The following is a 72,089-nucleotide window of genomic DNA, read 5'->3' on the forward strand; positions in this document are numbered from 1 at the left end:
GAGCTCTATCCAAAGCTAAATCTTTGGATTTATTATTAATTGGAAGATCTCACTCAATGACTTCATTAAGTGAGCAGAGTTCCCCAACAAAAAAAAAATAACTCTCACTATATATAGTGAATAAAATATTTAAGGAAACAGTTTCTTGTTCAACTCTATTAAAAAAATAAATCAGCCCAAATTACTTCTAACTTGCATTGAAGTTGAGAAATTTAATGTTTAATGTTAGGTGGTGATAATTATGTGACCCAAAAATAGCACCTAAGTGGCATATATTAGTAAAACTGTAGATCAACAAAACTGCTCCTGAAAGAAATTGTATATTCATCATCTTGATAGCAAAATAAAATAGGAGGGAAGTATAATCCAATACCGCAAAGGAGAAAAAGAAAAGGCTAAATGGCCACATCAATGAAAGGATTGTACATGTGACATTTTAGCAGGGAAGGCACACCTAAATTGAGCTACGAGAAATTGCATCCCACTTATTATATTGATTTCTGGAATCTTCTGACCAATTACCATAAGCCATCCTATTTTCAAAGAAAACATTCTTTTAATGTTTAGTATTGCACTCATGCGCATATAGGGTAGGGGGCTTCTATAAAATACAATCATTTAAGGAATTCATACCCAACTACAAAAGCTGAATAGCCGTCCAAGTGAAAACTCTGCATTGTGGTGTCATTGTTTTCTAGCACAATTTCAATAAACCCCTTACAAGTAGCATTAATAATAGATTTGTCCATCAGCGGAGGCCTATTCAAAGGCTTCTTGGGAAAATCAAGCATATAAACTCCTGTCAAGTTATGCTGGTTAGCTAGCCGGAATGGCACTTCTGGCTTAACAAATGAAATTCCATTAATGGCAGCTCGAACTTTTTCATTGATTGTCACTGGTGGCAAAACCTTTAACACATAAGTGTTAGTTATATTGATGGAGCCATAATGATAGGATCCTTGAGGATTGGAACGAGCTCCACTGGCAGATGTATTTTGCCTGATCAACAAGATAATTTATTGAAAATACTCAAGCGAAGAATGAAATAATAAAGAAAGAATAATAGAGTAAAGAACCAATTGGGTTTCTTGTTATATATTTGCAGCTACGCAACAAAACTAAACCAAGCTATTAAATTTGTTCGTATGACCCTACAGAAGCACATGATAAATGGATATGTATAGTCTAGGGTAACTTGATACTGTTGTTCAGAATATTAGGACAAGACACCATAATATTCTAAAAAAAAAAAGGAAAATCATACTACAAAGTTACAATCATTGTGAGCACAAATTTTATCAAATTCTACCTCACTACGTGGTTGATTTATTGATTCCTCTTTGTAGGATACATCATTTGGTGGGTCTGGCAGAGGACCAGTAGCAGGTCCCTTGGAAATAGAATAATGCAAGATCGCTACCCCAGTGACTCTCTGCCATAAGGATCCATTCACAAACCTAGCACTTGCTACAATATAGTAGTCTGAACTTGCGTTTTGGTCCATAAGAACCAGAAAAAAGTAAGACTGCCCAACACGAATATCAAATTGGGTATAATTTGCTTGAATTGTATAATGACCCTTTGTTTCTACCAGTAGTAGATTATGATTCTGTATCCTGAAATTCAAACTAGTTGATATCCCCACATTGTGTACGTGAATTCTGTAAGTCTTGCCCGCCAAATTTGTTTGTACTTTTGATCAGGTTTTAGATTGTCCAACCCAAAATCTTATTAACATAATTGGGTGCTAGAAATAAACATATTTACAAGTTAATACCCACTAATTCCTTACAAAAAGGAACGAGGGTTATATTCATTATGCTATTTTTAGTACTGAATACAACATTACACTTCAAATCACAGTTAAAGATTAAACATTTTGTCATGTCTCACATTATTTAATATCCCATGTCATATCGGTTCTGGCTGTTATAGAGAAAAAGATTTTAGGGAAATAATAAGCATAAACAATTTAAATTCTCAATTAGAAAATGAAACAGCGGGAATACATTGGAGTCCATTGCCATTAAAGATGAACAACCTACAGTAGACATGAAAAGGCTACACAAAAAGCAATGGACAGTGGCAATTGGAGATGTCTCATTAATTGAAGAAAATTGCACAGATTGATACATTGCCTAAATACTGTTACATTCACCAGATGTCACAAGATGTGTTAAATATGAAAACTTTTAAAATTGTAATATTATTACAAAAGGTGTTTATATATATACATATATATTAGAAAATTAACACATAACAATAAGCATCTTACAAGAAAAATTGAGTTCTGAACAAACATTTTAATTCAAACAAAATGTGAATCTTCATCTTTCACGATATGATTAAGATTCTCTATAAAATTTTGAGTTCAGAACATTTTTGATGAGGTAAAAAATGCCAAAAAAAATCTATGTATAAGAACATGTTAAAAGTGTCATGAAGAACCGCATGCATACCAGTATAGATACAACACAAGTACATCTAGTCTTGCAAGTATTCGTAACCCCAAACATAATTCTGGATCAAAAAATATTATAAAGTTTTAATAGAAAATTTTTAAAAAGTGTGCCCTACAAGGGACAGACTAAAACCATTGACCAGCAACATGAATAGTATACACAACATAGACATAAACACTAAAACACAATAAAATGTCAAGAGTCTAAGGTCTAATTGAACAAGTTGTAAAATGTTTTATAGACAAACCATCTTCTCAAGTACCATGGAGAGAGAGAACAAAACCTGGATCAACATTTATAGTTTCACATTGGATGCCATCAGGTACCAAAGTGCTGTTGTATCGGTAAGTTCCTTTCCCATTGATAAGAACTCCATCTAGTATACCAATGTCTTGTCCATTTTCAGGTGTTCTTCTTAGGGCCTAAATTTAAGAGCATGTATCCTAGTAAATAATCAGTCAAGCTTTTGAGGAGAACATACACTCTCACACATTTTAAAGCAATAAAAATCATTGAACTAGTTACTAACCATGTGGTTTTGTGTATACCAGTCACCAATGATAATAACAATATCCCCATCAGACTATGCAAAAGGAATTGGGATCACTTCCTCATTGTTGATCACAAAGGGACCAAAACCAACAGAGACTCTTTGGAAGTTAAGAGAAGGGAAGTAAAAGAAGCTCCCAATCCGATCCTTAACTTGAAATTGGTATGTCCAATTTGATTTGGAAGGAATAGGACAATTTGTACCAAGAACACTGTCTTGCCATGCATTTCGTCGCATTTGAACCCCAGGCCTAGCACAAACATTTGCCATAATGTCTAATGTTAAATAGATTAACCAAGGACTATGAAGTACCAATCAGAATATATTAAACATCCATATATTATAGATAACAGGTTCTTCCAATTGTAATTAAATATTATATATATTTTTGTTATGGGTATAATATCATCACGTGTATCAGAATGAGTATAAGAGCTTTTTAAACCAGAGAGAGCAGAAATACAAGAATTTTTTTTTCCCAAATACAAACCAAGTAATAAGCAGATCTTCATCCAATTCATTCCATACATTCACAACTACGTTGTTACTAGTAGTAACATTTATAAGAGGGCCTGGAAACTTGTCATTGATAGCTATAACCTGCAATAAGATTGTATTCAACCGTGGAGTCAGACAAATTTCAGAGGGCATTGTACAGTTTGGGAAATCATGGGGAAGAAAAAGGAATCTTTGGATCGCAGAACTAGTACGATCAAAGAAAACATACAAAAAGATATAGAAACACGTAGTGGAATAATAAAATATAAAACCTCAATTACAAATCCAGCAATGCACGCACTGAAGTAAAGTTTTCAAAACAATTTAAAATTTTAAAAAAGACTAAGCGTACCCATTAAGTATTTAACTTCACATATTGTCTTTCTTTTTCTTACAAATAAATTGCTTTAAACCCCTTTATCAGTTCCAGTCTTGAAAAGATCACGTAAAAGGAGTAATAGTTAGTAACTTTGTTAGTCTACTCTGTTTCAACGATGCTCAAAAGGCACCATCTTGATACACAAAAGGCACTATCTTGTTGAGCCAAGACGATATTATGAAATAAGTTAACTAGAAAATAAGAAGTCAAGCAAAGAAAATAAGAACTCTAAAATGACTATAGCGAAAAGATTCTACAGTGAGACTAAGAGCTGTGACCCGTTTTCTACTGCAAGAACGGCGGAATTTGAATTATTCATCATACCATTCAACTTATTTAACATGTAAGAAACGAAAAAATTGAAAAGAAAGTTAAATGCTACACAGAGGTGTTGTAGCCGTTAATCAATTTCCCACACAGAGCGCACGCAATTTCAGAACAATCATGGGCGAAATGCAAATTACCCAACGTAATCGTCACTAGCATCATCAACGACAGTGAAGATAAGAAACAAGTCCAAAGAAACCCAAAAAAAAAAAAGGAACCTGTTGAGGAACACCGAGAGGAGAGGCTGTGATGTAAGAGACTCGGAGCTCATTGAAAACAGTTGGGTCGCCAGCGAAACAGAGTAATGAGAGCAAAGCGCAATGTAGTAGCAACGAGAGTGAGAAGGGAGAGAGAGCCATTTGCATGAACACGCATTAAGCGCAGATGAAGAGAGAAGAGAAAGAAGGCAATGGAAATTGCTTCGGTCGCAAGAGAGAAAGGAAAAACGAATAGCTCACCGGTCTTGCACGTTCAGCGTGACTATGGGAGGAAACATGAGGGGGGAAATTAATTTTTGGCTAAACTACGTTTCGTTTCTTATGTTTGTATTAAGTTTTATTTTAATTCTTTCAAGTTTATAAAGTTAAATTGTAGTCCTTCAATTTTAACATTTTTAATTTGGAAAAGTCTCTAAAAGAAAACAGTCAAATAATGTCAAACCCTTAATCAGATTATATGGCCTGGGGGAAGATTTTAAAATTTCAAAAAATGACTCTTATATGTCTTTTATTAAAAACTAAAAGAGAATTCTAAATTAACATACTCCATTCTACAATTAACATACTTTTAATAAGTTTTTAAATAAAACTTGATCACAATATAACTTTAAAAGCTAATATGTTCTAATTTATAGTTAACACATTTTAATTCTAAATTAATAACTTTTTGTCCTTATAACATACTTGCAGTAAAACTTTATTACAATACAACCCTAAAAATTTAATTACATGGTTAACAAATTGTAGTTTTAAATTACCAACTTTATATCTGTATAATACACTTGCAAGGAATCTTTGAATAAAAATTCATCACAATACTGCCTTAAAAATTAATATGTTTTATTTCATAATTAATACATTTCAATTCTCGGTTAACAATGTTTTATCTTCATAACACATATACAATAAGAAAAGAAGATTTAAATAAAAACCAACTCATCATTGCTTACTTGATTGATTTTTCAATTTTGTGAAAGTAGATACCAAGTTTCTCTTATTCAAAGTTATCACACAACACGGTAATGATAAAAATTCTCATCTATCTAGGTTTTTAATGAATGGGGTATTAGAGTTATTTTATAAAATTTTAAAATCCTTTTTTAAGTCATGTGACTCCATTATAAATTTGACAAATTTAATAAACCAAATAAGTATTTGAGTTATTAAAGCCTCTCTCTAAGAAATTTTTCCTTTTCGTTTTATCTAATACAAATTTAGGTGGTAGCTGTGCCATTGAACACTCACAAAGCATGCTTGTAATTTAATCTTTTTAATACTATAATATATTATATTTTAAGGTGTAAATTATAAAAAATAAAATCAACTAATCTGGCAAATGTTTTGTTGGCATTTAATTACACATTTATTGCTTAAGTTTGATGAGTCAGCACTCTTGGTTACATGAAACTAACAATATTAACACTGAACGATTAAAAACGCGCTTTATAAACTTAAAGAATTAAAATGAAACTTAATGCAAATAAATGTAATCAAATGTATAATTTTTCTTTAATTTCTTAGCCATATAATTTCATCTTACTTTCAATTAATAAGTTATTATAGTTTTTTAAGTGGGTATACTTTTACCTATTTTTAATTAGATTTTTGTGATTTTTTTTATCATATTCACATAGTTTTGCCTATTTTCAATTAATTATGGAGCATTTGGATTAGGAAAAAAAATACTTTTTTAAAGTACTTTTTCGTAAATTTAAATAAATTTCTTTACATATTTACTTCGTATATCATAAAAATACTTTTAAAATTATAATTTTAATTCTACCCAAATACTCCCTGATTCTCCTTTCTTTGAGGGGGAAAGAGGATCCATCTGGTCAATAAAGTAAGCTCTTCTTACCTTTTAATGAAGGGGTTTAGGCATTCGGCCATCTCACTTGTCAATAAAACACTGGTAGCAAAACAAGATTGGAGGTTCCTCATATCTTCTTATCTGTCTTTTCTTGCTTCGACTCTTAAAGGTGAATTATGACTCACTAATATTAAAAAAAATAAAAGATAATAAAATAAAAATCCCATTTAATTCTTTCTTAGAGGACAAGTTTGAAAAGTGTACTTTGTGATGATTAAAAGAGAAAAAACAAGTAAAGTATTTTTTCCTGACAATAAAATAAAAAATGGGGATTAAAAGTTTACTGACCTCTAAATTAATAAATGTGGGGTGGACTCATTAAAAAAGAGATAAGAAAAATGAAAAATGAAAAATGAAAAATAAAAATCCCTTATTTAAGTCGATTAGCTCCCCAAGTGAAAACATCTTTTGAAATCATAATTGTAAAAAATTAAAAAGAATAAAAATAAAAATCACAAATTAATAATAATTTGGTGCTTAAATGAAAAATAATATTATGAGTCATTAGTTATTAAGAAAAATAAAAGACGAAAATTAAAAAATAAAATAAAAATTTTAGTTGGAGCTTATAACCAATGCACCACCTTTGAATATCCATAACTATGTTATTCTTATTCTTTGGGGGTAAACTTCCCTGGTCGGTGGTCTCATTTATTATTACTATTTTGTCTTGTTTTGCTTTAATTGATTTTGGCATTACCTTCTCTCCTTCCTCATATTCAAAGAGTTTGGCGTCTATGTTATTGCAGATAACCCTCCCTTTTGTTGGGTCATATTTTTTCTTTATTTGGTTAGTTTCTTTTTGTGTTTTATTTCATTTCTTTTTTGCTTTGCTTCACCACAACCGTATTTCTCCTCTATTTTCAATTCATTTGTTCATTTAATTGCCCGAATATTTCTTTGCATCTCATGTAACTCCTTTGCTTTCTTATGCTCCTCCCTCTCTTGCTCTGAAGTGGACTATCACAATATGAGCGTGAAAGATTTGATTTTGATGTGTGTATTCTTCATATTTTATTATTATTTTGCCTTCTTGCTTCGTGGCTTATGTAGTTTATTGAGAAAGTATCTCAAGAGATGCATGCTTGCTTCTCATCATCTCTTAGAATTATTCTATATGTTATGTTGCAGTGAATTTTGTTAAATGATTGATGAGCATGCAATTTTTTTGTTTTTTTTTTTTTGGTGGTTATGTTTCCCTTCTTACTTCTTCCTCATATCTCTTGGTTCACCCCTTGCAAGCAAGTAAATTTCAAAATAAATGAAAAATTGTTTTTCAAAATAATTTTGTGCTGTTTGAGGTTTTTAGAATCCACCCAGGTAAAATCAATTATTCTTTCATATAAGACTATTAGAATCCTCTAAAAAAGCTTAATATAAAATGTTTTCAAAAAATAAATACATAATTTTTTGAATCGATCTTATGCCATTTGAGTTCCCCAAGAAAAATTGACTATTCTGCTATGCGGGATTATTGGAATCTTTTCAAGAAGTTTGATCTAAAATTGTAAAATAAAAAATACAAAGCAACAAGAAATGTTTTATTATAATAAATTAAATAAATAATTTTTAAAAAAAAATCAACAAAGTGACACGTATTTATACCTTTAATATATGTGGATTTTGATTCCTCCAAAGAATATGTAGGCCTTAATTTTTATCCTAAGTCGAGTCTAACTTTGTAAATAATTTAATTTTTTCCTTTTATGTTTTTTTTGGTTTGTAAATAAAATTTTTTTCCCTTATTTATTTTTAGTTTAATTAAAATATTTTTTAAATGTCACATTAATTTTGAATACTTGACTCAAGTAACCGTTTTCCCAAATAGATGCCATAGGATACCTAATACTTTCTCACACACAACTGATTTCCGAGCCCCATATGATTTTTGTAGACCATATTTTTGTAATAAGTTTCCAAAATTACCCTCTTTCAATTTTGGTAGCGACTCTTTCTTCTTTCTCTTTACACAAAGGCTGAGATTTGGGCGTGACATATATTAATCATGCTTCAATTATCAAAAAGCCCTATAGTGCTTCATGGATTTGGTCAAGAATAGCAAATCATGCTGATGTCCTTGTCAATCAACTTCAATGGAAAGTGGGAACTAGTACTTCCATTCCTATTAATTACCTCTTGTCGTGGCAGATACAACTGAGATCGACCCTGTTAAAAGTCCTTAAGTAGTGGCTCTCTAATATTCTTGATCAAATTTTTTGGGGTGAAAATAAGCTTCGTATTTAAACTGTCAAGGGTAGATATTCTCTGTGTTTGCGTCAATGCCATCCTGGGGCTTTTGATTCTTTTTTTAAAATATTTGTGGCTATTTCTCACCCCACCCCACAATACATTATATTCGTTTGGAAACAATTGCATAAGACACTGCTTTCTGCCAATTTTTCAAAGCTATCTGATTTGAATGCTTTCTAATTAAATTTGACGATTTCAACTTCCAACGTTTCCATCAATGGTTGAAGGAAACACTTGTTGCCCTGTATCAAGATAATCAATTGTCTCTTTTGAAGGGTGTTATAGTGCCTATTTGGCAGGGTGTTTGTGGAGCTTAAAAAGAGTTTATTGGTGCCATAAGCTTGATCTGCAATTTTGTCATTGTTTGGATAAGGTTTTAGTTTATTTAGCTTGTAAGTCAAAAGCCTGTGAAAAACATAAGCTGGGAAGAGATAATTATAACTTATGGAATTGTGCGTTTGCTTTGGTAAAAAGTCCTGGAAACATTTATTGCAAATTTAATACCAAATCTGCCTTCTGGCTCTCCTTCCTCATACGGTCATTTTGTGCATTTTCAAATTTTTTAATATAACACAATTTTCTAAAAAGTTATCATATGATAAATAACTTTTTTTTTATTAACGGTTTTTTTAATATTTTACCATATGTAAATGTAACACACACACACACACGCATACATGAACATATGTATTACTCCCTCCCTTCATATTATAAATTAATTCAAATTCATTGTATTATGTAAAGTCATTTTTTTAATCATGTTTTATTATTTATTAAAACTTATATCTATTTTGGTTATTTTACAACCAAACTTACTTTTACTCAATAATAATCCAAACGACTTTTTATCAATCTCACTTTTACAAATTAACTTTTCTGAACTTCAATCCAAACACAATTCAACTTATCTAATTTAACTTTTATCCAACTTTACTTTTTCATAAACCAAACTCACAATAAACTACTTTTTCAATTACTATTCCAGACAGACCCATAATCCTCATCAATATTATTTGGAGGAAGAAGAACATGGACTTGCGTGAAAAAAATAAATCAAATCCTCTTACTGTTGCACAAGAGATCAAGAATATATTGTCCTTCTTTGATCTAGCCTTCACGGTCTCCTAGCAATGTTGTGCTCCAGTCGAATTCAATTATTAATACTAATGGTCGGAGCATCATATTACATAGAAATAAAAGTAGGAGATGTGTTCCTCTTTGTCACTCTTTGATATGTTATCAAGTTTGGACTCTTTAATACTTTCAATTAATTTGAAGATAGAGGGGAAATCATCTATTCAATTACAAGTGTCTTCATTTCACTCTTTTCTGAATTAATAACTTCTCTTTTTTGTCTCTGGGGACAATACGGCTACAACTCTCGGTATCAATTAAACAATTTTATCAAGTGTAATCCTTCTTCTTATGAATCTACTAATTTATTTTCTTTGTTTCCTTTATGATTAATATAAGATGACTGATTAAAAAAAATTTAAAGACATAATTACAAATTGAGTGAAACCACAAAAAACTTGTAAACACAAAAAACAAAGACCGATAACTAATTAAAAATCATGTAAAATTACACAGAATCATAAGTTAATTTTCTCAAATATTATATTCTATTTTTGGCTTTTGCTCAAAAAAATTTTATAAAGGATTTTTTTAACAACTGTGTAATACATTTAATACTTGAAATATTAGAAATTTTTTTAAGCAAAAGAAAAATGGAAAAAAGGAAAATTATAATATTAGCTTTAGCTTCTCTATAGGCGCATGCGTACTCGTACTGGGATTTTTGAATTTATGTCAAGTTTTAATTTAGTTTTTTCTGTTTAAAATGTATTCCCTCCGTTCTTTTTAATAAAAAATAACTATTATCTTTACTTTGTTCCTATTTATAAGAAACATATGTAGGATGTCTTAAATTTTTTTCACTAGTTTCTTATTTTGTCTTCATTAATTATTTATTTTAATATTTAATATATTTATTATCTTATTTTTCAAAATATTATTAATTGATCTCTCTCCATCACATATTTTTTTGGTCCACAAGTCTCTTTATTTCAACAATTTATATTTTCTCTTTTATACTCTCTCTCATAAATAAAGGTATTTTTAGGGGAAAAACTTTCAATTCTTACTTATTTATTGTTTTAAATCAATTTTAACTAATTTTTTGATCAATGAGATTTGGTCAAATATTTCTTATAAAAAGAGTACGGGGTGCGCAATCTTGTATCCGTCCCAATGGGCCTGTTCCCATCTCAGGATGACCTTCAGGACGTCCCGTCCTTGCACGGTTCCAACCCTTTTTTTTATATAATACTTTTTTATTATTTCCTTTGTTTTTTTTTTTACAAGAGTATTATTTCTTTTGTTTACACCCTTCAATTTTGATTATTTTGATACTAATATATATATTAGAATATATATATATATATATTAGAACTTGAACTAGAATTTAGTTTATGGGTTGCGTTTTTCTTTGCTTTTAGAAAAAAAAATTTTTCCATTTCAAAAAGCTTAAGTGAGAGTTTTCATAGACTGTGTTTTTATATTTTGAGGAAATTTTAAATCAGTCTTCACTTAATATTAGTATCACTGCATATTAAGTTTTCATAGATGTTCTAGTCTTTTCTTTAATAAACTTACTTCGGGTTTATGGATTAATTCAGATTGTTATATGCAGTGATTTCTGTCATGGTTTTTGAAAGATTAATGCATTTGAATAAATTTGCAAGCTCATCCATTTAAATTTAAAGGATATTTACTGTATGCTAAATTTATTTATATATTAGAAGTTCATTTTATGTTGTTTATTTATATTTACTTCAAGTTTATTGGTCATTTTTTTCCAGCAACTTACTGTTCATTTAAATGATTTAAATTTGTCTCAAGTTTATTTTATATTGCTCATTTATATTTACTTATAATTGTTTCACACAAATTTGCTTCAAGTTTCAAGTTCATTTTTTTTAAGTGTAAGTTGTGATTGAGCCTTTTTTGAATTAAATTATAACTAAGCCTTAAAAAAAAAAAGTGGTTGATCGAGACGTCCTGAATTTGTCCCAGTCCCCATCTCGACCAGGGAAAAACAGGGCGTGGGATGCAAATAGCATCGGGCCCTATTTTTCAGGATAGGACACAGAATGGGGGTTTCCTGGTCCCATCCCGTCCCGTCCTATCCCTTGAGTACCTTTAAAAAAAAGAAGGAAAGAGTATATTTTGGAGGGTGTTTGCTCTCCCCATCTAATGCCTTCCTCATTGCCTCTTAATTTTTTCTTACTTTCCAAATGTCTTTTTTTTTTATCATTAGATTCTACATAAAATGAGTAATATTTTGATATCTTCTAAATAAAAATATGATACTATTTTGAATTTTTAACAATTTTTTAAAGATTCGACATAAAAATATGACAGTTTCTGTTTAGAAAAAATTAATTTTTTTAGTCATTTAAGATTTATTCTATAAATTATACCTATTTGATTTATTCTATATATTTTCTTACCAAATCCAATTATCAGGATAAAAAGCAATCTTCTTACAAAGTCTACTGATCTCTTTTCTATTTGTAGGAAATATAAAATAAAGGGAGAAAATAAAAGAGGATGTAGACTCACATGAGATCTTGAGCCGTGGGGTCCTCATTTTGTCCCATAAGTCAAAGAAAGCCACAGATTAATGGATATAAGCATTTTAAGTGTAATTCTCGACGCGCGCGCGCGCGCGCACACTTAAAAAAAAGACAAAATGATGTTATACAATATGTCAATAAAGATGCAACTTTAAAAAACATGTGAGAGCAAAAATTTTATTGTAACTAAATATTTCGTTATTTTTATTTCTATAGGAAAGACTGAAGCAAAATAGCTATTAAACAACTATTTTAGTTTACTAGAGATATCCACTTTTTTTTTTAGCCCGATGAAAATGCTTTTGCTAAGCATTCTCTCATATGTTCAGTGAAAAAAAAACCGAACCGGCCGGTTCAACTAGAAAACCGGTGATCCGGCCAGTGGTCCGGTCCGGTTAAAGCAATGAACCGGTCATAAAATGAACCGGCATCAACCCAGTCAAATCGGGATAAACCAGTGCAAACCGGCAAAAACCGGTATAAACTGGTAATGAACCGGTTTGAATGATATTTTGCTATTTATCCTATTTTTTCTTATTCAACTCCTAATATTTCAGTCACTATATATTTAAATGAATTTTAATAATAATTTTGGTATTAATAATTATTAATTTTAGTTATTAAAAAATCATAAAGATCAAAATCCTTAATGTTATTGTATTTTGTTTTAATTACAATCAAATTATTGTTGTATTTCCTTACATTTTGTTATTAGTGATTATTAATATTGCTATACTTTGTTATTTTTAATTAAATTTTATCATTTTAATGTGACCGGTTTGATCCCAGTTTAACCCTGATCTGACCCATTAACCCTTGAACCACTACCTCAACGGGTTTAGTGTCCGGTCCGGTTTTTTGTTCCTTGCATATGTTATATACACAGACACAAACACACATATATACCCTTGGTTCTAAATATAAGATCTCTTTTATAATATATAAAAAGAGTCGTATATTTAGAATTGGAGGAGTATATTTTAAAGAGTCCTACATTAACAGGGAAGACTGACACTTAAAGTCACATATTTCGTTTAATAAATACATTGGATAATTTCACTTATTTGACCATATTTGACTTTCAGTCCTTAAAATTTAAAATCAGTAATTTTAGAGAGAATTGAAATCAAGTCTTTAAGAAGAAATATAATTACTAAAAAGTCTCAATAACAATCTAGACAGCTTATAATGACAAGTTTCGAAATAGAAAACGATAACATTTAACTTGTCATTAGGATTTATTGGTAGTTATTTTTCTTTCTTGAAACCTTATTGTAATTTTCCCATGATTTTAGTTTTCAAAATTTGATCTCATTTTGATTTTGATTCTTAAAATTTGAAATAAATGGTTTTTATCTCTAAAATTTAACTTTATTTTAATTTTGATGTTCCAAGGACCAAAAACACTATTCTAAAGACTGACAAATCTTTAGGAAAACAAAAATAAAGTCAGATTTTAAAAATCAAAATTATTGGCTTCACATTTCAACAACCAAAATCAATAGTATCAAACTTCAGTAATCAAAACTATAACGGGATTGGATTTTAATGACTAAAGATAGTATTAATCCAAAGTTAATTAAACAAACTGATAAGACACATGGCACACTTCTTTAAAAAATGCAACTTATTGATTCAAAGGGAAACTAGATCCATAAACTTGTTCCATACACTGCTAGGCCATATACACACACATGCCGGCCACTGAGGCCCAATTAACTAACATAACAGACTCTACCCCTTCTGTTTTGGATATGCTGGAGAAAACACAGACTCTGAACTTTACACAGACTTGGGAATGTGGAAAACAATGAAGTCTGACACGTTCGACACTAAGGCTCCATAAATGCCAACACGAAAAACCCTCTGAAAATTTTTTTAAAAAAAAACAAAGAACATTAAACTATCACATTTCATAAAAGTATTTCCAATATCATTGACTTTCCATCAAATTAGTGTGTAGGAAACGAGCATTTTCAATTTCCCTCATAAAATTGAATGGAGTCAACTATCTATAAATTACATTTATATAGAATGCCAATAAAACACGAGTTATGTTCTTACATGGACAAAAAACTTATTGTAGGAAAGTGGCCCAGTCCACTTTTGGTGGATTGGACCCAAATCCATTTTGTTTCGAGGTCCTAATGTAAATAAACATAAGATGTGGGTTCAGAACTGCGATTTACCCCTTTTTCTTGTAAAGTGGTTAAGTAACCGTGGGGATTGAAACAAAACTGAAGGCAGTTATTTTTTTTCAACGGACATATTATCCGTTGAAAAAAAATAACTGCCTTCAGTTTTGTTTCAATCCCCACGGTTACTTAACCACTTTATATTCAGTATTGGGTTTGAGGGTTTATATTCAGTATTTGGTGAATGATGTAACAAAAATCAAAAAATGGTGGCAAGCAATTATGTAATGTAACTGTTGTCATATGCCTACTGGTTTTTAGTAAATACCATTACGTGAATGGTACATTTCACTACACATGTAGTTAATTATGAAAGTTAATGTTTTAATGTTTACTATGATGTACTTCAAGTGCACGTCCACTAAATGGTTTATTTATGCTTACAAGTTGCCCATCCGATTAAAACAGGTTTATAAAATCCATTGAAGAAGTGGTCACTTTCACTATGAAAGTTATAAATCCTACTATGTGTTTTGTAAAATTCAACGTGAAATTTTATTGGTGGTCAAAAAAAGGTTACCTATCTCCCGAAAATATGTTGCAAAACCCATTAACAAAGTGGTCACTTTCACTATGAAAGTTATAAATCCCAGTATATGTTTTGTAAAATACAACGTGAAATTTTATTGGTTTTTAGAAACAAGTTGCCCATCCCCTAAAAACAGGTTGCAAAACCCATTGAAGAAGTAGTCATTTTTACCACTAAAATTGTAAATCCCATTATGTGTTTTGTAAAATTCAGCATGAAATTTTATTAGTTTTTAAAAACTAGTTGTCCATTTCCTAAAAACAGGTTGCAAAACCCATTGAAGAAATGGTTATTTTCACTACGAAAGTTGTAGATCCCACTATATGTTTTGTCAAATTTAGCATAGAATTTTATTGGTTTTTAGAAATAAGTTGCCCATATCCTGAAAACAAGTTGCAAAACTCATTAATAAAATGGTCACTTTCACTACAAAAGTTATAAATCTCAGGATGTGTTTTGTAAATTCAGGGCAAATGGTTTAATAATACTTGAAAATCAGGCAGCTTCATATTCTCTGAAAACAATTTTATGCTACGAATAGAGACGGAACTAGAAAGAGGAACGCTAAACAATAATATTTTAAGTTTTGGGGACCCATAGAAAATGCTTTATGAAGAACAATATTCAAGCTTCCTATTTGTTTATCGCAATTGACGTTACTTCAGCGACCTCCTTAACGACGGCAATCTCAGGGAGTAGGAGTTATTTTAGACAAGGCAACATACTTTAACGACGATAACCAACTTCAGCAATGGCAATCTACTTTTGCGACGAGGTCAATGTGATTTTGAAGAACCCTTTCCAGTGACTGGAGGAACTTGGATTTAGTTTTCCTTTAGGTTTCATTATAATGAAGGTAGCTTTTAACAGTATTTGTGAAGTGTTTAACAACTTTCAAAATGAATATACTAATTTCCATAATGTGTTTCACAGTCTCTTTATTTGTAACCATTTGTAATCTATTTGTATGTAATTTTACGAAATATATAACGAGAATAACAACTTATAACACAAAAGTGACCATTTGCTTAAGGAGTTTTACAATTTGTTATAAGACATTTTTACAAAACAAGTAAAAAAAATCACAACTTGCGTAATGAAAGTTGCCATTTACATTAGAAGATTTGCAACTTGTTTATTTGTAACTATTTTTAATGCTTTTACCCACAATTTTACTAAATATATAATGAAAATAACAACTTACAAAATGAAAGCGACCATTTATGTAATGAGTTTTGTAACCTCTTTTAATCAACGTGTTAGTATGTGAAAATATTCAACTGCTTTTTCTTTGTCTTACTCTAGGGGCGTATTAGTCATTTTACCAAAATCTACCAATTCCAAATTCATACCTCATATCCATCTAGTCATTTCATTTCTTTGGATGACCTTTTTGTCTTTTTCAATTTCAAGGAGTATTTTTTGGTCATTTTTCCTTTTTTTTTTACCTAAACGTTAATATGAATCAAAATATCATGTTCTTCCTTTTTTTTGTTTTGATTGAACAGTCATTGCACATTACTGTACATGATTTGAAGTATTTTTTTGGGTACATTTACAAAATTTAAATTTTAAATTTTAAATCTTGATTATCTAAATCTAATTTATTTAATTTGATCAAGGCATATCGCTTTCATACACACACGATGATTTGATTGTATTAAACGAACTAAATATACGTGATCTTTTTTATGTTAATAAAATAATTTTGCTTCAATTCAAGTTGTAGTTATTCGTAAAAATTAGGACTACGTTCATATCTTCTATCACTTTTTCTTTTGGGTGAAATTATATCATATTAAATTATTGACATGTAGATAATGGGGCAAGAGAAATAAAAATAATACATAAAAAATGATATTATACATATTTTTATTATTGTCAAGTGCAGCTTTAAGCATCTTCAACCTATCAATATGCAGTAAAAAAATTATATATTATAAACCATATAATATTTTAATATGTAAATTATCATTTCAAGAGAGAAACGTGCATGGCTTTTCAAAGTATATAAATTTATGTTTCAATTATGAAAATGTTCAATAAAATTACAACATGTATTAAAGAATTATATTTGTTAGGGGTAGGGGTACTGATGGCAAAAAATATCTGTGAGGGGTATTTTTTTGAGATTTTTCCTAAATTTATTGAAACTTGGATGAACACAAACATTCAAACAACTCTAAAAAGAAAACAAGGTTACGAAGCTCTATTCTTGAACAAACTTTTGCCCATCTTGTTCTTTGGTCTAGAATATAACACTAAACCTATAATTTAAGACCTCAATGTTCTATCTTATTGAAGTCCCAGTATCGATAATTTAAGCTGGTTTGAGTAGCTTCTCTTGCATATTATTTTGCTCATATTTTCATTTGTATTGCTTTATTTTTTCATTTGTTGGCTTTTTCTTTTTAAATTCTTACTAGAGTATGGATTTACTAATGGTAGAAGTTGTGGCTCTGAGGAGGGACATATCAAGACTTACCTAGGAAATCCGTGATATGAAAACTGGATAGAGTAGTCAAATGTTATAGGTAAAAATAATGAAAAAGGTACTTTTATTTTTATGGGAATATTGTATAACCCTTTTGTCTTTTTGCACTAGTTTGTTGTTTTGTACATGGCTACTTAGCTCAATGTAATGGCTACTCTTGTTTTTAGCTGTAGAATGATAATTTGAATATCCTCCTGAATTCTCTCTGCCCCGAATTTTCTCTTCTTTTTTGTTTTTCTTTTCTCCATAAATCTCTGCCCTTAACACCTGGTATCAGAACAGACTCGATTTTGGAAAATGGCGAATGGAGCCTGATCACAAAAACAACTCAGGGAAATCTATGAGAAGCTACATGCGAATATAGATAGCCTGTTTGAGTGATTGAAAACACAATTAGAAAGGGTACAAGACCTTTGTAGTTAGCTGGCCAGAATGCAAGATCTTCTGCATCGCATGTCACTGCAGATGCTGGACATTCAGAATCATGGGACTCGAGCTCATAGAGAATCGCATGAGAGTGACTATCACATACCTACTAGGTATATGAAACTTGACTTTTTGATTTTCTCTGTCACTGATGTGAATTCCTGGTTATAAAGTGTGAATGCTATTTTATTCTAGATGGCACCCCTGATACGAAAATTAATATTTGCAATAAAATATATTAGTCAAAGCAAAGTCATTTATTATTAATTTACTATATATTATGTTTCTATTTTTTATTATAAATTTTTACACGTAGAATTGTACTTAATTTTATAATTTTCGATACGTATACTTCTTTTTTTTTTTAATTCTTTCTTATCAATGTTCATATGAATTATTGTTACCTTTTTATTTTGTAAATGTTCGTTTGTAGAGTTGTACCTTTTTAAATTGTTTGTTGTAATTTTACACGCAAAGTTGTTACTGTTCTATTTTTTGTTGTGAATTTTCATATGTTGTAGAGTTGTACTTTTTCTACCATTTGTTGTAATTTTGCACATCAACCGTTGTTATTTTTTTATTATTTGTTGCAAATTACCATATACAGAAAAATTAGAAAGATGGTGAAGAGAAAAGACAGTGAAAGGAGGCTAACAGTAAGAAAGAATTCGCTACAGGAAAGGAAAATTCCACAATACTGGGGGGCTGCTACCCATTATAATATTGGAAACAAAAAAAAAAAGATAACTAGTCATTGACTATAGATATGCATTAAAACACTCATTTGTTTATTGTAATATGTTCTTTTTATGTAATGTATCTAACCTTCGTTGTAAATTGAGGACAATAACAACACATTAATTTTGGAAATTTATAACGAAATATAGAAAAATACCTATTCTACAAGGTGAAATTCACCCCAAAAAAAATAATAATAACAACTCAAGAGTAGACAAATAACTATATATATATATCTTAATATAAAAACTCATTTGATTTTTTTTGATCCTAAATATAAGACTTTTATCTACTTAGTATTTCATATTTATTAAATTTTTTTAAAAAAATCCTTATAATTATAGTAATTCTAGCCAAAATACTTAATTAGTAAGAATATTTTAGGAAACACAATACATATTTATTACAAATAATTAATTTAATTAGTTTTTTTACTACTTAAATTAGTTAACTAACTTTTATACTAAGAAATGAAGATAATATAATCGCTTACAACAACAAATAGAAAAATATTGAACCCCACGCTACTCGTTCGAACTCAAGCTACGAAGTTGGCAGACAGCAGGAGCAACGGATCCCCAAGAAAATCGTATTATTCGTTGATAATAATTATTTTGAATTGGAAAAAGACATTCATTTTACTGTTTTAATTTGATTTATTTATGGAGGCTTTTATTTTTCTATCCTTATTTATTTATGCTCATTTTTTGTATTTTGGCTGAACAAGTGAAATAGGTATAATGAGAAGATGACCAAAATGAATAAGACAACGTGGCATGCTTGGAATATGCTTATTTTATTGCTCACTGAGACACAAAATGATTAGTGAGTCACACATATATATACTTGATTCAATAATTATATTAGGAAAATTTCACCTTATTTGACTTTATTTAAGTTTTGGTCCTTAAAATTTAAAATTAATAGTTTTTATTCTTCAAATTTAACCTCATTTTAATTTTGATTCTTATTTCCAAAGACCAAAACCACTGCTCTTGAGACCACAAAAATCTTTAGTCGGACAAAAATAAAGTCAAATTTTAAAGTCCAAAACTATTAGTTTCAAATTTTAGGAATCAAAAGCCACACTTTCAAATTTTAAGGAACAAAAGCAAAATTTGAATTTTAGGAACAAAAAATAGTATTAACCCAACAAAGTAATAACACACGTGGCACAATTTAAAAAGGTCAAACTTGTGTCGTTGATTCAAAGGTAAACTGAATCCATAAAGTTTTCCCATTACATGTATATACCAGGCCCTAGGACTCAATCAACTAACATAATAGACTCTCTACTTCGTACACAGATGGACAGACCTGGGAAGGTGGCCGACCACGGAGTTTGACACGTTCAACACCGACCCTTCAGAAAACCGGACACGAAAAAACCTCTGGAAAAAAAGAACATTAAAACCACACCTAATAAAGCATTTTCACTATTATTGAGTTTCCATCAAATCAATGTGCCATGTAAACTAAATATGGTTCATGGTGGCTATTAAACCTCTAGTATCTATGTTATTGCATTCTCATTATTCAAGTTGAATAAGATAAATTTTTAATAATATGAAATCCTCAATTACGTGTATGCCCGATTTGTTCCTCCATAAGGGATTTTTCCTCTCATAAAATTGAAGAGTCAACTATCTAAATCTAAATTGTAACATCTATAAATATGTGGCCCGATTAATAAAGGGCCAAAGAAACTTTGAATAGAACTAATGGGCGATGTTTGGTTGCAGTTTAGAATCCGTTATTATATGTTTACTCTTGTTTTTATTGTTTTTATGTTGAAACAGTTTTTTTTTTTTTAAATCTGTGGCCAATGAGTTTTGATATATTAGGGGTCTCCGTATTTATAGAAGCTTTAATTTTCATACTTATCCTAATTGTTGGTTTAATTTATGCATGGCGGAAAGGAGCACTAGAATGGTCTTAATTCTTGAATATCGTTCACACACATCTATATAATGCCGATGAAAATAAATTATGTTCTTACATAGACAACAAAATCATAGAAAAAGACATCAATGCGATAGTATCTAAGTATCCTTCGAAAGGAACTGTTGGTGAGTTAGAATATGAGTTTTGCTTCCTGCAGATAAACAAAGAAGCAAAATTAAAAGAAAAAACAAACAAAAAAATAATGTGTAAGACTCAATACAATCTTTTGCAAGCAAGAGGGAAGGAACTTACTTTTGTAGAAAATTGAGGGGCCACAATATAGAACATTATCTGGTGCAATCATCTCTGTATCACCATTTTTATCAAGATTCACAATCCTCAAATATGTTTCTTGTCCTAGGCACTATCTGTCCAAGTTTTCTGCTCTCAACTTCTATGATCCAACATTGTCAAGAGAAAACAGGATTGCTGTTCAGCCACCAGAATAAACCTACAAAGCCAATAAAAATATGAAATGTAAGATCTTTAACCTCATGAACTAATGTTGAAGCAAGGTTCTTCTACACTTTCCTATTGAAATGAATTTAGCAGCATAAAAAAAGATAACTTTTGCTATATCTAGTATGACTTGCTGAGAAATTCAACTTATATAGTAAATAAAATACTCAAGAAGAAAGTTTCTTGTTCAACTCGGTTAACAAAGAATCAGCCCAACTTTCTTCTAACTTGCATCGAAGTTGGGAAATTTAATGTCAAATGTTAGCTGATGATAATTGCTTGACCCAAAAAAAGAAAAAGTTTAATGGCATTCTAGCAGTGAAGGCATACTTGAATTGAGCTACGAGAAATTGCATCCAACTTATTACATTGATTTTTGGAATTTTCCGACCAATTACATGAGCCATCTTGCATTCAAAAAAACATTCTTTAAATGATATGACAACAGAATATAGTATTACACTCAAACACATAAGGGTAGGCTTCTATAAAATACCAACATTTAAGGGATTTTGACCCAACTACAAAAGCTGAATAGCCATCCAAATGAAAACTTTGCATTGTGGTGTCATTGTTTTGTAGCATGATTTCAATAAACCCCTTATAAGTAGCATTAATAATCAATTGTCCATCAACGGAGGCCTATTCAAAGGCTTACTGGGAAAATCAAGTTTGTCAACTACTGTTAGGTTATGTTGGTCACCTAGCTGAAATGGTACTTCTCACTTAACAAATGAAATCCCATTAATGGCAGCTCGAACTTCTCCATTGATTGTCAATTGTGGCAGAACCTTTAACACGTAAGTGTCAGTTATATTGATGAAGCCATAATGATAGGATCTCTAAGGATTGGGATGAGCTCCGCTAGTAGAAGTATTTTGCCTGATCAACAATACAAATAATTTACTGAAAGTACTCAAGTGAAGAATGAAATCATGAAAGAAAAATGTAGTAAAGAACCAATTGGCTTTCTTGTTAAATATTTGCAGCTATGCAACAAAAGTAAACCAAGCTATTAAATCTGTTCAAATGTCACTATAGTGAGCATATATTTCATCAAATTCTAACGTACCTTACACTAAGTGCTTGATTCATTGATTCCTCTATGTAGTAGACATCATTTGGCGGGTCTAGTAGAGGACCAGTAGCAAGTTTGTTGGAATGAGAATAATGCAAGATCGCTACCCCAGTGACCCTCTACTACAATGATCCATTCACAAATTTGGCACTTGCTACAATATATTAGTCTGAACTCGCGTTTTGATCCATAAAAACCAGAAAAGAGTAAGACTGCCCAACATGAATATCAAATTGGGCATAACTTGCTTGAATTGTATAATAACGCTCTGTTTCTGCCAGCAGTAGATTATGATTCTGTATCCTAAAGTTCGAGCTAGTTGATATCCCCACATTGTCCACGTGCATTCTATATGTCTTGCCTGCCAAATTTATTTGTACTTTTGATCAAGTTTCAGATTCTTCAACCCAAAATCTTACTAACATAATAGAATGCTAGAAATAAACATATTAATAAGTTAACGAGCACTAATTCTTTACAAAAAAGAATTAGGGTTATATTCATAATGCTATTCTTAGTACTGAACACAACACTGTAGTTCAAATCATAGTTGGAGATTAAATATCTCGTCATGTGTCACATCATCCCACATCCCAAATCATGTCAATTTTGGCTGTTATAGAGAAGAAACTTTTAGAGAAAATAATGAGCAAAAACATTTTAAATTCTCAACTAGAAAATGAAACAGCAGGAACACATTGTTGGAAATTAATTTATTTTAAGTTCTTTGAATTATTCATCTCATTACCCATTATTCCCACTATCCCATTTTCCCGTTATTGATTATTTGTTGCATGATTTTTGCTGCCCACATCCCATGCATTTAGGATTAATTAGATTCCATTATCCCATTTTGTGAGTCATGGCTAATTTTTAGGAGGTGGGGTTATTATTTTTATTATTTATTTATCATGTAATCTGCCTATTTAAAGGCCCATTCAGTTAATGCAAATCATGAGTTCATTCTCCTATTTTTCTCTCTACTTTATTATTTTATATTTATCACACATCAGGTCCATTGCCAAAAAATATGAAAGAGAGAAAAAAAACAAAAAAGGGTAACAACTTAAAGTGAGAAACATGTTAGATAAATGATGTACTCAAGAAAGCAATGGAGACCATTAAAAATGACCAAGATACAGTAGACAAATTATCTTCTCAAGTACGATGAAAAGAGAGGACAATACCAGGATCAACATTAATAGTTTCATATTGGTGTGTCCAATTCAATCTGGGAGGAAAACGACAATTTGCGCCAAGTATACCATGTTGCCATCCATTTCTTCGCATTTGAACCCACAGTGTAGCACAGACGTTTGCCATAATGTTTAAACATCCATAGATATCATACATAACAGGGGGCTTCCAATTGTATTTAATTATTATACTTTTTGTTGTCATGGAGATAGTATCATCATGTGTATCATCATTAACATCACTGCTTCTTAAACTAGAGAGAGTAGAAGTATAAGAATCGTAATTTTTTATACTAACCAAGTAACAAGCAGATCTTCATCCAATTCATTCAGCACATTCACAACTACATTGTTACCAGTAGTAACATTTATAAGAGGACCTGGAAACTTTTCACTGATAGCTACAGCCTGCAACAAGATTGTATTGAACGGCGGAGTGAGACAAAGTTCAAAGGGAATATGAAAAATAAATGTGATTTAATTTTCTTAAACTTTGGATTTCTTCAGCGCAGAAAATATAAAAATAACGTGGAAAAGTTTTTGTAATTTAATTGAGGAAGTACAAAATTTGCTTTTAAAATGAACAGATACAAAAAATAGACTTACATTCATACCACAAAAAAAAAGGACTTATATTACAATTACTCTTTAATCAAGTCCAATCTTATAATTGACACTAATTACTCACACCAAAAGCTCTGGAGCCAATAACCAATAACGATTTCGTTAAGGCAAGTGTTCATTGAAAGTAAGCAAAACGCCACTCCATTTAACAAAAACATTGCAATTGCGACGTTTCACAATCTCCATATCACAGTAAACGTTACGCAACTTACACTAAAGCCCCTTCTTGTGGTTTTATTAATTTATTGGTTTACTAATTAAATTATTCAACGATAATAATATCTGGAAGACTTAGCGCTGGATTAAAATATGAAAATATATATTTCGATCTTTTTTGTTTTAAATTTATCGACTCTATTTTTTTTCATTTTTTATTTGCCAGCATTTTTGTTTGTTATTTTTGTCAGCATTTTTTCATGAGCTTTTTTTTTTAGCTTAAATAGTGTGCTTAGACAACAAATTTGGAAACCACCATTAGTATTTGTTTGACTTAATTGGTACAGCTATTTGTTTTGTGAAAAATTGATTACACAACAAATGTGAAGACCATCATTAGTTCTCCCTTTCTTCTCTATAAATAAATTACTTTGGTTCAAAATAATTTTTTTGTTTGATTTTTTTCCCGTACCCAAAACATAAGTTTTGAGGAGTAATGTTCTTTACGCTTATTTGTGCAAGAAATTTTTTATTTATATTCAAATACGACCTCTAATCCTTAATATAAGAGTTAATTGATTAATTTAAATAAATTAAGGAAGCTAGTTAGGTTAGTTATTTGTAATAAATATATATTGTATTTTTTAAAATATCCTTACTAATAAAATATAATAGATAAATATGAGAGACAATATGAATTGGAGTCTTATAGTTATAACCAAAAAAATCAAACGAACTCTTATATTAAAAACCTGAGGTAGTATGTCTTATGATTTACTTATCACCAAAGTAAATAATTATTGACCGACTATCTACAAATCACCATTTTGTTTTTGCCAACAATGACCATTTTTTTTATATTTGGCTTGGCTTTCACCTGGCATCAAGTCTAGGCTGCTCTATCCTCGTAGCAAAATAATGTCCTTTATGTATTTACTTATCAAAAAATATCTTATCGAATTGGGAGCATGAGATCACCAGGATCCCTAAAACACTTCGTCCAGTGTGATAACTTATTACGGTGTTAAAACTCAGACACCAAACTGACTTTTAGCTTTTTTTAATTTTAATTTCATATCGATATTTTGTTTCATAAAATCAAATACTAATAATTTCATTTCTTAAATTCTTTTTATAGAATTCGTTCTGATATAACTTTCAACCTTCACTTATTCTTTTTGTATTGAAAATTTGAAACTCAATATAATAGAGATTGATGACTATTTTAAGGAAACAAGGGATTAAAAACAAAATGTGAAGCTTAAAGAAATGGGGCTAAAATTACTTTGATATGTATTAGATGGAAAAAAAAAAAAGTAATAGTAGGGGTATAATACTAAAAATAAAAATTTAAAAACGTTAAATTTAAATTTTAAAATATCAAGAAATTATATGCAACTAATATAAAATGCAGAAAGTTTTGAATATTATAACCTAAATTTTAATCAATATTAGATGCCACATAATCTTCAGTATCTAACGTGACACTTTTCTTTAGTAACTTAACAATAAATGTAACCATATAAAGTTTAATGTTTAAAAATTAAACTTTAAGGTTATGTTAACTTTATGCATTATCTTTTTTATGTTAATAAAATAATTTTGCTTCAATTCAAGTTGTAATTATTCATAAAAATTGGGACTACGTTCATATCTTCTATCATTTTTTTCTTTCGGGTGAAATTATATCATATTAAATTATTGACATATTGATAATGGCGTAAGAGAAATAAAAATAATACCACTATGTTTCTTACTATAGGTCACTTGTATCCCAAAAGTTTATTTCAAATATAGGTCATTTGTAATATAATTAATTATCTTTTTCTAATTTTAGCCCTATTAATTTAATACAAAATTAATTAATCTCTCTCTCCATCTCTCTTTTAACTTTTTATTTCCTATGCAATCCATCCCCTCCTCCTTCTCTTTCTCAACTTTTAATAAGGGTAAATATGAAAAAAAAAAAAAGGTTAATTTAATGTATTTTTTAGTTTGCGGGTTTGGGATACAAGTGAATTATAATAAGAACAAAATGGTACATAAAAAACAACATTATGTATATTTTTATTACTGAGTGTATCTTTAAGCATTTTCAACCTATGAATATGTAGTAAAAACTATATATTATAAACCATATAATTTTTTAACTTGTAAATTATCATTTCAAGCCGAGAAACGTGCAGAGCTTTTCAAAGTATATAAATTTATATTTCTATTACAAAAATTTTCAATAAAATTATAACATGTATTAAAGAATTATATTTGTTAGGGGTATTGATGGCAAAAAATATCTGTTAGGGGGACTTTTTTGGGCTTTTTTGAAACTTGGATGAACACAAATAGCGCCAAAAGAAAACAAGGTCGCGAAGCTCCATTTTTTAACAAACTTTTGCCCATCTTGTTTTTTAGTCTGGAATATAACGCTAAGCTTATAAATTAAGACCTCAATGTTATATCTTATTGAAGTCTCGATATCTATAGCTTACCCTAGTTTGAGTAGCTTCTTTCGTATTTTATTTTTCTCTTATTTTCATTTGTATTGCTTTGTTTTATTTGTCATTTCCTATCTTTTTCTTTTAAATTCTTAACAGGGTATGGATTTACTAATGGCGGAAATTGTGGCCCTGAGAAGTAAGATATCAAGGCTCAGTAAAGAAATTAGTGATATGAGAACTAGATAGTGTAGTCAAATGTTATGGGTAAAAATAATGAAAAATATACTTTTGTCCTTATGGGTATATTATATAACCTTTTTGTCTCTTTGCATTTGTTTGTTGTTTTGTGCATGGTCATTTAGTTCAATATAACAGTCATTTTTGTTTTTAGTTATAAAATGATAAGCTAAATATCCTTTTAAATTCTCTCTTCCTCTCTACTTTTCTTTTCTCCACAAATCTCTACCCTTAATACTTGGTATCAGAGCAGACTCGATTTTGAGAACTGATGGATGGAAACTGATCACAAAAACAGCTCAGGAAAATCAATGAGAAGCTACATGCGAATATAAACAGCCCATTTGAGTGATTGGAAATGCAGTTAGAAGGGGTACAAGACCTTCGGAGGGGTATAATGCTAAAAATAGAAATTTAAAATTGTTAAATTTAAAGTTTAAAATATCAAAAAATTATATGTAACTAATATAAAATGCAAAAAAATTTTGAATATTATATAGCCTAAATTTTTTAATCAATACTAGATGTCACATAATCTTCAATAATCTAACATGACAATTTTCTTTAGTAACTTAACAACAAATGCAACCATGTGAAGTTTAACATTTAAAAATCTGCCTTTATGGTTATGTTAACTTTAAAGCTTAAAATAACTAGGAGATTATATGCAATTGAAATAAATTTTAGAGCGTTTTGAATATTGTCGCATTTATATTGTAATTTTTACTATGAATTAGTAATTTAATTTATAGTAATTTATGAAATAATATTCTAATTATGAGTTCTATTTCTTTTGGTGTGTGTATTTATACATCATCATATGATATTTATAAGATAAAGTATTTTGATGATTTATAACTATAAATACCTATCCATGTATAACTATAAGACATTGATTTTTAAGATATTAAATATTAACATATTTTAAAAAACACACATTTTATCGTTCCACATTCTTGTCTCACTTATTTGTAAAATTGATGCTTTAATTTTTAATTTTATAATCTTTTTCTGGGGAAAAAATGTGTAACATTAAGCTAATTATAATATTTAAATACGATATAAATAATATTATTAATCCTAACTATAACATATTAATTACTTCAAAATTAACCATTACAATAATTACCAAATTCAAATTAAATTTAACTGGAAAGACCATTAGAGATAAATCAACCCGTGCATTGCGCAGCTACGGGTCTAGTTTTTATTATATATGGGTCTAGTTTTTGTTATATAATGATTCAATTGAATTTGGATTTCTGTACTTTCTTAGTGTAACTTTGTCCAAATTATTTATTTGCTTTTGTCAAAATTATTTTAAAGGATGGTATTTGGATCACTTGTATGAAAATTGGTGACATTTTAATGTTTGAAATGTCAATATGATTTTTTTACCTGAACGTTAATATGGATTGAAATATCATGTTCTTTATTTCTTTTGTTCTGATTGAACAGTCGGTGCACATTACTGTACATGATTTAAAGTAGTTTTTCTTGAACATTTACAAAATTAAAAAAAATTTATCATTTACAAAATTATAAGTTTAAAACTTTAAATCTCGACTATCTAAATTTAATTTATGTCATTTGATCAATGCATGTCATTTTCTTACACAAATGATTATTTGATTGTATTAAGGTAACTAAATATACATGATCTTTTTTATGTTAATAAAATAATTGTGCTTCAATTCAAGTTGTAATTATTCATAAAAATTGGGACTGTGTTTATATCTTGAACAAGCTTTCGCTCGCCTTATTCTTTGGTCTAGAATATAACGCTATGCCTATAAATTAAGACCTCAATGTTCTATCTCATCCACAATTTATGCTGGTTTGAGTAGCTTTCTTCTTATATTATTTTGCTGATATTTTTATTTGTATTGCTTTGTTTTATTTGTTATTTGTTGTCTTTTTTTTTTAATTCTTAGCAGGGTATGGATTTACTAATGGCGAAAATTATGACCCTGAAGAGTGAGATATCAAGGCTCAGTAAAAAAATTCGTGATATGAGAACTAAACAGAATAGTCAAATATTATGGATAAAAATAATGAAAAAAGTACTTTTGTCCTTATAGGTATATTGTATAACCTTTTTGTCTTTTTGCACTAGTTTGTTGTTTTATACATGACTATTTAGCTCGATGTAACGGTCACTCTTGTTTTCAGCTATTGAATGATAATATGAATATTCTCTTGAATTCTCTCTACCCGGAATCTTCTCTTCTTTCTGCTTTTCTTTTCTCCATAAGTCTTTACCCTTAACACCTGGTATCAGAGCAAACTCAACTTTAAAAAATGGCAAACAGGACCTGATCACAAAAACAACTCAGTGAAATTGAAGAGCAGATATAGATAAGCTGTTTGAGTGATTGGAAACCCAATTAAAAGGATCATAAGACTTTCATAGTTAGTTGGCCAAAATACAGGATCTTCTGCATCGCATGTCGTTGCAAATACTTGACATGCACAATCAAGAAACTTGAGCTGGTGGAGAATCACATGAGAGTGAATATCACATACCTACCAGGTATACAAAACTAGACTTCTGATTTTCTCTGCTACTGACGTGGATCCTGGTTGTAAAGTGTGAATGTTATTTTGTTATAGATGGTACCTCTGATACTTGGAAGACACTATTAGCCAATATAACATTAGAAAGTGAAGCATATCAATGGTTTCAACATTTTGAAAAGAGATGGAATGGGGTAGTACTATGGATGTTTTCTCTAAAGCTATTTGGATTCATTTTAATCCATTATATGACAACCCTATGGAAGTTTTGATGCGTTTCAAGCAAACGAGCTCCCTTACGAATTACCAATGTGACTTCGATAACCTTATGTGTAAATTGGATCTACCTGAGGCTAAGAGGATGAGCTATTTCATCCTATGGTTGAAACTAGAGTTATCTAGCGAGTTGAAGTACTTATATGCATCATTATATTATATATTAGTTTATAAGTTAAGCAAATTAATTTGAAAAAAATGATAAATATAATAGTTTAAAATAATTTATTTAATTTATATAATATCTTCAAATTAGTCAACTGTATCACTTATTAAGAACCAAAAGAAGTACTTGGGTGCAAGCAATGAATCTCGTATCTTAAAAAGGAAAGTTGTCATCATGGATAAATACATATAAAAGACTTGGAGGCTGAGAAAATGACATGAGAGAAAATGTGTGTGTGTTGACTACGATGATAAAAAGATGGATGGACTTGAAAGTGAAAATGGATGGAGAGAAAATGTGGTATTTAGTAAGGTCCAAAAGAATAAAGTTAACCAATATTTATGAGAGTTGATGAATTTTGTTATTTTTTTCATTGTTTAGAAAGTTTGTACATATTTTTAATCTAAGTAAATTTTATGGTGCCCAGTGCCTCTTGATGTAGATCACCTTAAAACTAACATCATGAGCCCACTAACGGTAAATTAACCAACATTAATGGCATGCTATCAGATGTCCCTTTTTGATAACTTCATGTATATTTTTACACCGGAATAAACTTTATAGTATGTAGTGCCCCTCAAGGTAAATTGTTATTAAAATTACCTTAAACCTAACTTTGTGTGCCCACTAATGTTAAACTAGCAGATATTAATGACGTGATGTCCCATTTTGACAATTTTATGTATATTTTTACACTTAAGTCAAAGAAGCCGATGGATGAAAACCTGAGTAGATGAATTTCAATGAAGATGAACAAAGGAGGTAAGGAGAGAAGAAGGGTGGCCGATGGTGGTGAAGAAGAGACACTGCCGACAATAATTGTTGAGGACAAATATTGTCTTTTCACTTGAATTATTGAGGACAAAATTAATAATTTACAAAGAATTTTAAGACTTCTAATGAATATTTATATAGGGTGTCTTTTACGAATAGTTATTACCAAAAATGTGCAACCTTTTTTATTAGTAAAATTTCTTCTACTATCATTAAGCCGAATCAAACAGGTTAACAATAATGTAATAAAGATCATCAATGTATGCCTCTGATAGGATTAAACAAATTGACCCTTGTTCCTACTCATAAATCACAAGGAGTGTTCTAGTTATTCTAATGTAATGTTTATTAGAACTTGACATATTGGTATTGTTTTAATCATATTATTTTTTATTAACATATATATCAATATTAATATATGTAATCTATAATTATCATAATAAGTCATCATAAACTAATATTGTTTTTTTTAAACTCTTTTGATTTTTTTAATTTTTTTAATCATACCAAACATACAATTAGCGTTACATGTTTTGTTTATTTATATTAATTTTTAAAGAATTTATTCCATTAGTAATTATAATTCATCATATCAGTGGATTTAGTGCTTATACTACCGCCAATATTTAATATAAAATCTCGTTAACTAATTAAATAAATTATTTTAAAATATTATATTTATCTCTTTTTTTCTGAACTAATTTTTTTAGCTTATAAATTCCACTAACCCCACTTGCAACTTAAAAACCCCCTGCCAGTGGCCAGTGCTGGAGCTCCAGGCCCTGTGAGGGTACCGGAAAAGTTCTTTGCTTTTTTTTCTTTTTTTACGAATGGTGGTATATTTTTCTTTTAGTTTTAAGTTTCAAAATCTCAAATGTGAGATTTGTTCCTTGATTGGGATTTGTTGATTTGAAATACCTTACTTAGATTATACAATTTTTAAGGTCTTTAGATATCATTTCCCATTAAATTTAACATGTTAGTTCACAATTTTCAATTTCAAGTTAAAAATTTTTTTCCCATAATACAATTGTAATAAACTTGGGCTAAACATAAGGGCATTGATGTAATTTGATTAAATTTTTAAGTTGCTCTTTGAATCCTATAACCTAATTAGGAATTTCATAAATTTAGTGGTTTTTAAATTATGATATTCAATATAGTATAAAAGTTAACAATAATGTTAATCATTACATAATTATATTTTAAAATATTTTAATATAAATTTTTAAGACTTATGATATAATTCTTTTTCAATAATAAAAGTAAGAAAATCAAATTTTTTATTTTATAATGATGAAACTGCAAACAAATGGTTGATAAAAGTAATGTTTTACTTTGAATATTTGCTAATTTACATATTTTTAAATTAAAAATTAATATATCAGTGTTTAATTGCTGAGTAATCATTTTAAAAATGTTAAACCAGTTCCTTTTTCTTTTTTTTTCTAACAAAATGATCGCCTATAACACCAGTGCGATCCCAATTCAGAATGGAGGCCAACTCCGAAGAAGCTTCAGCAATGGTATGGAAACCATCCATAGCATCAAGTCCTTTCTTTGCCAGATGATCTGCAGCTTTGTCGCACTCTCGGTTCACATACTCAATCCTGACTATCCAGTCTCTGCCAATAAGAGCTCGAACTCCTTTAAGAATATTGTAGTCCGCATGACACTCATCAGATTCCATATTAATTAGCTCTATGGCTTTTTTTTTTTTTTTACTTTTGCTGAGACAAATTAGGTAAATTACCCAATATTGCACAAAACCTAAGAAATATATCAAATTGTGTGAGCCTAGTGATTTATCATAAATGTTAGAATTTATATTAATATATAAAAGTTAAGTTGATGTATCATATTTTGACAAAATAGAAATGCCTATATTTTAACAATCCAATTTTTCTGTTAGCATCAAAATGCAAAAATGCAAAGTTATTGTCAAATTAATGATCCAAGTAAAACTACGGCAATTGCAATTGATGACAAGTGCAACGCACATTCCATTTTTCAAAAAACTCGTCAAATCTAGTCGACTCCTTGTATTTTACTGTCGTCATTGCCTTCTTGTTTGGGCTTCCATTATCTTGGTTCTGCTTCAAGATTTGGAAAGAAAACAATTAGGGGTTGCGACTAGCAAACTAAGGCCTTTTTTCTTTTTTAACAGTAAAGGTATTATAGTCTTTTCGTAATTTATGATTATAAAATAAAGTTATACAAATATACCGGGTTTCCACGTACCAAACATAATTTTAAAACCCAATTTCCATCCTCATTTCCAATCTCACTCTTCTATTCTCAATTCATCAAAACTCTAGCATACCCACTAAACAAGGCATAAGATGGCAACAACTTGGAAGACATCCAAAACCCAACATCCTCGTCCCACAGAAAGTTCAACAACACAAAAACAAACCATGAGATGAAAGCTCAACTTACAAGTCTCCAAATTTCAAGATAATGAACCAACATGCCATTTCATAAGCACATAAATATCATCTCCTACAAAGTGCACCAACACTAATCCGTATAAAACACAAAGTCATGTTATGTTTAATACGGTTGTGGTCAAGATGGATTATTATTCCTTAGCTCTCTTAGTCGCAAGCTTCAAAAGTGCCGCTGCTACGGTCAGCTTTGTCAATCATTTGCACAATCTGAGCAACTCCTTCTTCGATTTCCTTCTGGATGAGGCCATCGGGCATGTCGAAGGTCCTTCGTTTGATGGACAGAGATCTACCAGCAGGCTGAGGGTCCACAACATCAAGCATCGCTTCCAGCTCATCCACCATTGACCTCTTTGCAGATCGCACCATCATATCAGCTCCCTGTAGATTGAACATGTATACAAATATTAAATGATATATTGACAAATGATTGCTTATGAATTAAATCTTTAAGTAGACTCATAGCAGCAGCAGCAACAGCAATAACAATGACAAGCTTAACTCCATTGGGCAAGCAATATAGATCACTTAACATTATTAGACTCTATTAATAATTAACTATTCTGAAATATCATTCATCATGAGATTCTATCCTGTAACTTATAAAATGCCCTTTAAGTCGTAGATATTCTCTTTCTCTTGAGTATACCAAACATGGACTGATTTTCCCTCTTATCTAAAACCCTAAAAGGATCAATATATCAATACACAACATTAAACTATAGGAAGCCTTGAGCATTTACAGGAAGCCCTAGATGAGCCACACTATCTATCGCATGTGAACAATATGAATTCTTACAACTTTTATGGATATATTGATCTTTAAAGGCCACACTGTTGATACACTATGAATTGTGAGGCTTATTCTCAAACTTCATACAATGGATGGCAAAGCATGTTTAGCTATACCTATATTTTTATTTGTCATGACAATGTATGAAAATATACAACTAAATTTTTCTAGGAAAGAAAATAAAGGTTGTGATGCATTGAAAATGTATGGACGTGTTTTGATTGAAGAAAAATGGTACTACATAAAGATAAAACAACTATAGTTTATGATATCTTCACATGTGAAAATCACAACCCAAAGTAAAACAATCTGCAAACAAGGAAACTACTAAAGGATTTTGCAAGCATAAAGAGACCAACACAAAATGGAAATGGCATTACCTCAATGGCATCAACAGTAAGAAGCAGTACAATGATTTTCTCAGAGAACCTTTGGCGCTCCTCTGCATCACGTGCTAAACGACGTCGGTATGCAAAATTATTGAACTGAGCCCTGATTTCTTTCAACTTCGATTTTGCAACAGCAAGTTCTCTAAGAGCACGAAGAGCCTTTGACCTACGGATCAAGTAAGCCCTAAAGCTTATTTGGATCAACAATGCAGCATCTTGAGCAGATAACTCCTTGTTTTTGCCCCTCTGGTTTTGGACAGCTCCAAACCTCCTTGCAAATGCCTGGGAAACAACACTTGACAACTCAGAACACTACATATAATGTTCCTAATTTCGAGCAGTAGTTTGCACAAATATTTAGTCCATAGAGGATTTTATTGGATAATATTTCAAAATATAATACAATGTATCTAAGTTCGTCATTCCTATTTCAATTATATCAAGTACGGTGTTTCCAATAATTATAAGCCAGGGCACAATCCTCAATCCAGATAAGCTTACATCTCATTTACACAAAATGGATCTCCAGAAAATCTGCACGTAACTAGAAAAATAGAAGAAACTATAGAAGGTTCAATGTTAAAAGTCACTTCTACTGTTTGGCCCGCATTTTAATTTACTTAGCCATGAAGAGGAATAGAAAAACTGAAGTATAATCAATATCAAGTTTTTTCTGCTTAGTACCATATGCCATTACCTATCTAAGTGAAAAGCAGATCAAGGTCAAAAGAATGAAAAACCTGAAGGCAAAACGACCCCGTTTTAAGACGAACAGATGCAGAATCGGGCCAAAAAAAAAATCACAGAGGAGAAAATGTGATTCACCACATACCTGTCTTAAAACAACAGCTCCTTGTTCATTGGGCTCCTCAATCTCCACAATGCGCAATTCATTCTTTTTCTTCCGATCTTTCTCATCCTTCTTCTTTTCCTTCTCTTTCTTGTCCTTCTCCTTCTTCGAATGATCACCACATTCTACCTCGACCGTGTACTTTCGTGAACTGCCACTGTTCTCCCCTTTTCCCTTAATCTCAGCTGTCCATCTAAAGTTCTTCGCAATCCCACATTTCGCCTTCTTCTTCTTCTCCTCTTCCTTCTTCTTCGCTTCTTCTACAATTTCCGCAACCCATTTGTACTTCCTATCAAACCCTTCCTCCTCCGGCCCCTTGATCTCAGCCGTCCACGTGTACTTCCGCTCGCTGCCTTCGATCCCTTTCGACTTAACCAGCCGATCGAACCGCGACTCCAACTGGGCAACTCGGTCACTCAGATTCTGCAAGTAGAAGTCAGTTCCCACCAGCCTCTCCACTCTCTGAACACGCCTCAACAACGGCTTTCGCTCGATGCGCACCAGATCAGTTACGACGTCGTGCACGTCGAAATCGAAGGGGCTCGGAAGCGTGAAATGATTGAAGTTGAAGGGACCAAGAGCGAGGCTAGCATCCAGATCTTCATCAATGAATGAGGGGAAAGTGAGGGTTCTGGGACAAACAATGGAGGTTTCTCTGAAGAAGCAAGGATCTTCAATGAGCTCGAATCGCCTGAAACGCCTCATGATTAACTGAGTCCAATGGAACTAACTCGGTGAGTCAGCGAGAGATAAAGATAGAGAGCGAGTCACGAAATGATGAAAGTGATAGGATCTAAAAAGCGAAGAAATTTCGGAGGACAAAGACAAAGTGATGATGACGAAGGAGAATAAACAAGATCAGGCTATATTTGGGATTTCATATGGTGAAAAGGACAAGACCGGAATGTTGTATTGTGGGGTAGGCGTGTGAAAAGACGAGCGCCGCGTAATGAGACGGCTGAAAAGTCAAAAGTGGGGCTCAGATTTGGATTGAATTACAAAAAACAGTGAGAATCTTTATTCTCTAGGAGGAGGGGATTGCGGTATGGGGCGAAGCATGTGAGCCCCCCTCGGAGATATATATTGACCAGTCACGTGAACACGTACTAACTTTCTGAAAATCCTAGTCACCAAAGCCTGAAACGCAGAAAGATTTTAAAAAGTTACGGACATTATGCTTTTTTTTTTTATATTTGACTCTAATTTTTAATATAAAAATTAATTTAATTTTTAATTTAATTTTAAAGTTTTAACTAATATATGATTAATAAAGGTCTTTTATGAAAGATAACATCTAATTATTACAAATAACTAACTCTATAAATTTTTTTAAGGGAAAATTCTAATTAAATCTATTTGAAATAGTAAAATTCTAATTTTAGTTTTAATTCTTTTAATTGAATTTAACTAACATGTTTTTTCTTAAAACATTATCACATGAAAATTTGGCCAAAAAAATTATCATATAAAAAACAAAAAAAGAAAAATCACAATTATGACCAATAAAAAGTAATTGAAAATTCAAGATAAAAAAATACATAATTTATAGATATCTATAGAATTGCAAAAATATGGGAACTAATAAAAATTTTACGATTTCAAATGTAAAAGATTAACAAGATCAAATATATTTTTTGTGCAAGAAAAAATCAAATCAAAGATTCATGGAATTGTTGAATATCTATCAAAATTAATTTTACTATTTCATAACTTACATTGATACTCATCAATTCATCTTTAATTTTCCAGTCTCTAAGATTTATTCAATATCAAATTTTTATTATATAAAAAAAACTAAAAGGCCATAAATTCTAGAGTTGACATAAATTCACAATTACAAAACACACCTTTGACATAAAATTTAAGAAAGACCATATCCTCATTAGTAAATCTACTAGAATAATTAAAACTAAAATCAGATTTACACCTACTTTCAATTTTCCTTTTTTATTACAAAAAGGCATTCCGGTCTTTTAGCAACATTTGAAAATCCCTAATTAGGCCTCTTAGCGTAATTAGGAATTCGTTAAAAGTATAAGCCTTAATTGAAATTTCATTATTTCAGATGGATTTAATTGGGATTTTTCCTTTTCTTAATCTATTTAAATTAGTTAACTAGCTCTTATATTAAAGATAAAAAATAGTGTAAAATAACAAATTTTTAAGTCATTTTGAACTTAAAACTAATATCAATTAATGTTAAAGTAAAAATTCTTCCAACAAATACACTTTCAAGTACTTTAATAATTCTTAGTTAATATAATATTTAATCTTTTAAATTTGTAAAAATTTTGATTTTAATACTTCAAGTTTTGAACAATGAGTTTTGGTACTTTAATAAAATAATCCAAATTTTTATTAAATTATTAGATCAATAATGTTTTATATTAGAAAAAACTTGTAAGACTAAAATTTGTCATTTGAAATTTAAGGGATTAAAATGAAAATAAAAACATATTTGACGAATTAAAAATGATATTAATCTAATAATTAAAAAATAGGAAAAACATATACGCAGGTCCTTCCAATTTCTTCTAATTTTGATTCACGTCCCTGATTTTTTTTTCCTGTTTTATTAATTCCTGATACTTTAATCAGGCAAAAAAAAAAAAAACTCCTTATACTTTAAACCGTTGGAGGCATCCATCCTTAAAGGTTAATACTGTTGATAAATCACTAACAGAAGTTACAACACTGTTTATTATAAGTGAGGTGGCAGATGACTAGCATACCACAGAGAATCTGGAAATTTATGTTTTCCCTTTTGTTTTCTCATTACCGCAAAGGGCGCCCATAGTGAAAAGTTGCTTAAATTTCTATTTATTTTTTGCTCTGTTTTTGTGGAAAATACTGCAAACTCTGTTTGGATGCTGAGAAAGTGTTCAAACAATACTACAAAGGCACAAAGAATTTGACTATTATGATGGGCTTTGGGTATTTTCTTAGTATCTAAGCAGAGGGCAAGAGAAACCATGATTTGAATAAAAAATTAGAGGGCAAAAAACATTTAAAGAAAATTAACATCTTGCATGTCTAGAGGAACATTTCCAAGTTGGGGAATGACTTGAGTTTAGCTCGCATCTTCTTGGTGGTGAACTAATATTTTGGAAGAAGTCATGGGTGTGATCTATTGTGTTGTAGTTTGGCCGTAAAATTTGAAGCCTGTTGTTTTATTCTTTTGAAATGCTACTTTTTTCCCAGAGGAGAAGCAGCTTGCTTGTTTATTTTCTAAAGTCTAAAGCCTATGTTGTCACATGTTGATCCACCCGTCAACGCCGTTAATGTTTTGTCTAATAGAAGGATGGATGCCTCAAGCAATTTAAATTATAAGGATTTAATAAAAAATAAAGAAAGTTCAATGACCTTATTCAAAATATGATGAAACTACAAGGATTTGCACATTAGTTTTCCCTAAAAAATATGTACGCAATCCTCTGATTCTATTTATAAGATAAAAAGATAAATTTTCCCTTATTTATAAGCCATTCTATTAATTTTTATACTCTTCATTTTTTATTATTATACATATTAATATTTTTTAAATGTATATATCAAATATAAAATGAAAAAGTTAATAAATTTTAAGATAGATAACAAAATTTAATGTTTTTCTTATTTTTCTTGTGACGAGACAGTAAGTGACTTATAAATATGTTTTTAAAAAAATATCTTTTTCATTCTTAATATAAGACCTAATTAGAAAGTTGATATTGGTCATATATAAAAGACTTATTTTACATGTTTTATTAATTTTTTTTTTTCATTGATATTAAACCTATTGATATTCTCTCAATAATAATCAAGTAGGAAAGATAAAAGAGAAAACTAAAAAGATGTTTAGAGTATCTGAGAAAAACATCATATTAACTAATATAACTAATATCATTAATCTATTCAAGTTAGTTAATTAGGTTTTACATTAAAAATATGAAAAGCATAATGTAAATATTTTCCCCTCAGATCTGTCTCAAGAAAGGGACAATATGCAACCTTTTAGGGTCTGTTTGGCTCAATAAGAGGAAAGGAATGGGAGAGATTTTAATGAAAGGAACGGGAAGGGAGAAGAGTGAAAGGATTTTAATATTACCTTATTTAGATTTATAAAAAAGGAGGGGAGGGGAGGAGAAGGGTTTTAATATTACCTTGTTTGGTTCATGAGTTGGGGGGGAAAAAATATTTTGACATGAATAATTTTATCTTTATTTTATTCAAAATATGAGCATAATGGTCACAATATGATAAAAATATTACCTTTTTCCATCCAAATCCTCCCAATTTTGGAGGGGAGGTTGAGGAGGGGAGAGGAGGGAAAATTTTTTAAAATTTTCTTTCCCCCTCCTAAAATTTGTGTGTTACCAAACAAGAAAAAATGATTAAAATTCTTTCTCCTCTCTCCCTTCCCTCCCAAATCCTTCATATCAAACACACCCCAACACTATGTTTGGCTCGACAAAGGGAAGGGGAAGGAAGGGATTTAATCAAGGAAGGGGAAAAGGGAAAGGGAAGGGTAGTTACAAAGGACAGGGGAGGGAGGGAGGGAGGGAGGGAGGGAGGGAGGGAGGGGGGGAGGGGCAGATTTTAATGATCTCCTGTTTGGATTGCTTGGAGGGGAGGTGAGGGAGCAATTTTAATAATACTTTATTTTGTTCTAATAGAAAATTGACTATTTTAACATCATAAAATTTAAATAAATTTTCTCACTTTTTTATTTTGTTAAGATATAACTATATATATAATACAATTCACCAATTTTGATTTACTAGACACAGTCACACTTATTAAGACAAAAAGTCATGAGTGATAGATTTCAATCAGAGAAAAGACCTTGAAGGTGAAAAAAATACCGACGGCCTCTTGGAATTAGAAGAAGAGGGGAAAAAAGGTTTAGAAATGCTCAACAACCTCTTGTTAGATGCTCAAAAAAACTCTCTTATGTAGAAATGTTTACGGTTGATTAGAGGTTAACAAGTCGAAAGGATATATGAATAATTAAAATATTATCTCTCATCTTCCCTTCAAAAAACCCCACTTTTAGAGGGGAGACTAAAAGGGAAGAGGAGGGGAGAAGAGCCTCTCCTCTCTTTAAAAAATATCTTAACCAAACGACTCCCCTCCCCTCCAAAAAAATTGCACCAGCCAAACAAGGAGAGGGGAGCAACTTCCCTCCCCTCCCTTCTGAAAGTCCCGTACCAAACATAGTGTAAGGAGCTGGCTTCTCTTTCTCTCTCTCCTCCGCTACTGTCCTGGAAAATTGGGGAGCTAAATGCTTTTTTTAAAATAAAAAAAAAGTATTCTGAAATAATTTTTGGTGTACTAAATATCCTAAATTTTTTTTTCAGGAACATCTATCCTGTATTTTAAAGTGATTTTTGGTACTTTCAGTATTTTTTAAAATTTTGTCAGTAGCACCCAACATCCTAAAATAATTTTTGGTTCTAGTAGCACCTAATATTTTGAAATATTTTTCTCAATAAGAACAAGTTTTAGGATATTAGGTGCTATCGAAAAAATATTTCAAGGTACTGAATGTACAAAAAATCATTTTAGAATACGAGGTGAGTGCTTGTGAAAAAATATTCTAAGATACTATGTGCATCAAAAATTATTTAAGGATACTAAATCCTCCAAAAAAAACAAGTGTCCAAAACTTAGGATACTAAGTGTTATTCCAAAAACAATTCATCGTATTGGATGCATTAAAAATTATTTTAGAATGTTGGGTTTTATTGAAAAAATATTTTAGGACGCTGAGTATACTAAAAATTATTAAAGGATACTAAGCGAGTGCTCCCAAAAATATATTTTAAGATTTAAGTGTACCAAAAATTATTTTAAAATACTAAATACTCTTAAAAGATATTTCAAGATACAAAGTTTGCTTTTAAAAAAAAGCATTCAACGCTCTTTATTTTCTAATCAAAATGACAACGTTTTGGGTAGAGGGATAATTTTTAGTATACTCAGTATCCTAAAATTTTTCAGTAAAACTCAATATTCTAAAATAATTTTTAATACATCTAACACCATAAATTGTTTTTGGAATAGCATTAATATCATAAGTTTGGGGCACTTCTTTTTTAAGAGCATTTAGTATCCTTAAATAATTTTTGGTGTACTTAGTATCCTAAAATATTTTTTCACAAACACTCACCTAGTATTCTAAAATAATTTTTGGTACATTCAGTACTTTAAAATACTTTTCTGATAGCACCCAATATTCTAAAACTTGTTGTTATTGAGAAAAATATTTTAAGGCTTCGTTTAGATTGCCATTACAAACGCTAAAAAGTCCTAGGAAATTGTGAAACCAAGATTTGCAATTGAACTGAAGATAAATGGTTGTTTGGCTGGGACAGCTGACCCAACCAACTTCTGAGGCAAACGGTAAAAGTTTCCAACGCTGAGCAAAGCCACTTTTGGGACGTTTGAAAATGAGATCTACCATTATTGGAGCATTAATTGCTCATAAAAATATAACCTACTAGCTTTAACCCTCCCACATTTCCCCTTGACCGAATTCATTCACAGGTCCAAACGTTGCTACTTGCTGCCTCCCCTGTTTCTACGTCGATGATGAATGTGCTCGGTGGGGATGAGAGTGAATGATTCACAGGCAACCTCGCTCAAGCTGCTCCTGCCATCTCTCTCTCTCAATCTTCTCTATGTTGAAGACGATGAAGACGGTCGAGAATGGTGATGAATGACGATGTTGAAGGTGAAAGGGAATGATGGTCTTGGGTCTGCTCTGCCACTCACTGTCAAAGATAATGAAGGAGGGAAAAGGTGGTGATGGTTGCGGGGGTTTGGTATGTGTTGGTAGATAGTGAGTGATGGATGATTAAGGACGATGAGGTTGGGTCTTGGGTGTGTGTGAGTTTTTTTTTTTTCTTGGAAGGCTGCGTGTGTGAGGTCATATATATGGGAAGGAGTGTTGAAGAATAATCCTCATTCTTCCACCGTTCTGCTCCCTCTAGCTTCGTAAGAAGATGATAATGATATCCCCTTGCCCTAAATGAAAACGCACAGTTTTATTCTCTCCCTCTCTCTCTCTCTCTCTCTAATAAATCTAAGCTCCTCCTTTGTTTATCATAATAACTATCTAAAATTTGTTTTCAAATTTTTCTCAGTAACAAATATTCTCATTTTATAATTTCACAAATAAACTATTTATATTTTATCATAATAATTTTATGTATTTTTTAAAATTATTATCACATTAAAAACATAAAATTTCAAATACTACTATTCAATAAAATTCATGTCATTTTCAGTCATTTTACAACTAAACTAACTTTTCTCTTAATCATCCAAACAGCTTTCAACTTTTCTAACTAACTTTTTAAAAACACCTATCCAAACATACACTAACTGACTTTTACTCTAACTTCAGTTACAAAAGTCAATTTGTTTAGAAGTCAGTTTTGCCCAACGTTAATCCAAACATACCCTAAGATATTAGGTGCTACTAGAATGAAAAATTATTTTAGGATGTTGAATGCTACTGATGAAAATTTTAAAATGCTGAGTATACCAAAAATCACTTTAGAATAGGGGGTAGATGTTCTTAAGAAAAAAATTAGGATATTTAGTATATCAAATATTATTTCTTTACAAAAAAAAAAAAATTCAGCTTTCCAGTTTTCTACCCAAAACAACATAGTTTTAGGTAGAGGAGGGTAGCAGAGGGAAGGGGGCAGCGGAGAGAAGCCCGCTCTACTTTTTTACCAAGATGCTTCAAGCAGTAAAAGAAAATACTAAAATCATACATGATCAAAAATATTTACTAGGATGCTACACCCAAAATCATTTAAAACAACAAGAAGTTTAAAAATATGAAGAACTCGTTCACACAAACAATGTGTTTGCATTCTTCTCCCATCACATCACCCTAACGTATCTGGCATATTTATTTTTTATTGAGAGAAAAGTTCGAGTTCAGCTTTCTATCTCTTTTTCCCATGACACTTTCTCCGCTCGCTTGAAAACATTTCCCCCCATTTTACGTTCACATGGAAAAATTATACCCTGCCTTAATAAAGAGAATCAAGGTTTAGCTCTTTTTTTCTTTTTAACAGATATCTTTTTATTAAAACTTTAATCTATCTACAATTTCATCAAAAATAATGAGGGAAAATAATATATTTTTTTGAGCACAAGTTATCATTGATGAATAATATTGTGGTTACAAAAGACTCACTAAACATTTTGTTACAACTTATTACATATTGGGGTTTATGAAAACCCCCAGAGACATTTAGCAAAAGTATTTTCGCACAAGCCGAAATAAATTCATCGCATATATCGATTTTGAACTTCGTAAAATAGTTTTAAAAAGTTAATCCAAATACTAAATCATCATTTTAAATTATTTCTTTGATCCTATTTATAAAGCTAAGAGATTTTTTTCCATCATTAAATTTTTAATATGAATAGACTATTTTAATTTTTATTTATTATTGTTAATTGAAACTAAGAAAAATATTAAATCTCATTAACTCTTCTTAAAATTCAATAACTTTTCAATTTTACTCATATTTTTTTGGACTGAACTTTGTTCATGTTTAATATAGATAATTTTGAAGAAAATGACAATTTTCAAAATAATAAATAAAAAGATAAAATAATACGTTCATATTAAAAATTTAATAATGTAACTCATAAAAAGATTAAAAAAAATTCTCAACCTTGTAAATAGAACTAGGTAGATGTTTAAAGTACTGGGTATACTAAAGTTTTTTTTTTATACAAATATATTTTTTCTAAAACTTGAATGTGTCAGCAATTTCATAAAAAATAATGAAGAAAAACAAAATACTTTTTGGACCTAACCTTGTAATTGTCGCATGTGAAGATAAAAAAGGAGGAGATTTTTCAAATGAGTGGAGAGAGTATTATGGAAAGATAGATGGAAGGCTGATATGAACGAGTTCACTTTTCTCTCGATAAAAAATAATATATCATGTGTGCTAGGATGATGTGATGGGAGAAGAATACAAAATTGTTCTTTACGTGAACGAGTTCTTCGTATTTTTAAACTTGTTCTTAGTCTGAATTTTTAGGCTTAATATTTTGATAAATATTTTTATCATATAGGATTTGGGTATTTTCTTTTACTGTTTGTAGTATCTTGGTAAAGAGTCAAGCTAGCTCCCTTTAAGATATCAATTATATTTTTATGAAAATAAAAAACCAATTTAGGAGATTTTTGACACAAACATTCAATTAGTTTGTGCTTGTTTAATCTTGAATTGGGATATTTTTTTTTGGGGCATAAGTGAACTAATATTACTTTTTAGGGGAAAACGTGGTGGAGTGGGGAGAGTGGATCTGCTCTTATATTTTTCCATCTCATAAGTTGATAAATGCATGCCATGTGTCTTATTTTCCTCAACTCAATGTCAGACCAAATGATATTTAATTTAAATGCCTCATAAGAAAATTAGCATTACTAATCATCTAAAACAAATTCAAATGATAGCGATAAAACATGGGGTAAATGGAACGTAAGAGTTTATTTGTATGCTTTATTTATAGAATAAGTAAGTTATTTTGTTTGTCTTTAATATAAGTCATCTTATTAAATTTATAATATAAATGTACAATTCTTGTTAGTAAAAAAAATAAACTAGTGTTTTCTTGAAAAGTATATATATTAAATAAAATTAAAGTTAAAGAGTTATTAAATTTTAGAATAAAAATAATGGAATTTAAATTTCTTAATTGAAGAAACATGTTGAAAAGTCACCTATAAATAAAACGAAATAAATAGTTTCTTTATAAAGTTTGCTCTCCGTAAATAGTTCTCTTTCCTTTTAAAGTACCCTCTTGGAGAACTTGGTCAAGCAATTTCAATAAATATGTTGACCCTTTGGACGTTCGTTGGGTTGATTGGTTCTTACTTACTTGATTTATTATTCCCGGGTTGCTTTTTTTCTTTGCTAGTGGAGTTGCTGTAAGAAAATTGATTTGTCTTCATTTAGTTGATCTTTCGCACGTCCTGTTCTGTTGCAAATTAGATTCCTATCTTGAATTGATTCAATTGGCATGAATAACTTCTCAAACTAGCCCTTCTTCTTTCCTTCTACAATCCATTTTTTGCATGAACTTTTCACAGAAAAAGAAAATAAGAAAAACTCCGTCCCATTCTGATTAGGACCGGGACTTTTTTGGGACGGGACGCAAAATCCTGTTTCATTCCTATTCATTGGGATGAGACCGGATGGGGTTGTCCCGGTCTCATCTTGTGAATATCCTAACTTAGAATACTTAAGTCCACATTCTCCTATATAAGTTGGGAGTAGAGGAAAATCATTTTTTAAGTACCTATAGTTTGTCTCAGTTTTTAATTTGATACCTGTGAGTTTTTCTTTTCATTTTAAATCATTTAATTTTACTTTGTAGCTCAATTAGTTTTTGTAAATGATCAAATAATGCTAATAAAGTGAAATTATAGAGATTAATCATGTTAAAAGAATAAAAAATAATTTAATGAGGAGAAAAAAAACATAGATACCTAATTAAAAATTAAAGCAACCTATAAATACCTCAAGAATGATTTTCCCTTACATTTTGTATTTTCTAAAAATATTCTTAATTTTTTTTTTTACCTCAAGGATGATCATGTATGATGTATAATAAGAGTAGAGAGAGAGAGAGTAAAAATTACTACTTCAGTCGTAAATGTAAGATCTAATTAGGGGTAGATTTTGGTTAAAGTAAGATATTATAGGAGTAAGTTAAAAAAAAACTTGATAAATATAAAAAATAAATCTTATATTTAAGACCCAAATCAACTTAACAAGTAAGGAATCCTATATTAAGGTAAGTCGGAGGAATAACTTATGACAGACCGTATTGCCAAAATGTCCCATAGTTTTAAAAGAATTATTGTATCTTTAATCACGTCTATCTTTTCTTTAGTTGAGATTGATAGTGATGAAGAAAACTAGGGAAAATGACATTGAGGTCCCACAGAACCAAAAATACAGCAAAAAGGTCCCCTGAAATCCCATAATTTTTCTGAAGTCCCAAAGGGACTTAGATGCAATTTTCAGAATATGGAAATTACCCTCTTGCCCTTGCTTATGAGATTCGAAAATGCTGAAAGGAGATTAGAGCCTCTGTTTTTTGTTTGACCGGAAGAAAGCTGAAACCCTCTTGTGCTTTTGTGCTGCTGGAAATCTGGTGACAACCCATCGCGATGCTCAAATTCCCCTCACAACCCGTCGAAAATCGTGAGCCTTCGTGCTGGTTGGTGTGTGTTGTGATTTAAGTTGGGTGTGTAGAATGATAATGGGTGCTCTGTTTTTGGGTTGTTTTTGGATGGTTTTCCTCTGTTCTGACGTTGGTTTAGTGGCAAAGGAAGAAAAAGATGAAGGTTAGTGAGGGTAGAAACCCTTAGCACGAAATGGGACTGTGTTGTCAATCAGGCCGCGATTGTTGTCAATGTGTGCCGCTACACTTGTCAATGTAGCTCTTTAAGTTGTCAATGACAGTTACGTGCTTCTTGATGCAGGTTTAAGTTACTGATGGTATTTCAAAGCTTTTGTTTTTGGTTTAGGATTCAGAAGTTAATGAATGGAAAAGCTGTGTTTTTGGTTGGTGTGTGTTGTGATTTAAGTTGGGTGTGTAGAATGATAATGGGTGTTCTGTTTTTGGGTTGTTTTTGGATGGTTTTTCTCTGTTCTGACGTTAGTTTAGTGGCAAAGGAAGAAAAAGATGAAGGTTAGTGAGGCTAGAAACCCTTAGCACGAAATGGGACTGTGTTGTCAATCAGGCCGCGATTGTTGTCAATGTGTGCCGCTACACTTGTCAATGTAGCTCCTTAAGTTGTCAATGACAGTTGCGTGCTTCTTGATGCAGGTTTAAGTTACTGATGGCAAGTACATCTGGAAAACATCTATTTTGCTTTGTTCACACAGGGAGAAAGTTTATAAATGATGGAGAAGATAATATGAGATATGTGGGAGGTAGTGTAAGAACAACCAATGTAAAGGAGGGCACAAGTTATGAAGAATTGAAGGAAATTATATCATCAATTGCTGGAAAAGAAAGCAACTCATTTCTTCTGAAATTCTCGGTTGTGTTTGATAAAAAAAATTTTGTGGAGTTGGTAGATGATGATGGGGTGGAACATTTGATAAAATTCAATGAAGAAAATGGTCATGTGTATGTCGAAGAAAATGAAAATGAGGACCACATAGAAGCAACAAGAGATAATACAATGGAGGAGCAAGATGTGTAAGTATAGTTGAACAAAACTGTAAATGGGTGTGAAGGGAATATTTTGTAAATGGATACACACTAATAATTAGTTTCTCGTAATTACATGCAACCCCTGTGTTTTTTTGGAATGGGTTGTGAAATAGGTGTAGTTTCATGTATATGAAGGTGTAAATGAAAGTTGACTATGAATTGGCATGTTAGATTCTGCTGTCATTTAAGTTGTCATACCTGCACTCTGTATTGTCATTAGACCTGTTATGACTTATCAATAGAGCACTGTCACTTGTCAATTAATTTGCTGATGTAAGTTGTCAACAATATGAATTCAAGTTACATAACTTGTTTTAGTAACATATGATATTTTCAATCACTCTGTCATATTATATTTTTGGTTATTTGTCATATATAATCATTATTAATGAAGTGTCAATGGTGGCATTGTGACTTGTCAATGGTGGCATTGTGACTTGTCAATTATGTCCTTGAGACTTGTTAATGGTGGCGCTGTGACTTGTCAATGGTGGCACTGTGACTTGTCGTTGGTGGCACTGTGACTTGCCAATGGTGGCACACTGACTTGTCGTTGGTGGCACTATGACTTGTTAATCGTGACACACGGACTTGTCATTGGTGGCAATTTGACTTGTCAATGATAGCACAAGACTTGTCATTGGTGGCAATGTGACTTGTCAATGGTGGCACTGTGACTTGCCAATGGTGGCATACTAAGTGGATTTTGAGCACCACGGTGGATTGTTAAAGTTACAAAAATGAGGTTGAATAGTTGATATGCCTTGCTTGGAGTTCAAAGTATTTGTGAAGATTGTATGCTCTGTAATGGTTACTATATTCCTTTGTGGGGATTTCTATTTCCATATTGATGATTGCGTCTGAAAAAGAGGACGAATAAAGGGCACTTCAATCCCAAACACTTTATAGCAACACAGACTGTGTGTATTTATTTGCTGCTGTTATACTTGTCAATGACTACTCTTATAGTTGTCACTAGCAGCCTACGTAGTTGTCACTGCATGCTCTGTTAGTTGTCACTGGATGCTGTGTTAGTTGTCATCACATGCTCTGTTAGTTGTCAGTGGATGCTTAGTTGACTAGATGCTGTGTTAGTTGTCACTACATGCTCTGTTAGTTGTCACTGCATGCTCTGTTACTTGTCACTGGATGCTGTTACTTCACACTGGATGCTTTGTCATTTCTCACTGGATGCTCTGTCATTTCTTAGTGGATGCTCTGTTAGTTGTTAGTGGATGCTGTTTTTTGTTACTGGATGCTCTGTCCCTTGTCACTGGATGCTATGTTACTTGTCACAATATGCTCTGTCCCTTCACTGGATGCTGTGTTGTTAGTAAAACCTTTTGATTATGTATTTTTTTTTTGCAGATGAATTGTTTCCATACGATGTTGCGTGCTGTTAAGCCAGAGTTGTTTGCCAATGAGGACAAAATTGGCAACGAAGTGAAATGGGCTAAAGTTTATGTGCAGAATGATACGTGAGTGTAGTTGTTCTGTTTGATTGTGTTATGTTGTGTTTGTTCACAATAAAAATTGCATGCTGCTTACATATTGAATTTGCTTGGCAGTGATTCATGTGGAGTTCATGTCCTCTCTTGGCTACAAGAGTGGGATGGCACTGTTCGTGATGCTGCAGGATATACCATGCCACGATACTCCAATGATGAATTGCAAGAGTTGAAGGTTGGCTGTTTGTGGTAGTTGGTTACCCATCCACAAAATGAACATAGGGATGAAGTGATGTCAATGCTATTGGACTTCAACAAGAGCAAGAGGAGGAGATAGAGGAGTCCATTAATTTTTTGTTATGTTATGCCAGGATGTGTTATGAGATGATTGGCACCTAAGGGTGTGAGCCATGAGGGCAATAGCTTAATGGTCAATAGGTCCTTTTGTAACAAACTGATCAAATTATGTTTATAATATTATTATCTTTGTTATCAGATGTTATGATACCAATTTCTTAGGGACAACTCACATTTTTATTTTTGTTGTTTTATATCTTTATTGATATCGACAAATTTATGTAATATTAATAAGTAGTATAACATGAGTTAATGACAAGTGATATAACAAATGAATATGTGGATATTAACAATTGATATTCAAAATTTTTACAACTGAAGGTGTTATTTATTTGTACTGTTAAGTAATATTTATATTAAAATATAATTAATCAGAAGGTGTTACTCAGAGTTATGTTCAATTAACAAGTCACTCTGCTCTATTGGTAAGTCACAGTGCTACCAGTGACAAGTCACAGTGCTCCATTGGCAAGTCACAGTGCCACCATTGATAAGTCACGGTGCGACGATTGACAAGTCATTTTGCCACCAATGACAAGTCCGTGTGCCACCATTGACAAGTTATAGTGCCATCAACGACAAGTCAGTGTGCCACCATTGGCAAGTCATAGTGCCACCAATGACAAGTCACAGTGCCACCATTGACAAGTCACAGCGTCACCATTAACAAGTCTTAAGGACATGATTGACAAGTCACTATGCCACCATTGACAAGTCACAGTGCCACCATTGACACTTCATTAATAATGATTATATATGACAAATAACCAAAAATATAATATGACAGAGTGATTGAAAATATCATATGTTACTAAAACAAGTTATGTAACTTGAATTCATATTGTTGACAACTTACATCAGCAAATTAATTGACAAGTGACAGTGCTCTATTGATAAGTCATAACAGGTCTAATGACAATACAGAGTGCAGGTATGACAACTTAAATGACAGCAGAATCTAACATGCCAATTCATAGTCAACTTTCATTTACACCTTCATATACATGAAACTACACCTATTTCACAACCCATTCCAAAAAAACACAGGGGTTGCATGTAATTACGAGAAACTAACTATTGGTGTGTATCCATTTACAAAAAATTTCCTTCACACCCATTTACAGTTTTGTTCAACTATACTTACACATCTTGGTCCTCCATTGTATATATGATCCCTTGTTGCTTCTATATGGTCCTCATTTTCATTTTCTTCGACATACACATGACCACTTTCTTCATTGAACTTTATCAAATGTTCCACCCTATCATCATCTACCAACTCCACAAAAGTTTTTTTATCAAACACAACCGAGAATTTCAGAAGAAATGAGTTGCTTTCTTTTCCAGCAATTGATGATATAATTTCCTTCAATTCTTCATAACTTGTGCCCTCCTTTACATTGGTTGTTCTTACACTACCTCCCACATATCTCATATTATCTTCTCCATCATTTATAAACTTTCCCCTTATGTGAACAAAGCAAAATAGATGTTTTCCAGACGTACTTGCCATCAGTAACTTAAACCTGCATCAAGAATCACGCAACTGTCATTGACAACTTAAGGAGCTACATTGACAAGTGTAGCGGCACACATTGACAACAATCGCGGCCTGATTGACAACACATTCCCATTTCGTGCTAAGGGTTTCTAGCCTCACTAACCTTCATCTTTTTCTTCCTTTGCCACTAAACTAACGTCAAAACAGAGGAAAACCACCCAAAAACAGAGCATCCATTATCATTCTACACACCCAACTTAAATCACAACACACACCAGCCAAAAACACAGCTTTTCCATTCATTAACTTCTGAATCCTAAACCAAAAACAAAAGCTTTGAAATACCATCAGTAACTTAAACCTGCATCAAGAAGCACGCAACTGTCATTGACAACTTAAAGAGCTACATTGACAAGTGTAGCGGCACACATTGACAACAATCGCGGCCTGATTGACAACACAGTCCCATTTCGTGCTAAGGGTTTCTACCCTCACTAACCTTCATCTTTTTCTTCCTTTGCCACTAAACCAACGTCAGAACAGAGGAAAACCATCCAAAAACAACCCAAAAACAGAGCACCCATTATCATTCTACACACCCAACTTAAATCACAACACACACCAACCAGCACGAAGGCTCACGATTTTCGACGGGTTGTGAGGGGAATTTGAGCATCGCGATGGGTTGTCACCAGATTTCCAGCAGCACAAAAGCACAAGAGGGTTTCAGCTTTCTTCCGGTCAAACAAAAAACAGAGGCTCTAATCTCCTTTCAGCATTTTCAAATCTCATAAGCAAGGGCAAGAGGGTAATTTCTAGATTCTGAAAATTGCATCTAAGTCCCTTTGGGACTTTAGAAAAATTATGGGATTTCAGGGGACCTTTTTGCTGTATTTTTGGTTCTGTGGGACCTCAATGTCATTTTCCCAGAAAACTAATATCTGTTTATTCTAGCCTCGCAGTTTTTTCTTTCTCTTCTGAGCTAATGGTATTCAGTTTCAACAGGGAGAAAAAAGTCACTGTGTAGGTAAGCAATTTTCGTACAAATCTGAACTCATTGAAATAGTGAGCGATTCTTGACGATTCTTAGTGAAAGCTTTTTAGTAATTTCCTTCAACGGTGTAGCACTTCAGTGTTTTTTATTTACTGTTTACAGTATATTGGTTACAAAAAAAGGCCAAGCAATTCACTTTATCAAAAACCAGCAGAGTTTAACGAAAACAGGGAGCTGCACGGGTGAAAAGTCTAAAGCAGAGCATTGATTAGTGCTTTTTTTTTTTCCAGAAAATTAAAATTTTAAGAATACATCCAATACCTCCAAATATTTTTTCATATAAATTTAATACCTTAAAATATTTTGTGGTGCATCTAATATCCTAAAATTTTTTTTAGGTATATCCAGTACCATAAAGTATTATTTAGATACATGCAGTACCTCAAAATATTTTTTTAAGTGCGTCTAGCACCGAAAAACATTTTTTGATACATCTAGCCCCTTAAAGTATTTTTTTTAGGTGTGTCTAACACCTAAAAAATATTTTTTGGTATATCTAGCATTTAGGCAAAAAATTACTTCAAGGTGCTAAACGCATCTAGATAAATATTTTGGGATGATAAATACACCACAAAATATTTTAGAGTACTGGATACACTTTAACCTAATTTTTAATCTATTAAAGTTTTGAATTATTTAAACTCAAACGCCTCCACAATTTGATATAACTCAATCTTTCAACTCTTAAGTGACTGAACTCAATTTCTGAACTTTTTCATGTTTAATAATTTTATGTTTATCATCTATAGTACTCTTTCGGTCTTTAATATAGGACCCAATTTTTGAGTTGGTTTTGATACTAAATATAAGACCCTTTTATCATATTTATCAATTTTCTCTAAATTACCCCTATAGATACTCCCTCAACCATAATCAAATAAAAGAGGGAGAGGAGGTATTAAGAAAGATGATTACGGTGTTTTAGGAAAAATGTGTCACTTTTCTTATAATTAACTAACTTACCTAACTTCCTTAATCTAATCAAATTAGTTAAATGGGTTTTATATTAAGCATCGGAGGAGTATATTACAAGTCATCATTGGGCTTTCCTACATGACAAAAAAGCACCGTGACTTCTAACTCAGCTCTATATATGATGAAGTTTGTTTTGCCCATTTTTCTACTTCATCATATGCAGAGCAAGCGGTGACTCATTATGTATATATTTTCCCAATTTTCTACTTTATCAGATGCGGAGCTGAGTTGAAAGACACAAAATTATTTTTAAAATGGGGTTAAACAAGGCAATAAAAAACTATAATAACATAATAATATATATACATACTATATTTTTTAAATAAAATTATTTATATTTTCTGAGCAAGTCAAATGGATAAGGTGACGCATTGTGCCTGATACCCAATCCTACCTAACAAGTGGTGTTGCCCGAAAATACCCAATATTTCTTTTGGCCATTTTTTTAAGCAGATTAGGCATTTGTCTTCCGAGCTTGGATGTGCATAGGGAAATAATACGCCATATGATCATCCTAGTGCACATAATATTTATCTTCAATATTTTTTCTCTTTCTTTTCTTTCTAACATTTTTTTTTTTGCTTTTATTTGACCTGTCATTAGGTAGATCAGCTCCTTTTTTAAGGATTATTTAGAGTTATCGATGTAACATAGGAACGGTCATGATCATGTCAGAGGCAACAAAAAGTAATTATGCTATTGAAGTTATTTTAAGTAATTTTTAATCCTTTCATCTAAAATTTTTTGCTTTTGGAGTGTGTGATCTTTAGATTACCGTTGGATCAGAACCCTTAAAATCCATTAACCCCTACGCATATTAATACGAATGACTTTTCAAAAAGTTAATGCGGATTAAAAATTAAAATATGTTTAAGATCTCTTGTAAAAATGAACTATACAAAAGAAGACTTATTTATTAGTTAAATACATGAACTACAGAGTAAACCCATCAAATTAACAAACTGAACAAAAGTGAATCAATAAATGAAAAGTAAGGACCATTATAAAAGATTATATGCTACATCAAACCATTCAATAAAGAGAATTTGAGACTTGAATCAACCCCTTTTGAGATTTATAATGTGCCAAATATCCAGATTCCAAAGAGCATTAAAAACCAGAAGCTATGAGTAAAACGTCGTGACACACCAGATATACCAGAATTTCTAGAAAGCAAAGCTCATGAGCTGACAACAACTAACGCGTAAAGGAACTTGCAAAATGAATGTAGTTTATGTATTTGAAAGAGATACAAAAAAAAAAAAAAAAGAGTAGTACACTCATCAAATTATAAAATACTAGCTCAGATGCTTAATATAAAAACCAGTTGATTAATTTGAATATATTAGTAAATTTAGTCAAATTAGTTATTTATAATAAATATGTGTTCTCTTCCCTAAAATACTCTTGTTAGTTATGTGTATTAACTAGAATTCCTATTTGATGAAATATTTAACATGTACAAGAACTACTTTGAAAAAAATGGATAAATATGAGAGACAAAATTAATTAGGGTATCATATTTATGACCATATTAAAAGTCAAATTAACTCTTATGTTAAAAATTAGAGATAGTACGCTTTACATTGAAGAGCACCGAAACTAAACCAAAAATATGCCAAATGTCATACAAAATCACGTTTTCTTATTTTTCTTTAAATAGAATTTTATAAAGGAAAAATATACAAACTCCTGAAATGATGTAGCCCGCACCAAAAAAAAAAAAAGCATAAAAAACGAACAAATCATCAAGTAAACACCAACATGTTATTTCTTTTCAAATGGATGTTGAAAGACATCCCACATACAAAATCTCCAATGTTGTTTATTTCTCTCATATGAATAATGGTATGCATAAACTTCAAAGGCTCCCTAAACCTTTGCATCTTACTTTTTAGTTGTCTTTTTCTCTGTACATTAATTTTGTATTTATTTCAATATTCTTTACCGTGATTTTAAGATAACTTTATCATTATTTTAAGATAAGAAAAGAAAAAAAAATTAGTTTCATCCTTCTTATTTCTTTTTTACTAATTCTTTTTAGACGTTATTCTCATCAATCTTTTTTTATCTTTTGAAATGTAAAATAAAAAAAATAAAAAAATTAATATTTAAATTTTAGTCTATCATATTTTAGAAAGATTTTGGTTCTGGTAACGGATGGCTTCTCATTTTGGAACCTTATCTTTGAATAATATCCCTATGGAACCCCGCCTTCAGTTATACCGTGCAAGTGCTAGACAAATTTGGATATAGGCTTTACTCATCTTCCACACACAGGTGGAATCATATCGGCTTTCAGAATTTAGAAGACAAATTCTTTTATCACAAAGCTATATCTGTCATTTGATATAAGGAACTAGTAATGGGCTTTTATATGACAACCCAAACATTTTCATTAATAATGTTGCTACATGTAAAGTCCAACATGAATGATACCTGGTTCTAATTATAAGAACTAGTTGATTAATTTGAGAAGATTAAAAAAAAATTAAATTAGTTATTTATAATAAATAGGTGTTGTTTTTCCTAAAATATCCTTGCTAATCAAGTATATTAGCTAGATTATCATTGTTAGAAAGATTATCTTAAAAAAATGCATAAATATTAGAGACAAAATGGATTGGGATCTTATATTTAGAATCAAAATAAAAGTCAAATAAAATCTTATATTAAGGACCGGAGGTAGTATATATATTGACTATATATAAGAACAGAGTTAGACTTCTAACGTCAACTGTGAAAACTGATGCCGTATCAATAAATGTTGTATGAGAATAGTAGAGTTGGCTCATTTAATCAAGGCCTATAGTGATCAATCTTTAACCATATGAGGAGATGAACTAGCTTGTAATATCAGTGAATACCGAGATTAAAAAAAATGTTATATGCTTGGAAAGGTATATATTTTCCTCTTAGGTACTCGTATGCACAGGTAAAAACGATTATCAATGGTCCATTTGGTTTTATCAAAATAAAAAGAGGGACACTACAAGTCTATAGAAATTGCCACTGTGATTGCTGGGATGCAAACAAATCCAAAACTTAACGGACCACATGGATTTATTTTTCTTTTTATTCAATAAAAAATGCAAGTGGATATAGTCTCTAGAGTACGCCCACGCAGTGGCCGTTTTGGCGCTAAACTATACCTTTGGTATTTTTTGTTAAGAGAAATGTGAGAGAGACAAGCTCTGAATCCCTCCTTGTCGTCTTTATTACAACGCATTCCCTACTAATTTTCATATACTAGAAATAACAGTTAAAGCATTAAATCTATTCTAAATTAATATTTTTTTTAAAATTATTCCCAATTGAAATGATGTAGATGTGTAAACATAGAGTTCGATGAGCTTTTTAATACCAAACCTTAATTATTAATAATAAAATTAAAAGTAAAAATTAATGAGTTAGCTAATGATTTATATTTAAGATAAAAATTCCTTCTAAATGATACGTTATAATAAGAACCAGAGGGAGTACTACATACTACCTTACAGTTTAATTATAAATTTATAATATGTTTTAGGATTAAAATACGCTTAGTACCTTGAAGTATTTTCTTGGGTGCACTTAATATCCTGAAGTTACTAATGATGTTATTTTATCTAAAGCGGTGCACTCTCATCTAATGCTAACATATTCATTTTGTTTGACTGTAAAATAATGACCCAGCTTTAGTTTCACCAAAATAATCCTAGCCAGCCACACATAAGCTAATGATGTGCATGGAAGCCCAATTTTCATTGCATATTTTTTGCCCAATTTTCTGCTTATCAGATGTAGAGCTGAGTTGGAAGCCACAAAATTATTTTTAAAATGGTGTTTATTTGCCATGTAGGATGGCTCAATGATAACTTATAAGATATTATAGATGACAAGGATAAAATTATTAAACATGAAAAAGTTGAGGGATTGAATTTTAAATAAATTAAAAATTAAGGGATTGAGTTATAGTCATAGTTGAAAAATTGAGTTTAAATGAATCAAAATTGTAAAGACTAAAAAATTAATTTTTTTCTTTTATTTTTTTAAAAAAGGAAAATAACGTTTATTTACAACTTTCAATAACTTATTTTAAGGAAAAAAACCATTTTACAAGTACTTATCCTTTTTTTTTATTTTTAATTTGATGCTTGTGTGCTTTATATCTTATCCTGAAGGAATAATTTTTTTACATGTCCAATCAAATCAAAACAGATATTCATGGCTTATAATTTCTTTATAAGATATTTTACTCCTTTCTTTTATTGTTAATTGTAAGTTATACCCCAAGAAATTTTTTTGTTCTAAAATATAAGTCATTTTGTTAATTTTTGAGAACGATTATTGCATCCCCCCCCCCCCAAAATCACTTTGTAATTGAAAAATTATTAAATCCACGGTTTGAGGAGAAGAAGAGACAAATGAAAGTAAATTTAAAAAGGGGGGCTTAATATAATTTTTGTTTCTTAAGTTTGTCTTTGTTTTGATTCTACTCCTTCAAGTTTTTTTCCATCTAAAATATTATTTTTTCATAATTTAATAAAAATATGAATCATTTTACTTTTTAAGAGACCAAAATTTATGTGGAAACAAAAAATTTGTATTCAACTTTTAAAAATTATTAATTTTATATGCCAGCTTAATAGTCATTGTCATGATGCCATTAAGATAGATTTAAATGCCTTATTATAAGGGAAAGGCTGGGTGGATATCATTCTCTTTATCAAAAACCAGCAGCGTTAACAAAAACAGGGAGCTGCATGAAATATGCCTGGTCGTTATTTTAAATAAGCAGAACATTGATTAGTTTTATTGACTTATTTTTTTAAGTTTAAATAAGGATAAATATGACAAATTATTTTATGTTTTTAGATATTTTAATTTACGTCTAGCATTATAAATGCATGTCTTGAATTTGTCCAGAGTTAGATATGACCTACCATTTACGTTCAACACATGGATGGATACCTAATCTTCCTCAACTTTTGAGAATTAGGTGATCCAAATGCTTTCAGAAAACTCATTGATACCTTAGGGCGTGTTTGGTATCATGATAGCAGTATGTAAACTGATTTTCACAGACCGAAAAGCTATTTCCACTCAATGATAATACTCCTTTTTATCCTAGTTAAACTTTTTTACAAACCAAGAAATATCGGTTAAGACATTAAATATGTTTTAAATTGATAAAAATGATCTATTTTATTTTTATTAGAGAATGTGATAAAAAAATTTTCTCCTCTTGCATTTAAAACCCTCTCTCTTTCTTATAATAAGGAGTAAAAGTGAAAAACTATCTGATTAACTTCTTATATTTTGGACTAAAATTTTTTTTCTAAAAAGACTTCTTTTATATATATATATATATATATATATTTATATATGTATGTATGTATAATAAGAGCAGGAGGGAGTACATGTTTGGCATAACATTCTGATTAGTTAACTTATGGGGACCAATGGACTTTAAAAATAAGGCAACCTTTTGTTGTTTTTACTTACGCTATGAGGGTGTTTAGGAGCCCTCGTAATCACTTAATGAGGTGCTTAATGCTTGTCCGCTTTTATACATTTGTTAAATCAGTGATGAGCCATCCTTATCAAATTTAATTACATTATGATCAACACAAATAAATTGTGTTCATGACATAATTAGAGACTAAATTATACATAGCTAGCACCAATTAGTTGTGTAATATTAGGGTAAACGGATATAAGTACTCATGAATTTTTACCCAACATGTACCTACCATAATAAGTTTTTTTGATATGCAAAAGTATCTATAAACTTGCAAAATCAGAGCAAAAATGATGGAGCCGATAAATTTACTTAACGGGAGCTCACGCTAATGTTTTGAAAGTACCAAAAGACCCCTGAGTAAAAAAAAAAGATAAGGGTGCAATAGTACTCATAAACTTTTACCCAAAGTGGTCAAATACCATGCCTTTTTTTTAGCAAGTGCAAAAATATCAATGACCATGCAAATAAATAAATTCTTTTAGTTTTAGCAAAAAAAAAACTTTACTAAATTTTATTATAATATTATAATACTAATAGTTTTATAATTAATATATATAGTTTTCAAAATTTACATCAAATTTTAATTTAGTCCCTTAAATGTCTAAAGTGTGTTTTTTTTGTATGAAATGTGTTTTTAGTTTCTTAACCATCCATCTCGTTAACAAAAAAATATTGATTTAGCAAATTCAAATGGTAGTTCTGCAATTGAATATTAAAATATTAATCTTTAATTGAAAAGTTGTAAATATTTTCCAATTTACAAATTTTTAATTTCTTTTAGGCCAAAAAAATCAAAAATTCGTGAACTGAAAAATATTTAAAATATAACCTAATGAAGATGTTGTGTGATATTTAACATCAACAACCCATCTTTTAAGATATAAAAAAATTATGTCAAATGATTAAACCTTAAGCATGATTTGTCAACATTTAAATTCATCGAGTTAATATTTTTTGTTAATGAGACCAACTATATTAACATTTAGTGATTGGAAATATACTTTATATATTCAAGAAACTATATTAAAACTTGATGTAAATTTAGAAAACCAAATGTATACATTAACCATAAAATTATTAATATTATAATAGTATGATAAAACTTAATAGAGGTTTAGTATAAAAATAAAAGAATTAATTTATTTGTACAGTTATTTGCACCTGCCAAAAAACATATGATATTTGACGTATTTTGACTAAAATTTTATGGGTATATTTACACTCTTGTCCTTTTTTTGTTACTTTGAGTTAGGGGTATTTTGGTACTTTTGTAGGCCATACTACAAAATATAACGATCATTAGTCAAATTTAATGGTTGCGTCATTTTTGCTCTAGTTTTGCAAGTTTATAGGTATTTTTGAAAATTGAAAAAGCTTATAGTGGTGAGTGCATTTTGAATAAAAGTTTATAGATATTTTTGCATATTTACCCAATATTATTTAGTTAAAATATTTGACACTCATATGATTTGTAATTTATATACATTTTTATACATTAAATAAATTTAATTTAGTATTTTAGTAATTCTCAAATTATTCCAAATAATACGATTTTAGTAATTTATCAACTTAATCTGGATTCTCCCTATTTCAAGTGACTTATAATAGGATTTTTCCAAAAGAAAATCTCGTTTTTTTTAGTAAATTGAAAATAACTTTTTATGTAAATGCATGCATACCTCTAACCCTAGGGAACATGGATTAGTATCCGAGTGTCAAGAGCTCTTGAAACTCAAACCCATTTCTTCATACCTATTGGGCAGATACTATCTCCAGTTCTTAATATAAGAGCTATAAATGATTGATAAATTTGCTTCCAAATATAAGACCTCCATTTATTTTGTATTTCTTATTTATCCAAACTAATCCTATTGATTGTATATGTTAAGAGGATTTATATCAAAATAATAGTTTCAGAGCGTATTTAAGAAAAACTAACACATATTTTTGACAAATAAATAAACTAATTATTTTATTTAATCTACTCAAATTAATTAAATAGATATTAAAGATCCAGGGTAATATTGTAGAAACTTTTCCTTCTTGTTCAAAGCATCGATCCTCTTTTCAATTAGCTGCCCACCATCCCAGACAAGGATTGCATATTTCTTTAGGTTGGATAATTCATTGGGGTTCTTTTATTTCGGCGTGAACACGTATAGGGTTCAATGATAGCACGTTTCTAGCCATAAACTATTTAAATTTTATGACAAATTTAATACTACTTTTAACTGTTTATTAGTATGTGTAAATTAGTTAAAAATATCTTGCAACAAAATTTAATGCCTCCAACAGCGGAAGGAAAATGCGACCAATGTTTTTGAGAATCAGGGGTTTTTTGTTCTGGGCTCATCGCAAGGTGGTTTTTTTTAATTGTCTTGGGCTTCTTACTTTTCAGACTTTCGCAACATGAGAGCAACGTATTTGAAGGTAACCCTGGTTAAGGTTCCAAACCTTTTATTAATTATATAAATTGTTATAAGAATATAATTTAAAATAATAAAATTTGAAATTAATGATGGAATTGGAATAGCAACAAAGACACTCATCAAGACTCAAACTTGGGGCCCGTTTAGTTCAATTACTAAGTGTTTAGAGATGGTAATACAATGCAATGCAATAAAGTGCAATGTAATGTTTGTTACCATCAACGCGTTTGATATGTTATTAAGAAAACTGGGCAAAATATTTTTTTTTTTTGCATTTAATCAAATAAAAATAATAATGAAAAGTCTGGAAAGCCCTTCAATCACAACCACAATCATCTTCTTCCTCCGCTCTTCGTCCGCTCACGCGCCTCCTTCTGCAAATGACATATCAGTCTTACTAATCCATTTTTATTCCCTTCTTTAATTCAATTCCAAATGCTCAGACCAAGCTTGTACACCCAACAAAACCATGAGCCATCAAGCTGTAACCCCCTAAATGCCTCACCCCAATAGAATACCATCACTACGCAGATCAAATGAAAAATGAAATATTGTGGATTAAATTAACATTGGGAGGGTCCGTCGGATATTTTTGTTGTTAATAGTGGGATGATCAAAGCAGTTTTTAAGGATGAGGAGTTGTTGGAAAAATGCAAAAGTTGGTTAGTCGGCACAAGTAGGTATTGTTATGATGTGGAAGTTGTAGATATAGACATAGATGAATTAACTTGCTTTTACTTTGTGAAGGAGAAGGAGGAGATGACAATAATGGAGGGAGATGACAAAGAAGGAGAAGAGGGAGTGGTCATGGTAATGAAGTGAGGGAGATTAGAGACAAAGGACAAGGTGTTAGTGGGAGAGACAATCAACGGAGAAATGTTGAGGGTAACTATTGTCCTTTTACATTAGTTAATGGGTATAAAATGGGCATTTTGTATGGAATTGCAGTCCTGTAATGATCATTCATATGCTCCCCTCATATGAATGATGAATATTACCAAAAGATGTGAATAAACATTACCATTGCAATCTTTTCCATCATCTAAAAGCTCAACCAAACAGGCCATAGATGGTAATGGGGTAAAGATTACCATTGTAAGGCTATAATGCGTTTGAACCAAACAAGTCCTTACTTCTAAAAGGCACGTAGATACACATAGGGTTGCAACCTTTATCACTTAAGAATTTTATTAACATGATTCTTTGGTGAAAGATAAAGCAGTCTTCTTATGTGTAGAGGGATTCCTATTTGCATGGATGTCTTTCTTTATGCTTTTGTTTTATGTTGCATTTATTCCAGAGTATAAAGGTTTAAGTGTGAGGGATTTGATCGTACACATTTATTATGTGTTTTTATATGCTTAATTAAGGATCTTTATCATTGTTTATAGGCTCCTTTACTAGTATTGGTGTATATTTCGGATCAAGAGTTTTTGCACAAAGTTAGTCTTTTTGGAGTTAAAATGGTCATAACTAGTGATTAGTTGTTACTAATTGATTTCCAGGAGTAGTGATATGTCAATTGGGCTAATTCTTATTGTAGGACACACAATATAAAAAATCAAGGAACAACATGACCAAATGAAAAAGTGGTGTTTCTGTCTCCAAGGCGAATGTGCAAAAAGTTGCAGCTATGCGTTTTGCTTCGAGTCAACCCAAAATCTGGACTCAATATCTGCTTTGTACTAATAATGAAATGCAGATAAATTGTAGACACCGATGGTACATTTAACTTAGGTTTTCTGGTTAAAAAAAAAACTTAGGTTTAATAAATTTGACTTTGAGCTAATAATTCCTTCGTACACATTATTTCCAACAAAAAATTTATACCGGAGCATGGTTTTAATAGTCACAGTCAAAATAGTCTAAATGAATATAAGTCTGAAAATCTTGCTCAACAAATCTTGTTAAAACTAAATTGACAATTTAGCATTTATGACTTATTATTTGACATACAAGGCTTGTTATTGGTAATTGGATCGTGGAAATATGCCAATTTTTGTTAAAACTTAAGTTAATGTGAATAGCTTTTTAAAATTTGTTATTTTTCATACTAAACTTGTCATTGACAATTAAATTACGAAAATAATGCCAATTTTTGTTAAAACTTAAGTTATTGTAAATAGCTTTTCAACACTTGTTATTTCCTATATTAGACTTCTCGTTGGTAACTAAATTATAGAAATAATACCAATTTCTGCTAAAACTTAAATTAATATTAATAGCTTTCCAAAACTTGTTATTTTTATACTAAACTTGTCATTAACAACTAAATTGTGAAAATAATGTCAATTTCTGCTAAAACTTAAGTTAACATAAATAACTTTTCAAGACTTGTTATTTTCTACACTAGACTTGTTATTAGCAACTATATTATTGAGATAATATCAATTTCTGCTAAAATTTAAGTTAATGTTAATAACTTTTCAACACTTATTATGTTTCAATTTGAACCAAATATTTTCTATTAACTAATATTAAATCTCAATTTGAACCAAGTCTTACCAATACAGTCAAGGGAACAAACGCATTAGTGTTTTAAAAGATTCTAACTATAATCAATCAAGTATTATTATAATAATAGCACACACCAAATGAATTGACCGACCAATGATGAACATGATCAATTTATTAAGCAAAAGCGGGAGGAGTAATAAGACGCCCCATTATGATGAAGGCAAGTAGCCATATAATTTGAATATTGGCAACCTTGCTTCCATACTTAATTCTTCCATAATTCTGATTGTGCTTTGCCACCTCAAAGTCTCCTGCATATATATTATAAATCCACAACTCTCTAACATGTCATTGTTAATGCATATCTATATATGTATGTATATTAAAGAAGGAGAAAGAAGAGGCAGGAGAGGAGGATGAAAGACAAAGATGAAGAGGGGGAGACGGAGAGGAAGAGCGGGAAGAAGAGAGGGAGGAAGAAGGAAAAGAGGATGAGATGGAAAAAGAGAACAAGGAAGTATTTTGGTCTTTTTTCCAATATTTCATAGTTCATATTTAAGACCTCATCTCCCGCATTTAAGTACCTGTTTTGCAATTTTATATATTTAAAGATTTTTTTGTTTTGGTATTTTTTCTTCTTGTTTTTTTTGATAATTATGTATTTATAAGTGATTTTAATAAATTAAATCAAAACATAATCAACATTCTCAAAAAAAAAAAAATCTAAACAGAAATCATCATGAACTAACATCACCTTCAACTAATATCATTTATAAAATTATGATTATTTAAAATCACAATCGTTCACTTCTAATGCAGGTACTAAATTAAATATTCTAGTATTTCATGTTTTGATTATTAACATCCTAATCCTATTGTTAAAATTACTGCTAGGTTTTTTTTATCATATCAAAATTTTTATATTTTTTTTATTAGATGCCATGTGACTTAAAAATTTGTAATTTTTTTTTTATATAAACTTAATGGTTGAACTGCAAGCATATTTTAGCCTATTTTCAATTTAATTTTTTTTTTATTTTTAAAAATCTCTATCGAGAAACTTCTTGGGGTTTAATTTGATTTCACGGAAGGGGCTGACTCGTTCTTAACTTCTTTTACTTCCTGGCACAGTAATCTGTGTCGCCTCCTATAATAACGAGCCGCTGTCCTGTTCACTTCGTCTTATATATAAGATATCCGAGCGCTCACGATTTCCTCTTCCCTTCGAACGCTGAAACCAAGGCCAAACCCTAACCCTAGCTGTGCGATTCTATCCATGGACGCTCTTGAATCGAACCCTAATCCTTCTCCATTTCTTCCGTCCGAAACAGTCGTTTCGTACGATCATAACCCTGCTCCTCCGCCCCCGGAGAGCTTGGCATCGGATTTGCAGACGACATATGAGCAAACTGCGAACTCCGATTATCAAAACTCTTCGAAAACCCTTGCTTCGGATGGTCCAAACGTTAACGGTCAACCCCCGTCTGCTACTGGGAATGGATACGAGAACGGACTGGATAGCAGTCAGGGCGGTGCCGATAGCTGTAGCAATTCGAAGCCTGTGAGTGTGAAGCCGTTGATTTCTGAAAACGCGTGGACGAATAATACACAGAGTGGCACCGACAAGGATCACTCTGGTGGGGAAGAGGAAACTACAAGCAAACGTCGCCGCCGTAGTCGATGGGACCCGCAACCTGATTCCAATGATCAGAGTGGTGGTGAAGCCGGTGGCGGAACGAAGAAGAGGAAGTCACGATGGGCCGATGATGAGCCGAAGCCGGTGATTCAGCTTCCCGATTTCATGGGCGGTATTGAGTTTGATCCTGAAATTCAAGCTTTGAATAGTAGGCTTCTTGAGATCAGTCGAATGCTGCAATCAGGTTTGCCTTTAGATGATCGCCCTGAAGGTGCTAGATCTCCTTCACCTGAACCGATATATGATAACATGGGAATTAGAATTAACACTAGAGAATATCGTGCCCGTGAAAGATTGCAAAAGGAGAGGCAAGAAATCATTTCTCAGATTATCAAGAAAAACCCCGCATTCAAGCCACCCGCCGATTATAGGCCACCGAAGCTTCAGAAGAAGCTGTACATACCAATGAAAGAATATCCTGGTTACAACTTTATAGGGCTTATTATTGGTCCTCGAGGCAACACACAGAAGCGCATGGAAAGAGAAACTGGTGCTAAAATTGTGATTCGAGGTAAAGGGTCAGTGAAAGAGGGTAGACTGCAACAGAAGAGGGATTTGAAACCTGACCCTTCAGAGAATGAAGATTTGCATGTTCTTGTGGAGGCAGAAACACAAGAATCACTTGATGCTGCCGCAGGCATGGTGGAGAAACTCTTGCAGCCTGTGGATGAGGTGTTGAATGAGCATAAGAGGCAACAGCTTAGAGAACTTGCGGCCTTGAATGGTACAATTAGGGATGAAGAATATTGCCGGCTGTGTGGTGAACCTGGCCATCGCCAATATGCATGCCCTACGCGCACTTCTACATTTAAGAGTGAAGTGGTCTGTAAGCATTGTGGGGATGGTGGTCACCCAAGCATAGACTGTCCAGTGAAGGGAGCCACAGGCAAGAAGATGGATGACGAATATCAGAACTTTTTGGCAGAGCTGGGAGGGACAGTTCCAGAATCATCTATAAAACAGACCAACACGTTGGCAATTGGTTCAGGCAATTCTGGAAGCAATCCTCCTTGGGCTAACAATTCTGGATCGACTGGCGGTACATCACAAGCTGGCTTAGGGGCTAATCCGGTTAAAAAGGAAATTGATGATACAAATTTGTACATTGGGTATTTGCCGCCTACTCTTGATGATGATGGTCTGATCCAATTGTTTCAACAATTTGGTGAGATTGTTATGGCAAAGGTTATAAAAGATCGGATGACTGGTTTGAGTAAAGGATATGGGTTTGTCAAGTATGCTGATATCCAAATGGCAAATAATGCAATTATGGCCATGAATGGCTATCGCCTTGAGGGTAGAACCATTGCAGTGAGAGTTGCTGGTAAGCCGCCTCAGCCTACTGTTCCTCCTGGTCCGCCAGCATCAGCCATGCCCACATATCCTATTTCAAGCCAGCCAGTTGGTGCCTATCCATCCCAACAATATGCTGCTGGTGGTCCTTTAGGCGCTGCACCCCCTGGAAGTTATGCCAGTGCCCCAGTTCCATGGGGACCTCCTGTTCCTCCACCTTATGCTCCTTATGCTCCTCCCCCTCCTGGATCAACTATGTACCCTCCTATTCAAGGTCAATCTATACCTCCATACGGTATTCAGTATCCTCCAGTCCAGACAGCCCCTCCAGGTGCCCCATCCCAGCCTGCAGCTTCTAGTGAATCACAGCAGAGTTTCCCTCCAGGAGTGCAGTCTGACAGCAGCACTTCTACTCAATCTACGTCGGCCAATATTTATGGGAGTTCAATACCTTCTATGCCACCAACTGCTCAACCTACATATGCTACATCTTATGGTTATCCGCCTTACTATGGTACAGTTCCCCCTCCACCTCCCCCGCCTGCCCCTGCACCTATCCCGACTTCAGACCACATGCCTTGGGCTACCAATCCTTCTGTGCCGCCGCCTCCATCAACTACAGAGAAGACAACGTATGGTGCAGATCAATCTCAGAGCATAGGAAATGTGCCTTGGGCCACAAATCCTCCAATGCCACCCCCTTCTTCAACTGCAGAGAAGACAACATATGGTGCAGATTCGGAGTATGAGAAATTCATGGCAGAGATGAAATGATCTGGTTGGTCTGAAGTCATGCTTATAAGCTATGAAAGGTTTGTGTATTATCCATGTTACTTTTCTATGATTAATTCGTTGGTGGCCTTGTTCAACATTATATGCTGATAGAATTTAACGCTCTGAACCTTTTTACTTCTAACCTAGTTAGTTTCGTGGAGAAGTTTCTTATCAGTATTTAAGTCCATTTTCAAAAGGTTTTGCCCAACAAAAATCTTGAGTCGTCTCTGATTTTCTCGTTATTAGGAACTTCAACTTTACAGGTATTTAATCTAACATTGTGATGTTGGATGCATTTCTCTTATCAGTTCATCTATTATTATTAAGGCACTTCAGGGAAGTAATATTTTGAGTATTTGCTACATATTTCTCGGAGTTATCATTCTACAGGAATAAGAGAATACTGACTTTTAACGCCTCTGCTTTTCCCTTTTAATCCTAAAGATAGTCTTTATGTATAAAATAAGTTACCAAACGTTGTTTTTTTTTTTTTTTCCAATTCACTTTCCAATTGATGTTCACTTTTTTTGGGTATACCTGAAGGGCCCTTACAGTAAAAAGGTGAAAAACATTATGCCTATGTAAGTATGTGATTCTTTATGCGCAATGTTTCCTGGATTAATGTTTTTCTCAGCTCACGTATTAATGTTGTTGAGTGTGATGCCATTCATATTTTAATGCTCAACAATAATCATGTGGAGCAGATACTAGTTAAAGTTGTATGGTTCAGGTATATAATTCTTATTCTCTTGAGTATGTTCAAGAAAAATTGAAATAGTTTAATGTTCTGACTCTTTTTCTGTAATGAAATAATGGATATGCTCATGGTTCTAATGTGGCGTTTTGCAGATTGTGTCGCTCTCATATCTAGTTTTAAGAGTTTTTTCTTTTCCTTCTATTCTCTATATGGCAGATGTCTGTGAATGTGTTCTTATTATATGTTAATATGTTCTCATGTTACTGTTTTATAACATTATTCATGATGTTGCAGTTTTTAACTCTTCATTGTTGTTATCTAACGTTGTGACAGGCTTGATGTTTCTTGGAGCTCTTGTGAACCTGATTTCTTAACCTGTTGCCATGACTTTCTTGGAAGTTTGGGACTCACTTCTTTAACCTTGCTGTGCTCTTATGACATTTGCAGAGATTTCGTCTAGAAGTTCAGGAGTCTTCATACAGGAGAGGCAATATCAAAGGGGCTTTCTGTTGTTATGATTATTATTGATCTTTGCTTATCTTGTTGGACTTACGTATTCTTATTTTTCCTTATGGTTCTCATTGATTCATACAGGGATGTCTGGTTGCTAAAGTTTTCTTCTGACAGTAATATTTTTGGGCAGCGGGTTCCTTCTGTTAAACGTAGATACATTTCTCGGTTAAATCATATTAGTTTATTAGAACTGTATTCTAACTTATTTGTAATTTTGATTGCAAGCGTCTTTTTTTTGACAGTTGTACTTATTTTAATTGCCTGGTGCTGAGGCTGCCTTTTAGATCCTGATGATAATATTATCCCGAAGTCACCTTAGGTTTTCATTTGAATATTTGGGATCTGTGGTCAGATGCCTTTCTAAAGATAATTGAATCCATTTAGATTTTTTTTTCAAAAAAAAAAAATCATTCAGTCCTGTAAAATGTCAGACCGCGGCACACATGCATATTTTGCCTCAATTAAATTCAGCTGACATGATGTTATGATCACCAAATTCTTGGATGATACAGGCAAATATCAGGTGATGACATTTGTTTCTGAGGTGATTTCATGTTATGGGCATAAGTTGAAGGGTGAGGCCCATACTATTGTTGATAGCTTTCTTTGACTTGTTTTCACGCACTCGGTTACCATGTAATGCTGGGCAAAGATTGAAAGTGAATGGTTAAAGAATTCGAGTTTGGGAGTCTTTCCTAATATCATGAAGGATGTCTCTGCTCATTTGGATTCAAGCTTTTGGGTTTCGTTGTGGTTCATGATATCTTAGGTTTTCTTGCTGGTGAATGCAACATGTCAATTAAAATGTTCCGTATATGCCGGAGCTGTGCTAACGCACTAGTGTGTTTGGCAGAGAAGAAGTGCTCGCTCTGTAGAATTTATTTCTTTTTCCACACCGCCAAGTCATAAAAATAGTACCATGTTTGGTTTATGATACATGTCATGAAGTAATAAATGGGCATACTGTTCCCTTACTTTTTCTATACACTGTGGAACTTAATTTCTCATTAGAATCTTTTGGACCGTCAGATTCCTGAGATGGTTAATTTTGACTGGAAGTAGTTGCACTCTCTCAAGATTTTACCTTGAAGGTTTTAAGCTATAGCATGTTGAGAACTGTCACAGGAATTGTCTTCCATCTTAGCTCAAGGTTTTGCCATAGTCAGAAAACAGTTAACTTAGTAGTTGGTCTCTCAAGTCTCTGTCGTGTGGCTTTGGCTTCGTGTTGCACTCTCCTAACATAGTAGTTATCCATCACAGTTTATGATTATTCATAGATATGTGGGTATCAGTTAGCTATTCCTTTTCAGTGGCTGTGTTAATTTTCTGTGGAATGCTATGTACCCTCATGCTTGTGGAGATGTTTAAACTAGGAGGCACCGGCCGCTGATGTTATGTGCTTGATCACAACCGATGTATAATTGTTGGATGGCTGAGATATGTATGGTCTAAAGCATTCTTATGTGCATCATGTGTTCAATTAGTTTTTTCTTTTCATTTTTGATAAAACTGTGTTTTACATTTAAAGGAAAAAAAAATCAATTTTGGCAATAATCTTTGTAATTAGTGTATTTATTTTAGTAAGGAAAATCATCATATTCATTTGCTGTGCATGCATTTGCCTTCCTTTAATCTTATTCTATTCGACTAGTTGCCATCGGTCATGCAAAATTGCATGTTTCTGTACTCTTTTTTAGATGGTATTTTGTAACATTTGGTCGGGAGTTGGATTATTGAGCTCTCTGGTCTGGTTTCTATTGTCTTGTGCCACATTGATTCAAAGGATTGGCAAATTCTGCCCTGATTGATGGCTGATTTCTGAGTTACATATTTTTGTTACTGTCAGCTATATTGCGTACCTAGTGAATATGACCCTTGGCCTCGTGGTTTTCCTTGTGTCTGCGTGTGATTTTGATAGAATGTCTTGTAACCTTTTGGCTAGATGGCGCTTGCCTTGTCGTTTGAGCGTAGATGTGGTAGGTGGTGGGTTTTTGTCAAGTTACGCCTTTAATCCTATTCCCGTGTTTCCTGTGTTGTTTAACCTTTCTTGTTTGTCACAAGGGCGATGGGGCCACGATAATAAAGCGAAGGCGACCTTACAGTGAGGTTGATATCGATGGTATATTGTATGCTTCGGGTTATCATCATTTGGTTAAATTTAATTAGAGTCGAAGCCTTTTGAACCAGCTCAAGTAGTAAGGGTGGGATTGTGATGTGGGATGTGGGTATATGCTTAAATGCTGTTCTATGTATCATAAAAGAAAAACAGTGAAGGGCGTACGGGTGTTAGGATTAACTTGTCCCAAGTGATTTTTGGTAGATGTGAGTTGTCAAGTGCTAAAGAGTGTTTTTAAGTGATTTTTGGGTTTTGAGCAAGTAGTCTCGATTTAAATTCTTCTTTTGCTTTTGCATTTATATATAAGATGAATATATATCAGGACGCAAAATTCATTGACAAATTGGTCTTTTTAATTTCAAGGGGCTGGTGGGTGAGGGTTGGTGCTGTAGCATTAGTTTGTGTTTGAGAAACAAAATTTTATGAAATAACAAAATCTTGGATATTTCGTACTTGAGAAGTTAGATTGGGTTTTCAGCGTTAGTGGTGATTTGGAAATCAGTGATTATTTTAAGAAATGATAATTGCAAGGGATGCCGTCATTTTTAGTTCGTTAAATTAAATTTGATCAGTTTTGGTTTTTGAAATGTGAATCTATGTAGGTTTTAAAGAAACCAACAAAAAAAAAATCATATTTTGATTTCAAATTTAAAGGATTAAAATTTAAAAGAGATCAGAAGTTAGTTTCAAACCCATTGCAGTGATTGTCGTTGTGCAAGTTTTTGGCTGGTGTTTTGTACATGGCAAAATTATGAGGTGGTTATTGACCTTTGAGTGTATAATGTAGTAATTCTTTTAAAATAAATTAATTATTGACCCCATCACTAGAATTTTAAACTTGAATGTGAATTGTTAAAAAGTAACACTGAGATTTTAGTTTTTGTACAATTGAAGTCTTGGTCACCATGAAGGCTTAATATGACAAGTAAAATATGTACGGTGCAGTCATGAAAATGTTTATATACGTATGCATACTACTTTTCTAGTTCTTAATATAAGACTTATTTAATTAATTTGATTAGATTAAAGAAGTTAGGTAAGTTAATTAATTATAAGAAATGTGACACGTTGTTTTAAAAATACCATAATCATCTTTGTTAATACCCCTCTCTCTTCTATTTGATTATAATTGAAGAAGTATCTATAGAGGTAATTTAGAAAAAATTGATAAATATGATAAATGAATCTTATATTTAGAATTTAAACTAAATAAATGAATATTATATTTAGAATTAAAACTAACTCAATAATTAGGCTTTATATTAAAGACCGGAAGAGTATATATATTTGGGTAAATGAGAAGGCAAGCTTTAGCTTAAGTCGAAGGTTGAAGTCATCAGAGTGCTACCTGAAACCTCAGGTTCCCTGGAACGGTTAGCAAGGTCTCTGTACATTTGGTTGACATAAGCAACGATGCTCAAAACCATATTCACCCCATGAGCATTCTTTGCTAGGATGGCAATCAGCCTGTTGGTAAGGTGTTTGGAAAAGGAAAAGTAATTTATAGGTGTTATAAGTTAGGTTGTAAATTGGGGAGCTGTTTGCCAAAGTTTTTAGTCAATAGGTGAACAGTTTTTTTTAAAGTACAATTGTAAAAACTCTTGTCTATGATTTGTGTAAAAGTAGTTTTTAACAATTAAAAGATATTTTTGTCTTTATGTTTATGTTATTCTTATGCTTATCTTTATATTTTTTTTTTGCTTATTATATTTATTTTTAATATTTTCTTAAATAAAAATAATTTTTAATAGTTTGTATAATATTTAAATTTTTAATATTATTTTTTATTTATATTTATATTAATTATGTAGAGTATATTACTTAATTAATTATGTAATATTATTTGGTTAAAATTTTTTTGCATTATTATGATTTTAATTTAAATATATTTTATTCATTAAATATAATTTTTTTCTATTATAATAATTTAAAATTATTATATTCTGGAAATTCATATTTTTAATCATTTTTATTATTTAATAAAGGTTATACTCATGTTGATCATTTTACAAATTAAACTTACTTATTCAATTAAAATCTAAATAATTTTTTTACTTTACAAATTAATTTTTACAAAAGTTAATCTAAACATTAATCATA

At 31.4% G+C, this 72,089-nt stretch overlaps 2 protein-coding genes and 2 pseudogenes across 3 annotated transcripts; 1 reads left to right on the forward strand and 3 right to left on the reverse strand.

The window, feature by feature from the left end:
* LOC114721679 (monocopper oxidase-like protein SKS1) overlaps window positions 1-4,575 on the reverse strand; it is a 4,960-nt pseudogene extending 385 nt beyond the window's left edge.
* A 16,041-nt stretch (window positions 4,576-20,616) lies between these two features.
* On the reverse strand, window positions 20,617-32,129 carry LOC114721680 (monocopper oxidase-like protein SKS1; annotated as a pseudogene).
* Window positions 32,130-32,714: 585 nt separating this feature from the next.
* On the reverse strand, window positions 32,715-35,692 carry LOC114721672 (BAG family molecular chaperone regulator 7). Its single transcript, XM_028907522.1, has 3 exons — window positions 34,901-35,692; window positions 34,060-34,350; window positions 32,715-33,267 (listed from the first exon to the last, which is right to left on the reverse strand). Exons 1-3 carry the CDS (start codon window positions 35,621-35,623, stop codon window positions 33,037-33,039), a joined length of 1,245 nt encoding a protein of 414 aa, XP_028763355.1. The 5' UTR covers window positions 35,624-35,692; the 3' UTR covers window positions 32,715-33,036.
* Window positions 35,693-64,111: 28,419 nt separating this feature from the next.
* LOC114721675 (splicing factor-like protein 1) lies at window positions 64,112-68,856 on the forward strand. Of its 2 annotated transcripts, none has more exons than XM_028907526.1 (2): window positions 64,112-66,690; window positions 67,692-68,856. In XM_028907526.1, exon 1 carries the CDS (start codon window positions 64,177-64,179, stop codon window positions 66,661-66,663), a length of 2,487 nt encoding a protein of 828 aa, XP_028763359.1. In that variant the 5' UTR covers window positions 64,112-64,176; the 3' UTR covers window positions 66,664-66,690; window positions 67,692-68,856. The 2 variants fall into 2 exon arrangements, with proteins under 2 accessions (XP_028763359.1, XP_028763357.1); XM_028907524.1 differs by having other exon boundaries at window positions 64,113-66,701; window positions 67,694-68,856.
* Window positions 68,857-72,089: the final 3,233 nt, after the last annotated feature.

The sequence above is a fragment of the Neltuma alba genome, unplaced genomic scaffold, assembly GCF_004799145.2.
Source record: "Neltuma alba isolate B1F8T4 unplaced genomic scaffold, ASM479914v2 tig00012055_pilon, whole genome shotgun sequence".
Taxonomy (NCBI): Eukaryota; Viridiplantae; Streptophyta; class Magnoliopsida; order Fabales; family Fabaceae; genus Neltuma; species Neltuma alba.

Coding starts and splice junctions, on each gene's coding strand:
- LOC114721672 (XM_028907522.1), bottom strand. CDS start 35,623: ATGAGGCGTTTCAGGCGATTCGAGCTCATTGAAGATCCTTGCTTCTTC. Junction 34,351..34,900: donor GAGCTGTTGTTTTAAGACAG/GTATGTGGTGAA, acceptor GTTGTTTCCCAG/GCATTTGCAAGGAGGTTTGG. Junction 33,268..34,059: donor TTACTGTTGATGCCATTGAG/GTAATGCCATTT, acceptor TTCAATCTACAG/GGAGCTGATATGATGGTGCG.
- LOC114721675 (XM_028907526.1), top strand. CDS start 64,177: ATGGACGCTCTTGAATCGAACCCTAATCCTTCTCCATTTCTTCCGTCC.